General features: G+C 36.8%; 5 protein-coding genes and 2 pseudogenes across 5 annotated transcripts; 1 reads left to right on the forward strand and 6 right to left on the reverse strand.

The window, feature by feature from the left end:
- Window positions 1-11,492: 11,492 nt before the first annotated feature.
- Window positions 11,493-12,457, reverse strand: LOC150018292 (olfactory receptor 52N2-like). The gene is given in 2 exon segments (XM_090267699.1): window positions 11,493-11,530; window positions 11,533-12,457. Coding segments are annotated over 2 exon segments (963 nt in total).
- A 9,633-nt stretch (window positions 12,458-22,090) lies between these two features.
- Window positions 22,091-23,076, reverse strand: LOC150018293 (olfactory receptor 52P1-like). Its single transcript, XM_090267286.1, is given in 2 exon segments — window positions 22,091-22,278; window positions 22,281-23,076. Coding segments are annotated over 2 exon segments (984 nt in total).
- Window positions 23,077-37,811: 14,735 nt separating this feature from the next.
- LOC150018294 (olfactory receptor 52P1-like) lies at window positions 37,812-38,747 on the forward strand. Its single transcript, XM_090267700.1, has one exon. It carries the CDS (start codon window positions 37,812-37,814, stop codon window positions 38,745-38,747), a length of 936 nt encoding a protein of 311 aa, XP_090123826.1.
- A 9,646-nt stretch (window positions 38,748-48,393) lies between these two features.
- On the reverse strand, window positions 48,394-49,362 carry LOC150018295 (olfactory receptor 52P1-like). The gene has a single exon (XM_090267701.1). The coding sequence runs from the start codon at window positions 49,360-49,362 to the stop codon at window positions 48,394-48,396; it is 969 nt and encodes a 322-aa protein (XP_090123827.1).
- A 3,563-nt stretch (window positions 49,363-52,925) lies between these two features.
- LOC150018296 (olfactory receptor 52D1-like) lies at window positions 52,926-54,028 on the reverse strand (annotated as a pseudogene).
- Window positions 54,029-55,978: 1,950 nt separating this feature from the next.
- LOC150018297 (olfactory receptor 52H1-like) lies at window positions 55,979-56,932 on the reverse strand. Its single transcript, XM_090267287.1, has one exon. The coding sequence runs from the start codon at window positions 56,930-56,932 to the stop codon at window positions 55,979-55,981; it is 954 nt and encodes a 317-aa protein (XP_090123413.1).
- A 1,647-nt stretch (window positions 56,933-58,579) lies between these two features.
- Window positions 58,580-59,133, reverse strand: LOC150018298 (glucosamine 6-phosphate N-acetyltransferase pseudogene; annotated as a pseudogene).
- Between the last annotated feature and the right edge of the window lie 2,454 nt (window positions 59,134-61,587).

Here is a 61,587-nt window from a genome sequence, read left to right on the forward strand (position 1 = left end):
TGGGTACTACCAGAGATCTACTGCCTTTGTCTGTCTCCCTTAATTCTTAATCTCTTCAATCTGTGATCATCCATCAGGCTTAAGAATGGAGGGTGTGGCAGATTAATTCCTGCAGGCAGGGCTATTGCTTCTCCTCAGACTCCAGCACTTGGAGGGGAGTGGTCTGCCTGCAGTATGGGGAATGAGTCAGCACTGGAACCAGGTCTGCTGCTCCTGCAGTTCTCTCCTCAAAGCCACCACCTCAAACTCTCCTTAAGCATCTCTAATCCTCTCTGCCCTCCCTCTGCTGGAGCCCACTGTAAGTGGGTGCCCATATATTTTTGAAAATGATCCCTTTAAGAGCTCTTTGTCTCTGGCTGTTTCTTTCAGGCCAGCAAAAAAACTTCTGAAGTTCTTCACTTTTCAAAGCTAGATGCCATTTTACTTTCTGCTCTGTTGCTGTAGGCTGGGAAGCCCAGCTGGGGGTTTAGATCCCACTCTTTTCAGTGGAAACCTCCAGCTGCTGAGCTGTTTCTCAGTTTCTTCAGCTGTCACCTGTGGGAGCCCAGTCAGCCCTTTCCCATCTCTGTGCTTCCTACTAGTCATGTTGTGATGAAGCAGCCTTTTCTGTCTGTCCATGGGCATAAGGCCTCTCTCCAGCTAGTGTTCAGTTGATTGCTCCAGATGATTTCTCCACAATTAAGTTGTAATTCCAGATTGGCCCTGGGAGGAGGTTAGTGTAGTTTCTACCTACTCCTCTGCTACCTTAGATCTCTAATTTTCATTTTTGTAGTGTCTTTGTCCAGTATTGATAACAGGGTAATACTGGATTTATGGAATGAGTTTGGGAGTTTTTTATTCTTTATAATTTTTTGGGGAATTGCTTGAGAAACATAGGTCTTTTTTAAAAAATGCTGTATTGATTATGCTGTTACAGTTGTCCCAATTTTTTTCCCTTTGTTCCCCTCCATCCAGTGACCTCCCCCTCCAGTCATTGCCCCCCCCTTAGTCCATGCCCATTGATTGTGCATATAGTTCTTCTCAACATCTTCCTTTCTACTCCATTCCCTCCTACTATGCTTCTTAATTCCTGTACCATCTCCCTCCTTTCCCCGTCTTCCCCCTCCCAGCTGGACTCCCCCCAATATGTTCCCCATACCTATGATTCTTTCCCCACTCTTGTTGCCTACTTAGTTTGCCTTTGTTTCAATTCCCTAGCTTCTGCTGTTGGTTGTTGTGATACAGTTTTCATTTTAATGTTCATAGTTTTGATCCTCTTTCTCCTAAACAAGTCCCTTTAGCATTTCATATAACAGTGGTTTGGATCTGATGAACTCCTTCAGTTTTACTTTGTCCTGGAAGCACTTTCTCTGCCCTTCTATTCTGAATGACAGCTTCGCTGGGTAAGGTAATTGTGGTTGTAGGTTTTTGCTTTTCATTCCTTTGAATATTTTTGCCAGTCCCTTCTTGCCTGCAGAGTTTCTTTTGAGAAATCAGGTGATAGTCTTATTGGGACCCCTTTAACATAATTTTCTTCTCTCTTGTTGCTTTTAAGGATCTCTCTTTATCTTTAATTTTTGACATTTTGATTATAATGTGTCTTGGTGTGGTTCTCCCTGGGGCCAGTTTATTTGGAACTCTCTGTGCTTCCTGGATCTGTAAGTCTATTTCCTTACCCAACTTGGGGAAGTTCTGCTTCATTATTTTTTCACATAATTTTTCAATTTCTAGTTCTTCCTCTTCACTTTCTGGCAACCCTATGATTTGGATGTTGACCTGTTTATAGCTGTCCCATAGGTTTCTGAGCCTCTCCTCATTTTCCTCACTTTTCATTTCTTCTTTCTGCACTGGTTGACTGTTTGTTTCTTCTTTGTGTTTCAGTTTGTTGATTTGATCCCTGGTTTTCTTTCTCTCACCACTAGTTTTGTATGTGTTTTCATTCATTTCAGCAGGACTAGCCTTCATTTCTTCCCCCTCTTGTTTAAGATCTGCTGTTAGGTCTGTAAGCATTCTTATAACCAAAGTTCTGAACTGAGCTTCAGAAAGATTTCCTATCTGCTGAACCATTAGATCAGATATTTGCTGGCTGGTCAGCTGCCTTACTGGGATCTTTCTCATGATCTGTGCCATCCTGACAGTTTTGTGTTTACCTTTGCTTCCCGGGTGGGGCTGTCACACAACCTATGCTATAAGGGGCAGAGCCCTGTGCACTTGTCACTACCGGGCAACCCTCCTCACCATGCTGTGGCATTTTGTGTTGGGACATGGGTCCAAGGTGGATTCTTGCCATTTATTCTCCACTGAGAGACCAGGAACTTCTTCCTCTGTCCCCATCACCTCTGGCTTTCACAGTCTGAGGCAATGGGGGGTCTGTCTGCCCCAACGTTGGAATCATGAGCTGATGGGTCTGGTCTGCAGCTAGGGGTGCTCCCCAGGTGTTTCTCACCTCTTTTTCAATACAGGTATCTGTGCTTACTGCTGTCCCGCCACCATCGCCATAGCTGCTGCCACCAGCACAGCTTGACCTCTCTGCCCTGGCTTTGCCCCTTCTACCTGTCTGGAGGAGCACCACTTCTTTATAACTTTATGTCTTGGACTTCCATGTAGCTTTATTTTCTGGAACTTCTGGTTATTTCTGGTTTTGTGGTAGATGTATTCCTTCTTAGTTGTGGAGGGAGACAGAGTGTGTCAGTCTAGGCTTCTATGTTGGCCAGAAGTCGAGAAACATAGGTCTTAATTCTTATCTGAATTCTTGGTAGAATTCACTAGTGAAGCTGTCGGGTCCCGAACTATTTTTGTGATGCACAGAATGTCAAAGCCTCCAACCAGGATTGCATCTATCAGACCATAGATGGCATTGACCTTGACATTGCCACAGGACAACTTGGTTATAGACATGTGGTCACAGTTCGTGTAATAAATTATAGTTTTCTTCCAATAAGGCAGGCTTTTGGTGAGTTAAGGGAATGATGAGTATTACACCTCAGAGGGAGGTGAGAAACCCAGCTTTGGCAATGCTAAAATTGGTAAGGATAGTAGCACAGCATAGTGGTAGCAGGTGACCACATAGCTGTTCAGGACTGTGATCGTGAGCACCTCAAACTCTAACCCGGTGAAAGTGTACACAAAGAATATCTGAGCCAGGCAAACATTGAAGCGCTAATTTTGAGTGGGACTCTGTTTTGTTCATTAATTTATCTTGCTGCTCATGACAGTATCTGGTATCTAATACCAGATGAATACATTAATGAATGAGGGGGTGAATAAATTCAAGTTCACAAAATATGTATAGACTTATCAATAGTAAAGTGAGAAGAGCTTGAAAATAATAATAAGGGAAAAAGAGTTAGAATGTATCATTGCATCATTAATAAGGAAGACAAAGCAGCCTATTTAGGAAATCTTAAGAAATATTGAATATATTCATATATTATTTGGGTTTATATTAGGAGAGCTTGGAACTCTTTTATTTATTTATTTATTTATTTATTTATTTATTTATTTATTTATTTATTTAGTTGCTTTGGTTATAGAATTTCAGTATACATTTACCAAGAGTTTGACTTTTTAATCTATCATGCCCTCCATTTTTAGTAGTAAGGCTGTTATGCATTCCTATAAAATTGTCTTTCTTCGTAATCAGAATTCAAACCCCACATCTTTTAAGAAACAGTATCTATGAAGATAAAAATGAGGAAACTTGCAATGAAGAATTGTAGTTCCCTGGCTCAGAAAGGCAATAGTGGTCATAGGGGGTTTGACTGTCTCTGCTTCCAGCATTAAAGACTTTCTAGATTCTAGAGATCCAGAATATGTATTTGATGAAGGTGTTCTAGGGGTCTGGAGACCCAAATATCTGTGACTCACTGTGGTTCTTGGCTTTCTGCAGGAAAGAATTCAAACAGTAGGAAACATAGAGTTTAAAATGAAAGTGAGTTTATTGGTGAAGCAGTGAGACAGAGAGTGGGCTACTCCAGAGACAGAGCAGGCCTCCTTTGTCAGAATTTGCTTCCTTTTCTGAGGTTCATTTAATTGGAGGGCACCATATCAATAAGAGAGAAGAATATTCAGAATCTTCCTGGGAAAAGGGTGGAGATTTCTAGATGAGTTCCTTTGGCCATTTTGCGACCTTATATGGGCTTCCATTTCTGATTGTGGTGGCAAGGTGTGTGTCATTGAACATGCTAATTAATGGGTTACAGTAAACATATAATGAAGCTAGGGGACATCCTTAGGTGAAATTAGTCACCATGATGGAACAAGTTGGTTTCTGCTGGTTTTAAGCCATAAAACTGATGGGGGTGGGAGGTGTAGTCTAACTATCCTCCTGACAGTTCCTGATCACAGCGTTTTTGTTATCATGTTAGAAGGGAATTGGAAGGGAAGTTGAAGCACAGGTATGAACAGTCCTTCGGAGGGATTTCAGTTTTAGAACAAACTCATAAAAAGAAGAAGCTGGTGGCAGTGTGATCACCAGTGAAGTCATGAGTCATGGCTAAGGCAACCATTATTGTTCATGGAATGTTTTGGGAGCAAGACGCTTGGCCTCAGGTAGCCAGAGCTAAACCTCTGACCTTCAAACTCTTGCTGGAATAAGTTGGAACTTTTGAGGCAGGGATAGAAGAATTCAACCTGTGTAGCAAAAAACACACTGATAAGGTGTCATTTGAATCCTTTCCATAGAGTAAGGGACACCTGCTGAAATACATATTTTTCTTTACCTGAAGAGCATACTTTTTAGGGCATACCTTATATATGCAGTTATTTCCCTCCACTTAATAGGAATTAAGCCCATAATGAACTTTCCACTCTGTTAAGTGAGGCAGATACTATTCTGACTTTTACTGCTCCATTTTAAAGCTTTGTCCAATGTTTAAAGCAGAAGCACTGAAAATCATGATAGTCCATAATTCCTTCCCACCACCATTCTAACTATAAGATCTCATTTTATTTGGTATGTCCCAAGGCAACTTCTAAGCACTAGAAATCCAACTCCACTTTATTGCACCATAAACTTAGGAGGGAAGACAGAATTGACAGAACCAGAAAGATATTAAAATGATCTTGCCTTTTATACCTCCCACTAAAAGCTACACCTTTTCCATAAGTTTGATGTCTATATTTCTGGCTTCTATGTTTACTTTTATTTTTATTCACTATGTCTTTCCTAAGGCAGTGGTAGAGAATATGCTTATACTAAACCTAACAAGCAATTAAAACTGAGAAACTATTACTGTAAAAGTGATTATATTCAATAGACTGGAATGACTTACTGTATTCTAAGGAATCCAGAGGAAAGCTTACATAGTTATAATGATGTCTTCCAAGCATTACAGGGAGAGAAATCTCTATTATAATCTTAAACAGTGAGAAAAGTCATGCAAAACGAGTACAGTTCATTTTGTCCTTCAAGGCATAAAAAGCCAGTAAATTCCTTCCATTTGGGTAGTGGCCATTTGAAATGTTGGAGGAGATAATAAAAAATAAAACTTTAACTCATATAACCCAGTTAAAATCCAAGGTCTATGAAGATGAAAGAGTGGAATTTTAATTGAACAAAGAGGAAAGATGGGCTAGATTCTCATTCTGGAAGAAAAAAATTGACAAAATTAAATATTTTTATTCTGAAAATAATAGAACTATTTTCTGAATATGATATCTTACACATTCAAATAAGAAAAGAAACCATATTTATTTTAACTTTTAAAAATGTTTCTTGTGGTCTATCTTTTATTTTATTTTATTTTTCATGTTTTAAGACACCTCAATTTCTTGCCTGGACCATTGAGATATTACTAACTTCAAATTGCTCTCATTTACTGCTTTGGTCCTTAGATTTGCAGATATTCTACAATTATTTGTTAAAATTGAACAAATCCAAACTATTTAACCTGGCATATAATCTTAAATTTTTAGCTGATTTCTAACCCATAATGATTGTTTTGTTTGATTATTAATCTTTGTCATTTTTTCTCCCTAAACCTGATCACAAAAGAGGAAAGCTAAGATGTTTCTTCGATAACAGCCAGATTCATAACTTCTCTGTCTCTTTTTTTCTTGGTAGGAGTTCCAGGGTAGGAAGCAATGTGCATTTGGATTGGCTTTCCTTTTTGTCTTGTATATTGATTATCTTATTGAAGAATATTCTTATCCTATATGTGATCCAGGTTGAGCAAATCTTCCATCACCATGTGTTTTACTTTCTAGTTATTGTGGCCACTATTGACTTTGCCTGTCTACATCTCATATTTCCAGGAGGTTGAAAATATTCCAGTTCAATTTGAGGGTGATTAGTTCTGAGGGTTGCCTCACAAATGACCTTCATTAATACACTCACTGGCATAGAAATTGCTGTATGGGTCACTGTGTCACCATTTGCATGCAGTCTTCTGTAGTAGAAACAGAGCCTCACACACATAATTATAAATTTCATTAGGATGCACTCCTAAAGGTAGAATTACTGTCACAGAATATGTTTATTTTTAAATTTACTTGAAAATTTCAAAATATTTTCCAAAGTGGAAGATACCAATTTATACTCTTGACTTCAGGGTATGGCAGTTTTCATTGTTCTATCTCCTCACTAACTGTCCATATTGAAAGATTTTTATATTAAGCACAATTATAGGTTTGCCATGACATGATAGTGTGATTTTAATTTTAAAGTGTCTATTAACTAGTGGAACCTATTGCAAACTGACTTTGTTGGTCACTTTAAGTGATATGGGTTAAACTCTACTTTCCTTATCATGTCCATGAATCCAGTATCCTCAGAGATAAATATGTGAGTTTTCCAGTCCAGTAATAAATTAACTTCATCTTTCAAAACCATTTATTTTGTGAAAGAAGCACAATTTCCCCTTGAGGAAGAGGGTAATTATCTTAGCTGAGAAAATGGCATGAGGCATTCATAATGTTTTGGGGAAAACCTCAGATTTTAATTAAAGAGAATTCTGGCTGTGTTTTCTAGTAGAAATATATCTCTTTTGGGAACTAAGATCTCCAAACTATCAAATCCAAAGTATGAAGATAGGAAAAAGTATTCTGGAAGTTAGTTATATTGGGAGAAAAAGGTTTTTCTTCCTTTTAGGTTTTTTGACTGGCCTAATAATTAAATTAACACAAAATAGATTAACCGGAGAAAAACAATTTTAATTTTGTATAGATGGGAGCCCCACAAAGACATGAGGGATTCCCCAGAAGTCAGGTAACTGAAGCTTATATATATCATCCTGGGCTAAGGGGAAGCAGAGAGGGAATAAGGTTTTATGGTTTCAAAAAAGCAAAGAAGACAATAAGACAATTCACAGGATGCTGAGAAGAGCAAATGTTAGATAAACAAATGTTTGCCATGCTATGCCATGCAGATAAGTCTTATGTTTAAAAAAAGTTATTTTTGGTGATAACTCTTCTTGGTACAGGACCCCTATCTAAATTCTGTTAGGTAAGGGAGAGGTTAAAAGTTCTACCTGAATCTGCTGGGCCTTAGTCTTCAGCTGTAAATAATCCATATACCAAGGGGCACGTTCTGGAGTGGCCTACTCTGAATCCCCTCAGTTATGGCATGTAATAGTGAAAGGGTTTACTTCTAGTCCCATCCCTGGTAGGACTAAGTAATCTGGCTAGCAAGGAGATGGCACCATAAATTGTCTTATTAAAGTATGCTCCAGATAATGGAGGATAACACCTCCAGTTTGCAAGTATTTTCCCAGCTGGCAGCATTACTTATCTTGCATAATTTTTTTCATTATTCTCCCTGACCATTTGCTTTGGGGTGATGGAGTACATAGCAAACTCCATGAATCTCTGTTATAATATTTAACTTAAAAAATGAGTTATTTGTTCTCAGGACAGTGTTATATGTATGCCACAGGTAGTGATTTTTTGACTACATTGTGGACAAATTTGTTTGATATTCATATCAAGTCACATAAAGAGATGCCACTCTTACTACTACTCCCATCATGAAGGAGTCTACCAGCAATTGGCTGGCCACCTACCCTAAGGAAGTGGTCTCATATCAGAACTTCTAGCACTAATTTTTTCTTTTCAGTTATTAGACATTCAGTAGTAATTGTAGCCATGTCAATATGTGTAAGAACATTATTCATAATGACACAAACCTGGAAAGAACTATATGTCCATTAAAGATAGGATAGATTTAAAAATGTGCAGGATATTTGCATAATAGCTTTCTATGCTGCCATAAATATGGTTGAACCATGGATATATGCAGCAACATTAACTACTCTTAGGCTCAACAACAGAAGCAAGGCACAAAAGAATATATACCATATGATTCCATTTATGTAAGAATAGGTAAAAGAATACATCGAGCTAAGTTATAACATTTAGGGATATATGATAAGTGCACAGAGAAAAGCAAGGATGTATTCACACACACACACACAAAATGAGATAGTGCTTACTATTTGCAGGAGGCATGGCAGAAAGACAATGAGTAGAATAACCATGACAGTGGCTTCTGGGGGCTGGCAATGTTCTACTTCTTGACATGCTGTGGTTACATGAATGTTGACAATTTATTGAGCTTTATGTACTGTTTTGCAAATGTGTTATATTTTACTTATTTTAAAAAGTAAAGATTAAACTGAAAAAAACAATATAGAAGACAATACAGGAGAATATCTTTATTCTAATCATCTCAGATGAGCAAAAACCATTATAAACTTGAGATAAAACTTAGTAGTCATTAAAGGAAAGATTGATACATTTGACTCTTTAAAAAATTTCTTTTGACAAAAAGAAACCATAAACAACACCAAGAGAGATTTGAGGGCATGGAAAGATGTGCCTCATATCAAGACAAAGGAATAAATACCTAAAAAAGTAAACAATGACTAACAAGTCATTGTTAATGCCTAATAAAACATCAGTCAAGGTTATAAATAGGCAGTGCACATAAAACTGAATCAATTATAAGGATATAGAAGCATGGTTAATTTAATTCAAGATCAGATAGCATGTAAATTACAAAGGTATATTGTTTTACCTCTCTAAATGGCAAAATATTTGAAAACTTATTAAAACATTATTTAATGGATGTAAGGAAAAAGTTGATCTACTTTACTTACTGAGTATAAATTAGTAATATCACTTCTCTTAGTACAGGAATAATGCCCCATGACCTAGAAATTCCTCCTACAAATAGTTTTTAAGCTCCAAATGGACAAAATGAGGTTCGGAAAGTTTATGCACACCAACATTGCTTAGACACATTCCAAATGTAAAAGAGAAAAATTATACAAAGATAAAAGAAATTCTATATATAAGTATATAGGATAAAGGAATAATGCAATATATTGTTAAATGAAAAAGAGTTCACTATTATGTTATCATTTAAATTTTAAAAGCCTATTATCATGAAAGAGTCTGAAAGAACATACAAGATGCAATGATGATGCTTGCTTCCAGAGAAGACTATTGGGTTGTGAGAGATTTATTGATTGTACATACATGATCAATGCATATGAAACTGAGGGAAACCAGAATATGTTCCCATGAAATATGCCTCTTTGACTTAAAAATTATTTTATGTTGAAGGCAATTAAGAAGCAGTAAGTGCAGAAAAGGTTTCCCCTCTTTTTGCCTAGAGGCAGGAAATAAATTCTCTTTCTACTGGAGGCAAACCATTATTAACCCAATAATGCCACCAAAGGAATCTGCAAACAAAACCTTGCTAAACAGTTATCTTCCTAATTGCTTCTTCACCATTTACTTCCCCAGTCCAAAGGTTTGTCAGCTTTTTTTACAAATTTATTTTTTCTTTGTCTAACAACTATAAAAGATTTCTGCTCTAGCCACATCTTCATTCTCTCATGAAGGCTCCCATGTACATGTAAAAATTCAATGAAATTTGTATGCTTTTCTCCTGTTAATCTGTTTTTGTCAGTTTAATTTTCAGATCCATCCAGGGACCCTCAAAGTGTTGAAAAAAACTTTTTCTTTCCCTACAAAACAAATATATGATCACTATCTAAAACAAAAATTATAAGTTTGGAGTATACTGATTGGCATAAAAAATATTGATACTGTGGGCTAACCAATAAAGATCTGAGGCTGTAAAACAAATTAAAAGTTTATTTGGGATCTTCAAGGACTTGAATCCAAGAGATGCAGATTCAGGTAGTAACCCAAATTGTGCTCTGGAGAGAACAAGGAAAGGCTGGATTTATAAAAACAAAAACAACAAAATGTAATTTCTTCATACAAACGAAAGGTTGCTGGCTCAGTTACCAAGGATTGGTTAGTCCCAATATGCAAACGAGGGAGGTAAAAACTATCAGGAAAGAAGTGAAGTTCATACATGTCCATGTAGCAATTGTTCCAGAATGTTTATGGCTCCAGGATGTTTATGGTTGGTCCTTGAGCTGAGTTTAGCAACTTAATAGCAGCTCTGAGAATTGAGGCATAAGATGTGCACAGGCTCCACTTCCTTAATAGCCTCCTGACTATTTTAAATGACTCTCTTAGCAGTGCTTATCTATTTTTTCTGCTCCCTTCTTACTTCATACATTTTAAATCATCTTTCCTCTTTCTTTTATGTTTCCTTTTGTGTATTTCTGGCCAAAGTCTAGATTCTGAGCTACCTGAGGCCAGGGATTGTATCACATTCAACACTGCCTCTCTCTCTCATTAAACCCAATAAATGACTAATAATATAACCTAACTAAATATCTCAGAAATAAATAAATGAGTGAATGAGTGATTAAATTATAATATATGAATAATTTAAATCTTTTGCTTGCTTGACTGGTAACATCAGAATTATATTTTTTAGGGGAACAAGGGGGAGAAAATTGGAACTGTTGTAACAATATAATCAATAAAATTTTGGTATTAAAAAAAAATAAAAATAAATTAAAGAAAAAAAAAAAAGAATTATATTTTTTAGGTATGAAATCATGGAGGTCCCAACCTGATAAAGTAGGAAAAATAGAACTCTTAGATGTGTGTTAAATGAAATGTAGAGTATTAAAAAAAATATTTAGCCAATAATTAAAATTGGGAGATTTCATAAAACCTCTAAATCTAGCTTGTCTTAAAAGATACTGAAAAATTTTGCAACATTGGGCCCATGTTATCCCATGGCAATAGTGTGCTTGAATGCTTGAATTGAAGGATTTATCCTTTATGGGGAGGACACACTTGCTCTTCTCCTTATACACAATGCATACACTGACACCAGGCCTATAACCCTCATTTTCTTACCAGTCTGTTTTCAATAAGCATGTGAGTCTGTAAACCCTTATGTAAAACATTAAATCTGTGAGGAACAGATATGTTATTTCTTTCTTCTACGTTCTCTTCTTGGCAGATTTTTACACACGCAAAAAAACATTTCATAATATATATTTGCAAATGCTTCAGAAAATCTCACATTAGAGGACTCATGTTTTTAATACCATTTTCCCATGTCTTTTACAAATTTATTCTCCACTTCTTTTTTTTTTTAAACCACCAACCACCCAGCACCGTATCTATTTTATGATTTATTTGTCTTGGGTAAAGACAACCTTGTCACCAAGAAAAATTTGATCACACCTTCTCGAATCTGTTTGGTTTTGACTCCATAAACAATTGGGTTCATTGTAGGGGGCAGTAGCAGATAAAGGTTAGCCACAATGATGTGTATGTGGTGTGGGATGTTATGTCCTCCAAAACGGTGGGTGAAAAAAGTGAAAAAAGCTGGGATATAGGTGATCACAATGGCACAGATGTGAGATGTACAGGTGCTGAAGGCTTTGTGACGAGCATCTGTGGATGACAGGTTCAGGACAGCTCTCAAGATCATAGTGTAAGACACAGAAATACAACAGATGTCAAACACACCAATAAGGAGAGCAACCATCAGACCATAAATAGCATTGATCTTGAAATTGCCACAGGACACCTTGGCAACAGACATGTGGTCACAGTAGGTATGGGGAATGAAATTACCCTGGCAATAGGGCAGGTGCTTGGTGAGAAATGTGAATGGGATGATGAGCATCACACCCCTTAGAAAAGTGGCAAAACCAGCCTTTGCAATGACAGCATTGGTGAGGATGGTGGAATAACGTAAAGGGTAGCATATGGCCACATAACGGTCCAGGGCCATGAGCATAAGCACCCCAGATTCCATCCCAGTCAACATATGGACGAAAAACATCTGGGCCAAACAGGCATTAAAGTCAATCTTCTTGAGGTTGAACCAGAATAGACACAGCATATTGGGGACAGTAGTGGTGCACAAGGTGACATCTGTGAAGGAGAGCATGGCCAGGAAGTAGTACATGGGCCGGTGCAGGGCCTCCTCATGGCTGATGAGGTAGATGAGCCCACAGTTCCCCAAGACAGCAAGGACATACATGAAGCAGAATGGCAGGGAGATCCAGATGTGTGCATCTTCCAGCCCAGGAACACCATTCAAGATAAAGAATTTAGGGGTCAAGCTGGAGCTGTTGGCTCCACACATAATGGCTGACAGGAGGTGGGCATTTTACTTTCTTTAAAAGTAGTAGTTTTCTGCACAAGGAAATGATTCAAATGTGAGTAAAGGGCTTGGAAACAAAATGTAAAACAAACAAACAAAAATCCCAATAATATTTTGAATGAGAAGTGATTAAATTTCTTTGAAGTCACATTGTCAAGCTGTGTATTCCATACTTAGTATGTGATAGTGACAAGTTATTTAGCCACTTTATGCTTCAGCTTTTTCAATCTAAAATGGGGATAATAACTGTACAAGCTCAGAAAGTTTTATTGACAATTTATGTAATGTATTACAACTGTGTAGTACTCAAATACTAGCAGCAATACTACCATTGTAATTACAATATTATTATTATCACTTCCTACCTCAGCATAAAGCATCCTGTGTGATCAGATTACCCTGATTAGTATATGAAGGAAATTAAAATTAAGTGGCTCAACACTGCTATAAATCAAATGTCATTGTGCACTTTAGGGTGAGAAAGTTAGTATGAGATTTTGATAATTGCATTTATATTGGGTGATTGCTAAGTGAATTTTAGAAAACAAATGCTAGTTACTAGGTTCTCCAATATGAGATAGGGCATGTGGCAAAACAGCTGTAATAGATAAAACCTACAGAAATTGTCAAGAAGAAGAAAGACCAACCCCCACTGGATTTATGGCTTAAAACCAGCAAAGACCAGTTTGATCCAACATGGTGACTAATGTCACCTAACAATAACCCTTACCCTCATGAAACATTCATTGTAACACATCAGCATGGTAAATGATACACTTCCCAAATGCCATGATATGAAATGGAAAGCCCATAAAAGGACACAAAATGGCTCACAGAGCTCTTCTGAGAAATTACTACCTTTTCCTGGGAAGATCCTCAATATATCTCCCTCTTATTTAATACCCTACCCCAAATAAATAAATTTCAATAAAGCAAGCAGATTCTGATAATGGAGCTGGTCTATCTGTGGAATATTTCACTCTCTGCCTCACAACTTCACCAATAAACTCATCTCACTTTAAACTCTATGTTGGCTTTTGTTTGCATTCTTTCCTGTGCAAACCAAGACTCCATAGTGGGTCATGGACTCTTGTATCCCTGGACTGACAGAATGCCTGAATAAAGAGACTAAAATATATTCTCACATTTTAGACAGGAAATATTATAAATGTCTCAACCCTGGGTTGAAATTCAGGTCATCTTCTTCAGTTAGATCTCTGGAAGGCTCCTGTTAGTCTAGATAACTAAGCATGTGGACATTGGAACTTCTGCAGAGAACTGGTGTGTATGAGATGCCACCTCTAATGTCTACCTCTTTTTAAGGTAGCCAGAGGGTGATAGAGCCACTAGACAAAAGAAAAGACCAGACTATTAGGGTATCAGTGGAGGATGAATTTGTGGCTCTGCACATCTGGCTTGTAAATTAAAACTGATCATCCACCATGAAAAACTGTCCAGCTCTTCCATTCATTAACACCATATAACTAAACAATTTGTCCACACTCAAATCATAAGCAAACAGGCAATCAGATAAACTGAGTGCCACTTCTTTTTTTTTCCTCTTCTCAGTAAATAATTTTTCTTTACACTCTTCCTGCCAGTTCTTCCTAGAAAATGCACATTAATTCTTCTAATAGAGTATATTCAAAAGAAGAAAAACAAAGTAGATGAGTGTCTGTTCTCTGAGAATATAAGAGCAGAGCTTCATTACATGCTTACTTTTAGAGACATGGACACTCAGACTTTGAGTTGGATGATACTCAGATGATACTAACTAGCTGGATGGACTTGAACAAGTGTCAAACTTTCTTTCTACAATTTTCATGATTTTTAAAGTGGGTGGGGGAGTGATAATCATATGTATTATAGAAGTATTAGAATTCAGGAAAAACCTCTTTGTTTCCTCTTGAAGCCCACTGTTGCCTAGACTTCTCTAATTAATTAAGTTATGAGGTAGTTTAAAATTTATTTTACATTTTGGGGCATGCTGCTCTTTTTCTTAATCCCAAAGCAAATGGTCATCTATTTCGGTTGGACTTAAAAAGAAATACTGAGTCTCCAATCTACCACATCTCAAACACTTGTTTTTCTTGTACTACAAGCTTTATTTACATGTTAGGAAAATACAAGTTTTTGTTAATCATCAACACTCACCTCAGTGTTGGCAAAGACCAGACTCATGGGCATGGCTGAGACGTCTGAGCATCAAAGAGTTGTACAACAACCAGTTCTACCTCTGCATAGCATTTTTGTACCCTTTAAGGTTTCTCCGGACTTGAGTGTCTACCTCTGATTGGACCTCCACAGTAGATGTCTCAGAAGGCTCTGGTAAGAGTCAAGATCCTTGGGGACTTTTGATATTTCTGTATCAACTTTTTAAATAGTAAGAAAAATACAAAACAATAAGAGTATTAATGTTAAATACCTTCCCCCAGGTGTGTATTCTGATGGAGTTTTAATAGTCATGAAAATCATTTTTCATTAATCTTGATTTATAAAATAATGGTCTAAAATATATTAATAAAATTCCCAAAATGTATTGACACTTGTAATAACAATGTTAACTGTCTCACCTCCATAAATGTATGTGTTCAATGCATATATATGTATATATATCCATAAAATTTCATGGAACTGTATATGTATATATATGTTTATATGTAATACATTTTATGAAACTATATATCTATAACTATCACTATGTATATATTTATCCATATAGAGAGAAAAAGTGAAAGTGAAAGTATAGCGAGAGACAGAAAAAAAAGAGATGATAACATGTATCATATAAAAATAATAGAATGGTTCTGTATCTACTTTATACTATGTCCTGAGTTTTTTGGGTAAATTAATGAGTTCACAGATATACATGTGCACAAGCACTTGTATGTGTATTTGTTTTCTGAAGATTGTAGCAAAAGAGTTTTGTTTATGTTTTACATATATTTTATTACCTGAGTTTTCCCCTTAATATTTTCTTGTGAAGAAGACTGATCCTGAAATGATTAGAAAATAAATTGTAGTAATTATTTTGTCATTCCAGATGGTGACTATATAAAGATTCCTGTTAAACTCAGAGCAACTGTTGAAAGTCTCTTTGAGTCATTGAAAGTGTATCACAAAACTCTTGATACTGTAACGCTAACACATTATTGGGTAAAATGTAAAATTGAATAGCTACTTTGCAGTACAGTTCTGCAGTTTCTTATTAAGTTATGTACATATTAATTCTATGATCCAGCAATTTCATTTTTAGGTTTTTAAAGAAGCTAAATTAAAAAATGTGTCCATAAAAAAGACTTTATGAGTGTTTACGTAACCCAGATATTAATGAAGGGAACAAGGATGTGTGGTGTATTCATATAATGGAATATAACAGAAATAATAAGAAACATTATTTTTTATGCAGCAGTATGAAACATATTGAGCAAATGAACCCCCCCCACACACACATCATGTTATATGATTTCAGCTGTATGCAGTGCAAAATCTGGCAAAACTAATTTTTTAAAAAATTTTTTGGTTTTTCAATTACAATTGTCCCATTTCCCCCCCATTTCTCTCCCCCACGCAAAACTAATTTAAGGTGATAGAAGTGACCTGGGGAGGTTCCCCACCTCTAGGGAGAGGTAATGAATGACTCATGGGGGCAAAAGACAAATTTCTGGGATGATAGACATCTCTTTTGTTTTGTTTGGCACTACTATTAAAGCTTATCCAATTGAAATTTTAAATGAAGTGTACTTTCTTCTATGTGAATTATACCTTAATTGTGTAAAACACCTCCAAACTGGTCTAATGAAAGGGGTATATAACATACAATAAGTACCACACTGAGTAAAATGTTGAAGGCATCCTTCTGAAATCAGAAATAACCTAGGGTTCCAACAATAACAAGTAGTTTGTTGACTTATTTATGACAGCCATCCTGATAGGTATTAGGTGCTATCTCATTGTAGTTTTAATTTGCATTTCTCTGATGATTTGTGACATTGAGCATCTTTTCATATGTCTGTTGGCCATCACTATGTCCTCTTTAGAGAGGTGTCTATTCAGGTCTTTTGCCCATTTTTTAATGGTATTCTTTGTTTTTTGGTGTTGAGTTTTATGTTTTTTATAAATTTTGGATAGTAACCCCTTATCATATATACCATTCACAAATATGTTTTCCTGTTCTGTGAGTTCTCTTTTTATTTTGTTAATGGTTTCCTTTGCTGTGAAAAAAACTTCATAGTTTGATATAGTCCCATTTGTTTATTTATTTTTTGTTTCTCTTGCCTAAGGAGATATATCAGAGAAAATATTGCTATGAGAAATGTCCAAGATATTATTGCCTATGTTTTCTTCTAAGATTTCTATGGTTTTGAATCTGACACTTAAGTCTTTGATCAATTTTGAGTTTATTTTTGTGTATGGTATTAGAAGGTCGTCTAGTTTCATTTTTTTTTTTTTGCATGTTTCTGTCCAATTTCCCAACACTATTTATTGAATAAACTATCTTTACCCCATTGCATAACTTTGCCCCCTTTGCCAAATATTGATTGACCATAAAGGTATGAATTTATTTCTGGGCTCTCTATTCTGTTCCATTGATCTATATGTCTGTTTTTATGCCAGACACTATAAAGAAGAAGATACTACAGAATACAAGTTTCAGGGGCTCAGGATCTCTTGGTCCTTTGCTGATTGTGTCTCATGTAAACAATCACCTCCTATCAGAGAGTTCTCTCTAACCTCTTCAGAAAAGTCACCCCGTGGAAAAACCATCATTTCAAAGTAATGACTAGAAAAAACTTCAAGATTAAACTCTACAATGTCCACAATCTTTGATGGGTACTCCATGATGGAAAGAATGGGATGAGTGGAAAATGAGACTAAGTCTAGGGAAAGCTACTCAGGAAGAAAAAGAGCCAGAACCTCTTTACGAGTGAAGGGAAAAGAGAAATACATTGCCTCCTCTTAATACTGCCTTTTGCTAACTGTGCCTATGTTCCAGACCATTGTATTTTTAGCTAGTAGTAATGTTTTTAGTTTTCTTAAAATAAGTTAATTTTGAAAATTTCCCAAACTTACTTCAGTGTTAGACACAATCATATTCCTGTTCATGGCAGAGAATCCTTCGAGGTTCTTCAAAATCTGTATGGCATCTGCTTGCATAGGATTTTTAGTTTCCCTGGAGAAGCTCCAGCATATGTCCCAGGCTGACTGAGTCCCCAAAAATAGTTATCTCAGAGAGATTCTCACAGAAAGAGAATGAATTTTGAACCTGGTAGTGAGGCAGATGTGCCTCACACACCCTAGGCTCGGTTGGAATCTGCTCTGTCCAGCAGAGTCTTCATGACCACGGTGGGACAAACTTTTACCCAGGACACTTTATTATGTCTGGGGGAAGAAAGGTGGCTGCCTCTCTAGTGGAGAACAGTGACTAGACCTTCTACCCTCATGCCTTTTATTGAGGAGGATACATGCAAGAGATACAAGGGCAAGATTCATGAATCATCAATAGCTTGGAGGCATTAGAATTACAGTTGACAGCAACAGATTACATGTATTAGTACAGAGGGTACAGTGACCAGTCTGTGTCAGGGTCTATCAAACATCTTGATGCCACACTAGCATTAGGTGCCAGGTTTCATACATTCCTTGCTAGACATTGTTTATGTTATATTATAGATAAAGAAAGCAGAGCAAGTTCTAAAGCATAATAAGCATTCTTTAAATCTAATTCCCCTGGCAACCCTCTGAGTGGTCTTCGGTTATGTTTCATACACAGCCTTATGTTGAGACTTGAAGACAAGCACAGCCAGGGTGCCAGCAGCAGTCATGCTCAGGCCGGGGCTGCAATTCCCTAAACCATGAGGAGCGGTTCCCTACATGGTAGTAACAGATCTGTATTCATGAACTCTTGAGTAGAAAAACAACCAAAAAAAAAAAAAAGACCACATTAAAGTTTAATGCCTTTTCCCAATTGAGAAATGTGACCACCAATCCTGGTGGAGATGAGCATCAAAGTTCTTTTTTCTCTAGTTACAAAAGAAATACATCCTTAATGTATAAAATATGAACACTATAGAAGAGTATATAAAAAGTTGGGAAATCACTTGTAACTCCAGCACAGAGAAATAATCACTTTGTAAGTGTTCTGTATTCATTTATTTTATAATTACTATGTATAATATTCTGTTTTGAATTAAATTTTTAGACTGTGATTGTTGTACACTGTTTTATTTCACTGTGCAGTATTATTTTGTGAACATTGTCTCATGTCATCTGTATGCCTTGAAATCAAAATTTTATATTGTTAAAACTTCTTTCCACCCCATAGCTGTAACAAATTCAATTAAACATTACATTACTATTCCATATTTAAATTGTTTCTCATTTTTTTCTATCAAAAATAATTCCTCTATAGATATTCTAATCCACTCTGTTTGCATTACTGATGTTTCCCCTCTTAAGATTATTATAAATAAGATTTAAGTCTGTGGAATCAAAAGGCTTAGGCAATTATCATTATGTTAATAAATGTTGGAAAAATTATGTCCATAGTATTAGTGCTGATTTTCACTTTCATACCTGGTTAGTAAGCTGTCCCTCTATTAAGTACTGATTAGTATATGTGCTCTTTTTCCCCAGCAAGGTACTATCACATTTTTTCCAGTAGCTTTTTATCAATTATTTTTATCATATTTGGATTATTCATTCACATATTTATGTATCTTCAGTGGAGACATTAGTTCATATTTTATTGCTTGCTTGGCATTTTCAATACTAAAATATAAACTCATTTTCTGTCATAGTTTGCAAACATTTTTCCAAGGTAATATTTGTCTTTAATTTTTATTTTATTTTTAATTAATTTATATTTAATATTATTTTGAATTCATTTCAGGTATACAATATAGTAGTTAGACGATCATATGCTTTATAAAGTGTTTCCTTGGATATTTTCAGAACCCACCTGGGACCATATATAATATCTATTTCAATATTATTGACTATATTCCCTGTGCTGTACTTTACATCCCATGACTACTTTATACTTATATTATGGTGGAAAGAGACTGAATTGTTTTACCTTTCTCTTTTTTATGGAAGAAAAATCTTTATATAATTCAACCTTTTGTGGGACATGATATAAAATAGAAAATAAAGTTACACTACCCCCACAAACTTACCTCCCACCTAACCCCTCAAAAATAAATGTTATAAAAGCCTAAATTCTGGTGTATGTGTTTCTTATACAAGCATTTAATTAAATTTTGATGTATTGACTTTGTGGTTGTTTTTGTTTTGTTTATCTCTTTGCATTAGCAATATTACTAAAAAAAGAATACAAAAACTTCCAAGTTGATTACTTGAAAATGCAAGTTTTATTTAAGTAAAAAATATCTGGTTTTGTTAAAAACCGCTACAATACACAAAAAGTATTTTTATAAAATTTAAATTATATATGGGTTTTAATATAAATCCTCTTTTTAAGATTTAAAATTTAGGGAAATAAGAATGAAATTGTTTCCTCTTTCTGCACTGGTTGACTTATTTGTTCCTCCCCTATGTTCTGCTTTGTTGATTTGATCCCTCGTTTTCTTTTCCTCACCACTTGTTTCATATGTGTTTTTGTTCATTTCAGCAGGACTAGCCTTCATTCCTTCCCCATCTTGTTTAAGACCTGATGTTAGGTCTGTAAGCATTTTTATAACCAAAGCTCTGAACTGTAGCTCAGAAAGATGACCTATCTGCTGTTTTGTTAGATTATATATTTGCTGTCTGGTCAGCTGCATTACCGGGATCTCTATCATGATCAGTGTTATCCTGACAGTTTTGTGTTTATTTTTGCTTCCTGGGCGGTACTGTCACACCTCCTATGCTATAAGGGGCTGAGCCCTGTGAACTCATCACTACTGGGCGACACTTCTCACCACGCTGTGGTGTTTTCTGTGGTGGTGGTGGTCCAAGCTAGATTTCTGCCATTCACACTCTGCTGAGAGACTGGGAGCCTCCTCCTCCATTTCCACCCACTCTGGGCCTCACAGTCCAAGGCAATGGGGGTCTGCCTTTCCTGGCATTGAATTGCAAGCTAATGGGTCTGGTCTACAGCCAGGGGTGCTCCCATGTGCTTTTCTTGCCTCCCCTTAAATATGGGTGTCTGTGCTTATTGGGGTCCCACTGTCATCACTGCTGCTGCTGCCGCCAGCACAGCTTGACCTCTCTGCCCTGGCTTCGCCCTTCCTACCCATCCAGAAAAGCACCACTTCTTTATAATTTCATATGTTGGACTTCCATTTATTTTCTGGAACTTTTGGTTATTGCTGTCTTCGTGGTAGTTGTATTCCTTCTTAGTTGTGAAGGGAGATGGAGCGTGTCAGTCTAGGCCTCTATCTTGGCCAGAAGTCTCCCCAAGAGAGCATTTCAAAGCATCAGAGACATGTCAATGGCATTAGACTCAAGCTAACCTTCAGGTTGCTGAACTGTAACTGATAAATATGTAAACATGTACATATATGCATATATGTCTGGATGAATGCATCTGTACTTTTATATTAATTTATGAATGTAGTTTCTATGTAAATAACTTGATATAGGTTATAAATGACTTATTTTAATAGAAACAAATAATTTCACTACTGTAGAGCTTTATTTCCTATGGAGATTTCCTTAGAGCTTGGGGGAACCAAACAGAATACATTTAAATTATGTCAATGATTTATTCACACAATCATTCATTCAATTATACTTTAAAATTACTTTTAAAACATATTTGCTTGTTCTTTCAGAGAAGTAACATTTATTAGTGTATCTTTTAAATATATTAATTTTAGTATGTGTCCAGGTACATGCTTTAATAGAAATGTAATAATATTATCTCATTACCTACACATATTGCTGTTTTTATAATTAAGAGTACACAATTAGCACATTAACTGTTCCTCCAAAGATGGATTTTTAAGACTGTATACTTTTTCATTAAACAGGTGAATAGAATTTATTTAAATGTTTCTCTCTTTTGATATTCTGGGTTTCTTTTATTTAATAAAAATTCTACAAGAAATGTAGTTATTCAGTAATCATCACTCTGATTTTATTATCTAGAACAACTTTCTAGTAGTGTATAAGAGTTTCCATTCTACCCTACCAAGAACAAGTTTATATTTAGAAATTCCATACTGATTTTATTAGCGAAACTAATATTTCAAAGACATTTAACTTTACAGTTGCTTAATAACTACAGATATTGACTTGTAATCCTTTTATTTCTAGTGTTTTTGCACTCAGTTTTGAGATGTTATTATTATTTTTTCTTATGGACCTCACTGAGGTTTTTTTTTAATCCATATGTTTTCTTCTAAAACAAGAGCTGAGGAAAGTTTCTTTGATTATGCAGTGGCTCTTCTAATCTAAGTTGGAAGACTCTCCCAATGTTATACCTCCTTAGATGGGAGATAACAATGCTGAACCAAATTGACCTCTTCTGTGATCTGTTAACCTTAGAAATGATCTAGAAGTTACTGTGGAGAATATCATCACACTATTAAAACCTTTTTCCAATCTCAAATACTGAAAATTATTTAATCTCAAAAGCTTCTTTTGGACTGTTCTTTCTATACTTCTGGATCACCCAGATTCCTTGACCCCAGTTCCCTGCCCCCTTTGAAATATGCTGACAACCCTTTCTCGAATCTCTTTGGTCTTAACTCCATATACCATAGGGTTAAGGGCAGGGGGGAAGAGCAGGTAGACATTGGCCAAAAGAATGTGAATATGAAGTGGAACATGGTGGCCAAAGCGATGGGTAAAAAAAGGAGTGCTGGTGTGTAAGAGATGAGGATGACACAGACATGGGAACCACAGGTCCCTAGAGCCTTGGACCGAGCTTCATGAGATGAAAGACGAAAGGCAGCTCATGCAATGAAGACATAGGAGAGAGCAATGCAGAACAAATCAACCCCAATGACCAACAGTGCTGCTGTCAGTGCATACACACGGTTAGGCCTAGTATCTCCACAGGCTAGCTTCACTACAGCCATGTGCTCACAGTGTGTGTATGGGATCACATGGCTTTGACAGAACCTTAAATGCCCAATGAGGAAGGGACACGGGAGCATGAGCATGGAGCCCCGCACCATAGCAACCACTCCAATGCAGGCAATGATGGTGTCAGTGAGGATAGTGGCATAGTGGAGTGGGTGGCAAATAGCCACATAGCGATCAAAAACCATGGCCAACAACACAGTGGATTCCATCATGCAGAAGGCATGAATGAAAAACATCTGTGTCAGGCAGGCAGAGGCAGAGATGTGTCCAGCTCCACACCAGAGGATGGCCAGTAGCTTGGGAACTGTGGAGAAGGAGGCAGCCAAGTCAATGGTTGAGAGCATACACAGGAACAGGTACATAGGCTTGTGCAGGGCTGGTTCAGTGGCAACAACAACCAGGATGATTATATTTCCCACAATTGTGGCTGTGCCCAGGCAGCACACAGGAAGTGAGAGCCACAGGTGGAACTGTTCCAGACCTGGGATGCCCAGAAGGAAGAAAATAGAAGGGTCCAGGGTAGTGTGATTAGGAGACTCTGTGGTCTGGCCAGGAGTTCTGAGCATCTTCTCAGGTCAGAGACTCTCGCACTCTATCACATTACCTGGAGAAACACAGAACATGGGTATGATGAGACTAGAGTAACACGTATTAGCTACATAATGTTAGGCAGGCTTTATCATTTATAAAATTGGCTTAATAATAGTATCATGCACTAGGGTTGTTAAGAGAATTGTACAGGTATCTGTAAAGAGATTTGAATAGTGCCTGACACACCATACTTGCTAACTAAAATTAATGAATGTGAGAGAGGGCTCAAATAAGCATTTAAATAAATTAGAGTTGTTTTATAGTGAAGGCTTATTGTCATCAGAGAAAGATATTAGACCTTTCTCTCCTTTCTCTCTCTCTCTCTCTCTGTCTCTGTCTCTCTCTCTCTTTCTCTTGCTCTCTGTCTCTCTCTCAGTATGGGAAGAGATTATGTGGGATTATTTGTCCAGAACACAAATTGCTAAAAGAATTCACTGAATAAAGCCGCGCATTTGTTTTTTGTTTTTGAACTTAGAATGGATTCTAGTTTGAGACCTACTGCTTGGTAATTATTTCTGATCTTAATATCACCATAGTTGCTTCTACTGCTTTCACTAAGCAAGATACAATTTCCCATATTCTTGATCAACCTTCATTTGAAATCCCAGAACATGCTTCACATACCCTCACACATCCAGTTTCTATTTTCCAAGATATTGAAGTTAAACCTTTTTGGACTTTGTTCTATTCCTGAAAGAGAAACTTTGAGCCTTTCCCAGTCTACTTCCACATTAATCATTCCTTCACATTCTGTCTGTGGTTTTTGGTGATTAAAAAAAAAAAAAAGATGTATCCAAATCCTTCCCAATCTCATCCTTTCACAATGTGATGAAGTGATTTTATAATGCTATCACAATGATGGCATATCTCTCCTTGTGGAAAAATCTTATACAACTATCTTATTTACCCCACCATTTCAATACTTCCACTCTCCAGGAGGACACAGTTCACAGCAAGGTAAGCTTAATTCAAAAGGAATTATGCAGAACATGTGAAGCCATAACAGTAATGGTCTAGTCATTATGATAAAATCTGAGAACTCACTTTAACTGAAAGTCTTCAAAATGGAAATGAGAATTTTACTGCCCAGAAATTTATATCCATTCATTCAACCACAAATATTTCATGTGAACCTCTGCCTTAATTAGCTCTGTTCTCAAAGATGGATAACCAGTACTGCAAAAATCAATACAAAAAATGACACTAATTCTAGGAAATTTGAGGAGTGAGAAAATAGTTATCAAAGGTGAATCAACTCTGCCGCAACTCTTTCTTCCATCTGATGTGTATATGTCAGAAGAGAAGAGAGGTAAACTCTCCTACGCCTTAATGGTCCAGATACTGTGTGTGTATAGTCCCTGGGAAAAAAGAAATCAGAGGAGAAGCTTCTCTCTTTTTGGACAGCACAGCAGATTCTTCCTTGTTGTGTAGGGGGGTTTAAAAGACACAGCAATACTAGGTAGCCCAAACATGTTGGTAAACAAAATCAACTATTTTGTTTGTCCTCACAAAGGGCTAACAGAGGAGAGGAAATTGGTGACAAGTGCTATTTCATTTGTGCTCAGAGCCAATAAACCATATGACCTCTATAGAAGAAAGATAAATGTGGCCCATACAGGTAGGTGTGTATAAATAGTCTTGTTGGACATACTGCTCTATGAGCTTATGTCTGTGAGGGCAGATGCAGTAAAGATCTAAGGTTCTGATCAATTTGATCTAGGGTCCTATCTTCCCTAAGGAGAAACACATCAAGGGGAAAGTTTGAACTTGTCCAAGACTTTGACCTAATATTCAGGCAAAAGTATACTACAGATTTCATGCTTGTGTTTACATATTCTTTGAAGAGATAGAATATTTTGGAGGCCTAGAATCTTGGAGTTTTTAAAGCAGGAAGGTATGATGGTAAAAAAAAAAAAAAAAAAAAAAAAAGAGAGACTATTGGCATTGGAATCCTTAAAATTGGGAACAAATTTTTGTGTTTACCTCTTACTGGCAGTGATGCCTTAGACAAGTCAATTTCTTGAAAGATCCTACAGTTTTATGATCTATAATATGGTAATAATAATAATACTCTGTAAGTTGTTGAAACGTAAAGAAAATACCTAGTATAGTTTGTGGCCCATAGAAGGTGCTCAACAAATGTCATTGCCTTCATTTTAATAGGAAAGTGACCTCATATGTAGGACAGAATCTTCATGTAGTTTCTTTAAGCAACCTGTGCATAGTCTTAGCTTGGACATTTATAAAACGAGAATTGTTTCATTGTAGGGATAACTTGATGACAAAATCAATGTTTAAAAAAGTTTTTTGATATGCCCTCTGGGTCATCTGACGATCATTGGCTGATTGGAAAATAGCTTCCCTGGCTGCTCTTTATCAAACTAGATGTACTCAGTTATGTTTTTTATGACACAGGTTTACTTGTTGAGCTGATGAAGACCTCCGCTCAACTGGGTAACACAATATAGAGAAAGTAGCTAGAATCGGGAAAGAAGCAGAAAAGCCCTGCTCATTACACCACCCCAACCATTTAGTTTGTGCCAGACATTCTTACAGTTTTCAGTCATCTCATAAATTCACTCCACACAAAGCCTGAAGGCTTAAATTAACTTGATAATTCTCTATTGAGACTTTTTTTCTGCTCTTCAGGTGTCTGACTCTATACTTTTTCTTGTAGAAACGGAACTGAGCATAGATTACCAGAAATCACTGAACTAGATTGGCTCTTAATTTGATTAATGTAAGTGACCTCTACGTGCAGTTCCTGTGCTTTCTAAGAAATTCCAACCTTTACACACACCAACTCCTTTATAAAACTGTGTGTGCTTATCATCTCACTCAGTCTCATGACCACCCCACCCAACTTGCAGGAATGAGTCTGTAATCTCACACCATCTCTTGTATAAAATGGTTTATAATATTAATAAATATTTGCAATTGTTCTTATTCATTTTGAGCCTCTCCCTCTGATTCAATCTTTTATTTAATTCTAATTGTGACATTAAAGCCAATACCCTCAGTAAAATAAAACTTTTGAAACAATTTGAGGGAAAGATTGGGGGTAGAGAAAACTTTCCATGACTGAACCTGCACCAGAAACCTAAGGCTGTCATGTCTTCTGTGCAATAACACAGCTAAATTGGGGCTACTTCCACCTATTCTGAGGACACTGGACCACGACAAAACCAAAGGTAATCAATAGTGTTCTCCTGATTCCCCCTGCTTAATTTATTGCTGTTGGTCTCCATATTGTCATTAGTTAGACACCTTTCTCTCAAGTGCTTAGTAATTATTTCTTGTTAGTAATTTCAAGAATATCATAGTAAATGTTTAAACTTTCTTCCCAATGCCTCCCATTTTCTCGATCCAGCTAACAGATCATTTGCTTCTTTCATTGCTCGCAACCCCCAACTCTGCTCCCTTTTCCAACCACTGAGCCTGATACCAAACTAAAACTCCTATTTTGGAAAGCCTCTTAAATAAAGCTCCAAATTAGACCACACAGAGTTGTTATTCAGCAAAATCCCATTTCCTGGCCTCTAAATCTCCTTCTTCCAGCTTTCAAGTAAGTTTCACATCACCAATTGTACAGATAAGCTTCTCTTAAGGACTAAAAAATGTCTTTTAAGGACTCTTTTCCTGACCCAAACTCACATGTCTCCAAGACAGCAGAAATGAGAAGGCACAGTATTGTGGAAGCATCCTCAGAAGACAGAACAAGCATTACTAGTGTCCCACCCACAACTAGCTGAATGCTGGGCAAAGAGGTTGTTATACTGATGAAACATACCTCACAACCCCACTTGGGAGTTTGGTGGGTGGCAGTGGGCTTATGGCTAAACCCATCTAGGGACCTTTTCTGTTCCCTAGGATATTGAGCCTTCAAGCTTTTCTCTTCTACTTGACCACATCAGAATACAAAGGTGAAAGTAGAGGCTTTTGTTAAAGAGTCAGGGAAAGAGTATTGTATTTTTCTTTTGTTTGTGTTATAATTCTCCACATCTCAAGTACACCATACACACACACACACACACATAAACACACTCACTCATACCTCTTATTGGCTCCTATTGGTTATGTTTTTCTGATGGAACTTTTAATAATACAGAAGCTAATGTTCTTTTAATTACTTTCATTGTATCATTGATGTATATTTACCAGAAATTTGGGGTGTTTGGGAGAAGAAAAGGGATAAGTAAAATAAATATTAAAAATGGAAAAGGACACAAATCAGACATAACAACTATGAAAATATTTGATATTTCATGTTTTAATAGTTTTTTTGAGATATGCTGCATACACCATAAATATCATCCATTTAAAGTATATAATTCAAGATTTTTAATATATACACAGAGTTGTGCAAGCATCACCGCACTCAATTTTAGAACATTTTTATCCCACGTCCGTTAGTTGTTACTCTCCATCTTTCCCTACCACCCTCCCTCCCTGCTCTAGGAAACCCCCACTCAACTCTGTCTCTACTGATTTTCCTATTCCAGACATTTCATAAAAAAAGAATCATACAATATACCAGTTTTCTCTTACTGACTTCTGTGTATGATTTTTAAAGCCCTTTCCATTTTAGAAAGAAAAATGTAATGAAACCATCAACTTATATAGTTTTCCAGTTAAAAATGAACATAAATAAACATTCTATAACTGTTGTATTATTAGTGAAAGCACACAAAAAATGCAAACATATTTAACTAAATCTTTTCCAACTATCTCAATATTCAAGTAAACATCAAGCAATAGAACTCTGATAAGTCTATGGATGTTAATACAAAGATCTAATGCAAATAAGTATAAAAGTTTAGATAAATTATATACTTTTCAAGAAAATATAATGAGAAGCAAGTGGTGTTAGATCTCAAAAAGTCATTAATATTAAATGTGTAATAAGTCATGAAAATTTGGAAGCCTTTTAAAGTGTTTCTAGAGCAAAAATGCAAACAAGTCCACTGTTACACCTACTCCTTCCATACTGACCATTGTGATATAGGTCAGAGCCATGCAATACAAAAAAAAAATTATAATAATAAAAGAAATGTGTGAATGATAATAGTATTTTTGTAGACAATTTACAAAGAATTTGTTAGACTATTTCAAGAGTTCAACAATATTGAAAGATACAAAATCAACATAAATAGATGGGCAAATTTTGTGAAAAAATATGAGCAGTGTAAGAGATTTTATGAGCATAACATATGTGATTAAAGAGAACTTTTTGTGACAGCATGGATGGACCTGGAGTATATTATGCTAAGTGAAATAAGGCAGCCAGAGAAGGACAAATGCCACATGATTTCACTTATATGTGGTATCTAATAAACACAATAATCTAACAAATAAAATATAAACTGAAGCACAGATACAAGAAACAGATTGACTGCTGTTGGAGAGGGGTGGGTACTGGATGAAAAATGGTGAAGAGGTTAACCAAAGAACATTTGTGCATGTCCCATGGACACGAACAATATAGGGATTGACTGGGGGCGGGGTGGGTGGGGACTGGATGGAGGTAGGAAAAAGAAAGAAAGCAAGGACAACTGTAATAGTATAAACAATAAACAAAAAATTAAAAAAAGAGAGACCACCACATCATGATCTTAAATGAAACACCAGATACGTTAATGATATCTCCTTAAATGAATCTGTACATTAGATGTTAAACCCAATTAACTCCTCAGAGGAATTTCATTGAACTTATTAATGACATTCATACATGAAAAATAAAATTCTAAGAATAGTCAAGTTTGTAAGGACAAGGTGGGAAGAATTTCCCTACTAAACTTCAAGAATTATATGAAAATCCAGAAGTTTGTGTCAAAATTGTTATAGAATAATAACTGGAATAAAATGATGAAGAGTCCAGAAATAGATCCACACACTTATTTGACATATGTGCTGTTAATTATCAGAAAGTATAGAATGTACTAATCAGTAGTTGGAGTTATCTATTAATATATTTTAAATAACAATGAATGTAATTTTATGATCAATAGACAATAAATATTTTAAATAAATTAAAGATAAATTATCAAAATATTTCAGGCCTGTATCTTGATGACATTAGGCAAATTAAAAAAATACAAAAATATACAAATCATAAATGAAGCAATTGATACATTTTCCTTTTTCATAATTTATGTTAGTATAACATGGAATAATAGCACTCAAAAGAAACAAGTTAGGAAAAAATTATTGAAACACATATGAATGACAATGTATTTTTAAGAATAAAATAAAAATAACTGTAAATCAAGTTTTTTAAAAAGTAACAACCAGATAAGAAAACTAGGTAAAAATATGTGGAAATAAATTTAGTTAATAAATTTAGCAGAAAAATTCATAATAATAAGATGCCATTTTATATGCACAAGAAGACAGGGAAATGGAAAATCCTCTGTATTGTGTGTGGATGTGTAAAATGAGCGAAATTTAACAATATGTACCAAAGGTGAAAATATGTATAACCTTGAGTAAGCAACTTGGCTTGTTTTTTTTCTTTTCTTTTTTTTCAAAGTATATTTTATTGATTGTTTTTAAAGTAGTCCCAATTTTTTTCCCCTTTGCTCCCCTCTGCCCAGTAACTCCCTTCCCCCTGCAATCCCACCCTTCTTAGTTCATGTCCATGGGTCGTGCATATAAATTCTTTGGCTTCACCCTTTCCTATATTATACTGAACTTCCTCCTGTCTATTTTGTACCAACCAATTATGCTTCTTAATCCCTGCACAATTTCCTCATTCTCCACCTTCCCCCTCCCCACTGATAACCCTCCAAATGATTCCCATACCTATGATTCTGTTTCTATTCTGGTTTGCTTAGTTGGATTTTGTTTTTATTTTTTAGATTCAGTTGTTGATAGTTGTGAGTTTGTTGTCATTTTAGTGTTTATAGTTTTGATCTTCTTTTTCTAAAGTAAGTCCCTTTAAATTTCATATAATAATAGCTTGGTGATAATGAACTCTTTTAGCTTTGCCTTGTCTGAAAAGCACTTTATCTGTCCTCCATTCTAAATGATACCTTTGCTGGATAGAGTAATCTTGGTTGTAGGACCTTGATTTTCATCACATTGAATACTTCTTGCCAGTCCCTTCTTGCCTGCTAAGTTTCTTTTGAGAAATCAGCTGATGGTCATATAGGCACCCCTTTGTAGGTAACTCTCTGCTTTTCTTCTGTTGCTTTTAAGATTCTCTCTTATCTTTCACCTTTGGCATTTTAATTATGATGTGTCTTGGTGTGGTACTTTTTGGGTCTATCTTGTTTGGAACTCACTGTGCGTCCTGCACTTGTATGTCTATTTTCTTCACCAAATTTGGGGAGTTTTCCTTTATTATTTTTTCACATAAGCTTTCAATTTCTTGCTCTCCTCTTCTACTTTGGGTACCCTTAAGATTTGGATGTTGGCACGCTTAAAGTTGTCCAAGAGGTTCCTAAGCCTCTCCTCATTTTTTTTTTTTTTCAATTCTTGTTTCCTCATTCTGTATTGGTTGACTGTTTTTTTTTTTTTTCTTTCTTATATTCCAAATCATTGATTTGAACTATGGTTTTCCTTTGTTTCACTTAGAATAGCATTCACTTCTTCTCTTATGTGTTTGCCATAGTGAAGCATATCTGTCAAGCCTGTGAACATCTTCATCACCAGTGTTTTAACTTCTGCATCTGTTAGGTTGGTTATCTCCTCGTCACTTAGTTCTTCCATTGGAACCTTGATCAGTTCCCCCTTTTGGACCATACTGCTCTGTCTCCTCATCTTGACAGGCTCCTGTGTTTGTTTGCCTCTGTGTCTTAGGTAGAGCTGTTGCTCCTACTATGTTGTAAGGGGCGGAGCCTTAGGTATTCGTCAGTAACAGGCGACCTGTTTCACCACGTTGTGGTGCTGTATGCGGGGGCGGGGTCTGCCTGAATGAGTATTTCTTCTTTATATCTTTGTTTGTTAGACTTCCATGCAGTTTGATTTTCTGGAACTTCTGGTTGTCTCTAGTTTTGAGGTATTTGTATTCCTTCTTAGTTGTGGAGGGAGACCCAGCATGTCTGTATAGGCCTCCATCTTGGCTGGAATTTGACAATCCACAACTTGGCTTCTCTGTGTATATTATATTGTAAGATATTTCCACATTGTAATATCATGAAACCTCAAAGTAAAGAAAAATTTTGACATTTTGTTAAAAGGAGTGAGGATCCTCTTAATTAGAGGCAGCCTGGCCTCCCTAATAGTGCTCCACCTTGACTCTTACCTTCACTTTCACACAACCTCCACTCCTATCACATCCTTACCCCCATTTGCCATGAAGACTGAGGAGAGCAATAGCTTGACACATGTGTTTTATTTATTTATTTTTTATAAATTTATTTATTTATTATCACAAAGGATATATCATGGCCGACCAGTTATGATCTCTAATACAGTAATCCTCTGTTCTTTATATGTGATAGAAAAAAGTTAAAACATTCACCTAATTTTCTTAAATTGCAGTACATTTTAAGGTTAAGTAGTATGTTACAGATAAAGTAAAGAACTAGGTTATGCAAAATGTTGAATCAAAAAGGTTAAACAATAAACGTTCTATATTTAAATACAAGAAGCAAGAGAATACATTTTATTTATTTATTTATTTTTTAAATTTTTAAATCTTTTTTACTTTTGGTTTTTCAATTACAGTTGTCCCATTTTCGCCCCATTTTTTTCCCCCACCCAGCTCACCCCCTCTCCCACAATCATATCCCTCCCCATTGTCTGTATCCATGAGTCATTTGAGAATACATTTTAATAGCTCATTCTATAATTATTAAAGAAACAAAATGTGTAAGAAGAATACATGTTAAATTTGTGTCATTAATTAACTCTCAGCTGAGAAAGCGGATTCTACCCCTCTGGCATTTACTTGGCAGAAGGCAGAGATGATAGAATTCTGCACAGTGAGAAACTGCCTTACATTTATTAAAAGGTATTTATGTATGTGGAAAATTTCTTGATCATTTAGTCCAAACTAAACTAAACACAAAGTACATCAATTTTAGATGCTTTTTTGTCATAATAATACTGCATAACAAAATAGCCCAAAACTCAATGATTTATGAGAATGCCTTCTACTTCTCTCAAAAACACCCAAGTCCTAATCTCTGGGATGTATTAGGTTACATGTCAAAGAGCAATGAAATTTAAGATGGAATTAAGCTTAGTCAGTTGCTGACCTTGAGAGAGGAAGCTCATCTTGGATTATCTATGTGTGTACAATGTAATCAAAAGGGTCTTTACAAGTGAAAAGAAGAAGAGAGGGAGAACTAGAGAGCTGTCAAGGTGAAAAGGACCAAAGCTCTTGGTGGCTTTGGACATGGGGAATTGTCAAGAAATCAGCATGCCCTCTTAATCTAAAAAAAATCAAGGAAACAGATCTTATCCTTGATTCTCCAAAAGAAAAGTCGCTCTGCTGACATCTTGATTTTTCACTCAGTGAGGCCCATTTTGGATTACTGACCTCCAGAATTATAACAAACTTGTGTTGTCTTAAGTCTATAAATTGTGATAATTTATTACAATAATAATAGGAAACTAACCCAGTTTATAATACCACATGTTTGGTTCCAGTTCTACTTTACTTTGGCTAATTCTAGGCTGGGCTTAGGTAGATGGGTAGCTATTACATGAGGCAGGTTGCCTGAGCTTGGTTCCAGAATTCGAATTGAATGCATGTCAGTTCCAAGTGTTCTTACCCTAGAGTCCAGGCTAAGGTGGCAGAGACCACCTGGGGCATGCTCTTCTCAGAATAGATCCCTGGCACACAAGGGGCACAGCCCAATAGCACAAACACATTCCGGGCCTCTGCTTGTGTCATGTATGCGGCCTCCCAATGTTCAAAGCAAGCCATGGTCAAGTACTAGATCAATGGAGTGGAAAAGTACATTCTATCCAGAAGGACAGGGGAATCACATTTGCTAGATAATAACCCACACTTATTATGCGTGTTTTTATATTCACTGAATATCCCTAATAAAAAATTAAAGACTGGTTCCACTTTAATTTATTTAGAACTTTATCAAGAAATCTTAAGTCACTAATGGCAATGTAACCTGTTGTATTTGAGTCCCTATACCACTCTTCTCTAGCCATTGGTATGTGCAGCTGTCCTATTTACTAAGACTAAATTCTAACTTAACTAGGTTTCTGTTTCTCCTCATGTCTGAAGATTGCATATTGAAAGACATATATTATTTGTCTTTATTACATGTATGCACTAAACATACTTGTGTATATTACACATACACTTGTGACATATACATGTATCGTGTGTATTATCAATATAATTATTACATACATTGCAAATTATTTTTATTTCTTCTCTATATAACTAGGGTGTTAGATATATTTTTATGTCTATAGAGTAGATTATGCATGTATTTTCATAATTAAAAATTACTTAGGATACTTTGGGCTTGGGAGGGAAAGACCCACTGCCCTAAAGTACATTAACACAAAAGAGCAAAGTTTTCTCCATACTATACACATTTCCACAAGAAATTACAACCCTGCCCCTACCATCTCAAAATGAATAAGAACAATATTAATTAGTATCTCTGTGAATGAAAAATAGTTTAACACAAAATTTAGAGTTCTCTAGGCAATCTTAGCTTTATAGGGTAAAGGTATCACCAAAAAGCTGTTTGCATTTTGACAGAATTAGAAAGGAAAAAACTACACAAAGGTTAAAAGACTTACATCCTTTATATGTGGAATCTTGAGAGCTTACACGAACATCTCTGATCAGCTGCAGCTAAACATGAACATATTATCAGTTAAAATAGATAAATAGACCCACTTGCAGTGCCCAGAATGCAACCAGCTATTCATTAACCTGTGCTTCTAAAGGTGGGGTTCTCAGAACAGCAGTATCATCACTTGAGGACTTGTCAGACAACAAATTATTGGGTCCCACCCCAGAGCTACTGAATCAGAAATACCAACAAAGGAAATGAGCAATCTATGTTTTAAAAAAAGTTTCCAAAATTTGACAATAACCATTTTAATCTTTCCAGCAGTGATTATATACAGAAATTCATTGTAGAGGCATTTGGTTGCAAAATTGTTGTCTTTGTGACTTCCAAAATTAGTGTGCATTTAGAGAATTTTATTCTCATTTGATAGGAACTTACAATTTGTTGAATCAGTCTTTTATTCTCCTTTGATAATGGCACTGAGGTGCCTAAGTTTCTTTACAAGCAGCATTAATTGTTTTGCACAAAGCCTATAGACGATTACCTATTGAAGGATGACCTTATTCAAGAGTCACTGTGAAAGGATTAAAACTATATCTATACAGGTACTACCAAATAGAGGAAAGTCACATTACACTATTACATGAAAACTGGAAATGATCAAAATTATCCCTTTTCCTCAGAGAACCACTTTTCAGGTCTTGTTGCTCTTTGAATAAAAGGCCCAATGGGATCCCCTAATGAACTATTTCTTTTACCTCCCTCTTTCCTCAACCTCTAGAGAGTCTTGGCTGTACCCAGAGTTCTTGGATGATAACATCATAGTTTAAATTTTTCCTTCTATAGTATGATAGCCTTGTCCCACTGTAACAAGAAACCTTATATATTGTGTCCCAAGATAAAACTAAAGAGTAGAGCCAGGGTGGGAAGGAAGCCCTTTCCCAAAGGCTAATATCAGCTCAACAATGACAATAACAATAAAAAAAATGCTGTTCAATGAAACATGAGATAGGCAGATTCAAATTGTAACTTCCCAAGGAGAAGGTGAAGAAAAAGAAGAAGAAGAAAGAAAAGAAGAAGAAGAAGAAGAAGAAGGAGAAGAAGAAGAAGAAGAAGAAGAAGAAGAAGAAGAAGAAGAAGAAGAAGAAGAAGAAGAAGAAGAAGAAGAAGGAGAAGGAGAAGGAGAAGGAGAAGGAGAAGGAGAAGGAGAAGGAGAAGGAGAAGGAGAAAAAGAAGAAAGAACAAGAAGGAGAAGGTGGTTAGAAGAGGGAAGTCTGGTTGGAAGAATATAGTAGAACATTTTCAGGTAAGTTTTGATATAAATCATTAAAATTACCCATATGTCCCCTTCTTTCAATAAGATGGTTTTTCCTAATTGAACTCTATCTGTAGCTCCCACAAATTCTATTTAACTGGCACTTATTTTCTAGCTACCCAGCAACCTCTACTCCAGATACCTAAAAGTATAACTCACTTCTGAAAGTTAAGCAGAGGATGTAGGGGGTGAGGGAGTAAAAGAGTTCAAGAATCATATATTTTTTAGATAACACAGAAACAATATCAGAGAAAAGTGGAATTGTTTTACAAATCCTGGCTAATAATGAATACTTAATAACCCTAAATGAGAGAAATTGTGTAAAGAAAGGAAACTTAGCTTATGTGCTAAGTAATAGAACACAGATAGATGTGGGTGGAGCCATAATGTGAGCAAAAGCAGAGAAGTGAGGATAAGGTTGAGTTCAATGAAGATAATTCTTGAATTTGTCAAGAAAAAAATGTGAAAATCATTTAGGCAAAAAAGCTATCAGTTATGGGTTCACTTTTGACCTTGTCTCCAGAACTCCAAGCTCTTGACAGCAAGGTCACAGTGAATTTCTCACAATTTCTTAAATACATGTTTTCAAAGTATTAGAATGTTTTAAACTCTTCAGATATCTCTCATATGCAGCCAAGACTCTGAACCACTTTTTGACTCAGTGAGGAATAAATATATGAATATGTGAAAATAACAAATATGGGAAGGAGGACAGACAGTTTCAGAAGAAAGATGACATGTTGTTTACTGTGATAAAAAATAGAAGTTTAAAAAGAAATTGTACTTTCATAGACCCAAATAAAAGTAGGGAGTGAGTCATGTGAAGGTGTATGGGGAGATGGTGTGGCAAGGATAAACAACCTGAGGCAGGAACAGCTTTCCATGCTTAAAGAAGAGCAAAATGGAGAAGTATGTAGTGAGCAAGGAGGGAGAGTAGTAAAGCAGAAGTCAAAGAGGTGAGCTGAAGCCAGATTATACCTTGTATAGCATCAGTATTCATGATCAGAGTACATCAGAGTGTCTTGTGCATCATGGTAGACTGTTGACTTTATTCCTTATGTAATAAGAAATCATAGGGATTGTAACATCATGTTACTTATATCTTTGAAGATAATAAGGCCCTCTGTGAGCAATAAGCCATGTGAAGGCAAACAAGAAGCAGAAAGACCAGTGAGGTCCAAGTGAAAACTAAAGCTGTGTTGGCTTAGAATGGAAGGTGTAAATAGGAAGAGTGGGAAGTCCCACTAGAAGAAGAAAAAGTACTTAGGCAGTCAAGAGTGGTATAATTGCAGAAAAAGTTTTGTGTAAGGAAAAGGAAATGTTATTCGGTTCAGAAGCAGGTAAGTAAACTTTAAATAAAAATGAGGCAGGCTATCCTTTTTAATAGGAAGGCACTGATATGTGGATATCAATGCAGTCAGTGCTATTTTAATGACAGAGAAATTTTAAAGCCTATCTTTTGGTTTCTTCTTGTTTTTAATGAAAAAGAAAGGAATATCACCTTATGATTTTGGGGAGGGAGGTGGGCATGTTAGGAGATGAAAAGAAAGATAAGAGCATGTCTAACAGGATAATGTGTGAATAGAAATGTTATGTTTGGCTGGTTGTGATTAGAACTCATCTAACTGTGGTAAAACTAGAAGCAATGATGATATAGTATGTTTCCTGGAAGTCATGTTTAGCTGCTCCTGTATAGATAAATGTAAAGTAGACAGATTTGTGTTTAACAGGATTGGTTCCTTTACTATATAATTACAAAAGAGAAAGATGATCAAAGATGGAGTATAAACATAAGAAAGTAATTGTAGCTGTGGAACATGCTTTCTGCCCTGGTGAGGAGGTGAGATGGTAACAGACAGGAAAGATGGTATTAGTGAATATATTACTAGAAAGAGAAAAACCTGCTTAATTCATAAGAACTGAAGAATCAATGAGTAGTCTTAGGTAGGTCAGTGGACTAATTTAAGATAAACACATCATGACTAAATGGAATCCAATCTACATATGAGGTCTAGTTGTTGTAGAGAAAGGTGAACATATCATGTGAAAAACCTCAAAATACTGGTGAAACAAATTAATGTTTAACTTGGAAGATAGTGGAAGGCAGACACTTAATGGTGTCATTATTTGGACAATACATCTTTAATACTTTTTCTGAAAAGGAGAGAAACAGGATTATGACTAGAGTGGATCCCTGAAAGAGGGACAACCTATAAAAGCAAAGAAACTCAAAAAAGATTTTTTTTCCAACCGCTCAGCACTCCTGCAACAAGGATGAGGAAGCTTATTTCCTCTTTATCTAGTTTCCCAGTGAGAAGATCCTGGTTCTTCTATCCTTGAATCAGTAATAAAAGTATTTTATCCTAGTCTTACTCAGAACTCTAGGACAAAAATGTAGAATTATTGAACTGGGAGGGGAAAGAGTAAATGTCCCATTTACAGAGAAGAAGACTGAGCATTATTTTTTTAAAAAAAAGATTGTGACAATAATATAGTTGCTTTGAGATAGATCTAAAGCTTGATTGCAAACTCCATGCACCCAAAGGGGTATTCTTTCATCCCTCTCTGAGCCCCATGTTAGCAACTCATTAAAAGTCAAACTGGTAGAAACAATCCACTTTCCATGTTTTATTGGCAGGTGTCTAACCTTTAACAACCACCAACAGTTTCTACTATGCTCATCTTCAACCATTCCAGCATCCTGACCTTTACTTTGATGGGAATCCCTGGCTTAGAGTCACAGCACTTGTGGATATCTCTTCCTTTTTCCTTCATGTTTTTGGCTATCCTCATTAGCAATGGTGCTATCCTTGTCCTGGTGGCCACAGAACCCACACTTTACACACCAATGTACCTGCTCCTGGCCTTGTTGATGGTGGCTGACCTCGTATCTACTCTGGCTTTGTTGCCCAAGCTTCTCTGCCTCATCTGGTTCAATGATCGGGACATAGCTTTCAATGCCTGTTTCACCCAGATGTTTTTCATCCATGGAGCATCCGTAGTACGATCAGCTCTACTTGTTGCAATGGCCTTTGACCGCTTTGTGGCTGTGTGTGAGCCATTACACTACAACACAATTCTGAGCCATTCATTAGTTGGACGCCTGGGACTGGTGGCTCTAGCCAAGGGTGTGATTCTTGTCCTGCCTATGCCTCTTCTACTTCAAAGGTTGACCTTCTGCCACATGGTCATTCCTCACACTTACTGTGACCACATGGCTGTGGTAAAAATGGCCTGTGACCACACCACACCTAATCGTATCTATGGGCTCTTTGTGATTCTGCTTGTGGTGGGACTTGATTTGCTTCTTATTGGCTTCTCTTATGGTCTCATCCTACAGGCTGTGGTACGCCTCAAGTCTCAAAATGCCATCTTCAAAGCTCTCAACACCTGTTCAGCCCACCTCTTTGTCATCATTGTCACTTACGTGCCTGCACTCTTTTCCTCCCTCACCTACCGCATTGGTTTCAATATCCCACCTCAAGCCCACATTCTCCTTGCCAATCTCTACCTTCTTCTACCTTCAATGCTCAACCCCATCATCTATGGTATAAAGATGAAGAAAATACAAGGCAAGGTGGCCAAATGCCTTTGCAGAGAACCTGCATAAGCTGTCAGTCCACACAATAAACTTGAGATTAAATAAACAGTGGGGACAACTGATGATGCCTTTGCCCAACCACTCAGGACCCAGCTGTACCTCCAAATGAACTATAAAAGAACAGACCATGGAGGAGTGTGTGTGTATGTGTGTGTGTGTGTTGGCTTGCATGAAGATCCAGTATTTTTGTGTTTTCATGAGCTATAAACTAAAAAAGGGAGAACCTAATAAAGTTCTTTTATGTCTCTTAACAGTACTCTTATGATATGGGTCACCTGATGACTTTCACATCTGTGTGCATATTCATTAACTACATGCAAAATTTCTCCCTAAATGATCCAAAATCATCTTTTCTTGTCCTGATGGAAAGTTTACATTTGCTTCAGTTCTCTATATTCTATTTATTTAAGTCTGTTTCTAAATAGTCTCTTATTGCTGAAAGGAATCTGACATACTAATTTCTTTGGATATCACCTTAACATGTAATAACTCTAAGAAACTGATCTTTTCATCATCCTTTTTTTAATGTAATGACAATGCAACATGTTCATAATGCCAATCAGATGATTGTGATGATGTGAGTGTTTATGACAAGAATGAAGGGAATTGAGAATGACATATATAGCATATATAGACCCAGGATTCAGGAACTGTTTAGATACATATTGCAGAAAATTTCATTGCAGAGAAAAACACATGTCCAGATGACTAATTTAAGAGACTCTTATGATCAGAAACATCATCTTAAATAAGCATATGTTAGCAGAAAAATATTTTTTCCTGAATTAATCTTCCAGGATGATTCAAATCATGCATAAAGCATTGCCATATTGAAATGTTTTTAAATCACTGTAGTAAATAAAATTGCTATATAATCATTTAAATACATAATTATCAGAGTATCAATTGCACATTGTAATAAGACAAATACAAGGTTGGGTAGTTAGGCAAAAATGACCCCATTTCAAATAAAAGTAAACAAAATAAAACCATGGAGTATAGAACTATTGAAAAATATTATAGTCACAGTTATAGTGCAATTGAAACAATTGTGATATTGACTTTAAAGTCAGGAAAAAGAATCTTAAATTTATAAGTCTTCCTTAAATCTATATCACTGTGTTTGAAAACCTTAAAAGGATAATCACTATGAGGATAAGAGTTGTGTGCGTATTCTATCCCTAGCCAGAATTCTAGCCAATTCTGGCCTCTTTTCTACTCAGGTGAGCTAAACAATCTATAAATTAAGAATATCTTTAATTCATATGATCTAGAGAGAGAAGAGAGCTCCCTGCACTAAATACTTTTTCCTTTGTGCTTCACCTGTTCTGCCTAGCCTTCAGAGTAGGAAGATTCCCACAAAACAGAAAAATAAATCTTATTATCTATATCAGAGAAGGGAGAAATCCCTTTCTTCAGACTTTTCTGCTGTTAATCTCTCTTAGTAAAGAAATGTCCTGCCCTGGTTGGGATGGCTTGGTGGATTGAGCATCAGCCTGTGAACTAAAGAGTCACTTGTTCAATCCCAGTCAGGACACATGCCTGGGTTGCAGGCCAGGTCCCCAGTTGGGGATGCGTGAAAGGCAACCACACATTGATGTTTCTCTCCCTCTTTCTCCCTCCCTTTTCCTCTCTGTAAAAATAAATTAATAAACTCTTTTTTTAAAAAAGAAATGTCCTAATTTGTTCTTAACTATGAAAGTGGTTTTATAAAGGTTGTGTTTGGGAAATGTTGGCCTGAGGGAAGGAAAAGGTGTAGCACCAGATAATTAATCTGTGGTTGCTTCTCTGTGCCTTTTTGTACTTCTAAGCCAAATTCCCCATTTAAGTGAAGAGGATGCATAGAGAATTTATGACTAACACTGACTTCTGACTATCATCATTAAAGATCAGTATGTCAGAGTTTAGAGAGAAAATAATAAAATAAAGTACTGAATATCCTACTCTCATCAAAATATAATCTCCATGACAGAGAACACAGCATCCAAACCTTGTTTAAGCAGGTGATGACACTGGATAATAAAAACCATAAGAAAAGTTCAGGGCAATAACTAAGGTTGGGGTAGCTCTGTCCTAGGAGTGGAGTGAATGGAAGACTCCTATATTATATTCTTCAGATTCTATTAGTTCCAGCAGAAATACCTTCTGTTGAGGTGGATCTGTGCTAGTTATTCTAGGTACTTTTATATATAGTAGCCTATGGAATCATTTCAATTTTAACTCGTTATGTATTAATATTCATTTTGCAGATAAAGTTACAAAACTCAGTTTCTTTGTAACTTTCCCATAGTCACACAAGTAGTAATTGGTTAAACCTGAATTCAAATTATAATATTTCTGATCATAAAATACCATTCCACTCTGTTATACCCATGTTGCTTCTCTAAATACAACCAAGAATGAAGAAGTTTTACAGCAAAACTAAGTAGAACATTTAGCAGAAATGGCTTTAATCATAAAACAATGGCAACTATTGTGTGCCTACATCATTCTTCACACCAATAATGAATTTAAGGTGTCTCTAGGTTGTGATATAAACAGTTACCACTATTTGGAGAACTGACAATGTCTTCCTTTTCTAGTTATTCTGTTTTTAATGCCCCACCTACTCCCATCTAATCGCCACTCTTCTGAGACACTTGTTGTGCCCTTAGGAGTTGGCTTTGGTAGAATACGTTGTCCAGTCTATTGATATATACATTTTTGTTTAGTCCAAGGGAGCTATGTCAGTCAAAGAAGGAGATGCTAAGAAAAGATTAAACATATACAAATTTTATTAGTGGAAGTACTTGTGTGAAAGAAACTAGAGAGACAGTCAGTTGTAGGCTAGGAAAACCATCAGACTATAATCAAATTTTGACACCGAGTGAAGGAAGGAGAGAAGGTTAGGTGGAAATGATCTAGATTTTTTACAGCAAAATCACAGGGAGGCCTTTGAGCTAAAATCAGCAGATTTAAAAAACAAAACAAAACAAAAACAAAAATCCTCAGTTGTGGGTCTGCCCCTAGTGTCTCTATGGTTATTTTCAGTCATTGCCTGCAAGTCAGCCTCTGCTAGGCATGACCTTGGCAAGCAGCTGGAACCCTCAGGCAATTACAATTATGCTCCCTTTAGTACAAAGTCTGTGTGCTACCTTCTGGCTGCCATAATCCAAACTTTGTACAGCACAAATCTCTTCTCTAGTGGGTTTAGGAAACAGCCTCTGTATGATTCTTAAAGGTTTTTTTTTTTTTTTTTCCCCAAGGGAAAATTCAAGAGAAAGAGGTTAGTGGGCTGAACTCTAGCCATTGCCTGTGGAATTGATCTCAGGGTTGCAGAAAATACTCATTTTTTTCCTTCTCCACTCTCCATTGCAAATGTTCCTCCTATTTGCTATCAACAGGGCAGGTTCTATAGCTTACCTGGTTGTATAATCGCATACCTCATTCCCGAAATATCTAAATACTTGATAGTCATATTCTTCTCAGTTTGGAATTACTCTCTATGTTCATTTATAATGGGACAAAAGTGTACTGCTATGTACCTAATTAAACCACCTAGTTTTACATGATTCCTTTCTGCTGACCTTGTGTCAAAGCATCCCTATCTTTTCCTGTTGATTTGGTCAAATGAAAGAAAGTTCACAAACTTCTAAAACTGTACTGGCAAGAAACAGGCTGAGAAACTACTCAACTACAAACACATGCTGTTATTCATGAAATAATGACTAAGAGGGTGTAACCATGAAAGAGCCCACACAGTGGAGCCATGAGCCATGAAGGAAGGTTTCCAGGATGTGAAACCTAATTCATGAAACCCCAGCTACAGTTTAACCACTCAATTTGTGGAAGGTCATTACAGAACAATGGAAAACTAATATGTGTGATCAGTCCAATTCTTCAGAAGTAAATTAATTTTTGCTCATCTAACATTATGTTCTAACACCTTTGATCAATCACACTCAAATTCAGTTCTAGAGATTTTTCCTGTCTCCCACCAATACATGAGAGCTAGGTCTTTTAATTATTTAGAATTATTTTTTTTTATTCTTGCGTGAGTTCTAGAATGTACCTAGCTGTGTTATGCAGTGATTTTGCCTACTGCATCAGTCATACATTCAAAAGAGGAAGAGGAAGAAGAAGAGGAGTTATGCCATGGGATGGGGGCATCTGTTGTCATCTGGAGCAAGGGCTTCTGTAGTGTCCTTTAGCACAGAAGTAGTCCTGCAACTTTGCAGGGATCCATGCCTTTCCAGAAGGTCCAAAGAAAGTAACTGAGTCATTTTCAGTAACATCAATCTAGATGTTAATGTTTCTGTCTTACTCTTTAGGTTTTCATGTTTTTCTACCAAGACCTTGATCTATACATAACAGGTCTTTTAGGACATCCTTGGAGCCCTCAGACTCTCACAATTGGGTCATCACCTGTCATGCAATTATATTTGCACTTCCACTATAAGTGATGAAAGTTTCTTTATATACTACCACACTGAGGCTCTCTGAGTTCTCTCTTTTAGCTATTAAGTGCTTGTTATTGACTCTTTTTGTCATCCTTCTATAGGGCATAAAAACAAGTTCCCAGTAACGAGCAAGTTCCCTTCGTTGTAGTCACTGCTTCCTCCATATTTTTCAAATTTCTGCCTAATTGCACTTGACACAAAATTTCCCACCACTGGTGCAATATTTGGCAATTGAACCACTACCTCTTTCCAGGTACTATCCTGCCCCATCTACCAATCAGAAGAGCATTATCTGCCTATGAGGCAGGAGGTGAGCTTGTCTTAATGTCCTGTCTTGCCACTTACACCACCCTCAGTGTCAACTTGTATTAGTCTGGGTCCTCTGCAAAGCAGATGCTAAGCTGGAGTTTAACATGTAATATCTGTGTGAAAGAAAATAGACAATTCATACAGATAGAGAGAGCAGTAAGACTCACAATACAAGTCTAACCCCAAGTTAAGAAGAAAGAGAGAAAAGGCTGAATGGAAGTATGTCAGATTCTTATGCAAAGACAAAATCAGCTGACCTAGGAGCCTACCAAGATGTCCTATGTTCCCCAGAAAGGGGTCTTTCTTAGCATCCTTGCCACACTCAGTCATTGGTTGGGAGAATTCACTTGGAGACATCACTTTGGTGCAAATGCAATAATGGATTTCAAATTGTAGTAGTTGGGTTCTTCAGTCAGTTGGTCTGTGTGGCACATTCACATGTTCATTATAGGACACTAATAAAATTTGGAGGGCAATGAAAAAGGAAATTTCAAGTAACAATTTTCCAGCTCTTCTATGTTCTCTCTCTCTGACTCTTGGCTTCCTCCGAGACAGGGGTCAGAAAACTCTTTCCGTAAAGTTCCAGATAGTAAGCATTTTTGGCTTTGTGGGTAAAATAGTCTTTCTCACAACTAATCAACACTACCACTGTGGTGAAATGCAGCCATAGGTGTTCACTAAACAAATAGGTGCTTGTGTTCCAATAAAATTGTATTTATCAAAACAAGCATAGGTCAAATTTAGCCTGTGGGCCATTGTTTTCCAGCCTCTGTTCTAAGGCCACAATGTTTTTAAATGAAAACAAATATTGGAGTCAACCCAAATGTCTACCAATACAGGATTGGTTAAAGCATACTGTGAAAGAGTTTTAAAAAGGAAGGGGGGAATGAATCTATACGTAATATCATGGGTTGCAGTCAATACTATTAGGTTAAAGAAGAAATTACAAAACAGTATTATAAACATAATTTTATTGCGGCATACCTCTTCAGGGGAAAGGCTAAGGGAGTAAACCCCGACAGAAAATCCGGAGCCGGAGTCCCTAAGGCGGTTTGACATTGTAGTCAACACCGGCAACTCCTGCGGCGCACCTGAAACCAAGCTGTATTGACTCCATCTTTCCCTTGGACCCTTCAGCTGCGAAGAGAGGGGGGGTCTGTTGCATGGGCAACAGCAGACCCTCCATATCACCCTGCCCAGGCTCTGTAGCTTCAGCTTCACTGGAGAGGACACTCCAGCATCATCGCAAGATGTCGATTCAACACGGGAGGAGACAGATACCGTGTCACTCCCAAGTCGGACTGCACAGCCATTCTTGGCGGTGCAGATAGATTCTTAAGAAGCTACACCATCGTCTCTCGAGACGGACGGCTGCCAACGACGATTGTGTAATCATAATAAAATATAACCATGAGAGGAAAAAAATTGTTGTTTTAAGCTACCTAGATTATAATTTACTACATTAGCCCTAAGAAACCAATACAATGTCAACTATTACCAGTCATTAGCTGAGTAGAATGTTTATATTATCTACTTTATATCTTAATGTTTACATTTTATGTAATTTTGATGATCAGACCAAAAAAACTACAATAAGAAAGTACAAAGAGAATTTATATCCTTCCCTATCATAATTCCATATCTACATATTTATATTCCAATAGTATTTGCTATATACAGAAAAAAGGTCAATATGATAAGATACTTATATGACCTCTTTAAACAAGAAAAGCCTGGATCAACGATCTGTCCATTAATAGATGACAGCTGAAATAAATTTAACAAACATACAGAGAAATGCTAAGGAGTCATAAAAAAGAATAAAATAGGTCTATATATGCTCTTATGGAACAGTTGTTAAGAGATGTTATTAAGTAAATTAACAAAGTAAAAAATTATAATAATATTTTCTTGTTTGTTTAATTAATAAATTATAATTTAATTTTGCCCAGAGAAGTTATTTCTTGTTTAACTTTCACTATATACTTTTTTTTTCTTAGAAGATATGTAAAAACACCCTTTTAATCTTAACGTTGCATTTCTCTTAAGTTCACTTAGTAATTAAAATATTCTACCACAGTATTTATAGTGGTCCCCCAAGCTATAGCCTGTTACATGAGACAATCCTTGCACACCACTTCAAAATCCCTTTGGTCACACCTTATTCAGCCACTGTTACAGTGACTAGTTCCGTGCAGTTGTAATCAGTCAATGTCAGGTCAAGTCTAGTACCTAGAGCTTCTTGCCATGAGGATGCCCTAACTCCATGGCACAAGACACCCCTGGCCCCCACTATGAGCTCTGCTATCATGCATACACAGCCCAGAAGTATGGGGACATTAACACTTGCAGGGCAGTCCATGAACCCCACATAATCCATTGAGTATAATCCTTTTATCCCCGGGAAAGACTATTGTGAAATATTTCACGGCTCCTCCAATGGTCCTGGCAGGGCTAGACACCAGTCTCCACTAGCAGTGTAAAACTGGATTTAAAATCCTTGCACTGGCTTTTCCTTTTTCCCAATTTCAGTTGGCCTGTTTTACACCCCCACTCCCTGTAGTCACATTTCTAAATAAACTGCCAATAAGCCACTTTTTGTCTTAGGCCTTATATTTGGGGGAACCCGGGTTTTGAGTCTTCAGTGCTGAAAAACCTTCTGCCCCAATACCCTAGACTCTACTCAGAGGTGTCATCTCCCTGGTCATTTATTAGAAAAATTTTGTATAATTATTTATACTTTATTTAGGAACTTGGGACCATTCCAAATTTTCCATAGATAATGGAAATAATGAAAGTGACGTGGACCCTATGTTAACCCAACTTTGAAATACTTAATATACAAGCATAAGTGATTAAACTTGACCAAAATAGAAAATATATGAACATTTTTTCTAGCTTTTGCGTGGCTAGAAACAACTCTATAGACATGGACAGGTAAATGGTGAGTTAATATCAATGTCATCGGTCACATTGCCAGAGAGTCCACAGGAAAGGAGTCAAGCTCATCCCACAATAGAAACAAACAACCTTAGATTAATAACACTTTTGACTTTGAAAAAGAAAAAAAGTCCACACCAAAAAGAACAGGCACAGTCAGGCTTTCTTCTTGTGTTATCTCTTATTTTCTTTAGTTCCCTCAGTTTTCCCCAAATCAATTGCTGATTCCAGCTTTCCTGGCACAATTCTCACAATACTTAGTGTTCAGGTGTAAATAAAAATTTTTTGCAAACTATCATATCTCATCAAAGACAAAAGGAAAATGAAATAATTATGAGAGGTTGATAATATTTTATAACATGTGGATTGTGCTTCTGTACCTCAATCCCATTTGAATCATTTAAAAAAAAAAATCACCTTCAGATTTTAGCATAAAGTAAGTTTGTGCAACTAGAGCTGATCACGCTAATGTTGCCTCAGGCTCTTTCACAAGCTGACACTTATTTGTCAATTAAATGATTAATCATAAAGCATTTTGCAGAGTGACTTTTTGTTGTTATATGTTTGTGATGGGCTTTTTACTCTCAGTGTTCATTTCAGATAGGCAGCTCTCTGTTCCTTAACTATTCCTGCTCCTTCAGGTTTTCCTTCCTCTCTGGTCCTCCATATATAGAAATAGTACTTCTTATAAAATCCTGAGTTTTTTCTCTTCCTGAAGGTTGCTCCCATTTTCCCAACCTCTAAAATAATCCAGCTTTCTCAGTCTTGTTATTGAATTGTTCAATGTACTTGAGCCTTTTTTATTACTTATCACATCAGGTACCAAACTCTGGGCCAATTTTGTTTATTTACTGTATTTTAATATTTTAAGTCTCCTTTAAATAGTGGTTTGTGGCCTTAAATGTAGATATTTGTTTCACTAAATTCTACCTTCATATACAAGTTCTACTATATCATGAATAACCCTAGAATCTTTCTGTTTTCAAACTTCATGCATGTTAATATATTGGTCACTATATCTCTAACCAGTGTCAAGAAGTGATTAACAATATCCTCTGAATTTAATAATATCAAGGCACAAGATCTGAGTTTTATAAGCTGTTCCAAGTACTTACTCATGACTTCTTTCTGGACTCCCAGAGAAATTGCCTTACAGAGGTCTGTAGCCAAATATTTCCAGTATAAAGCTGATTTGTATAACTATAACCACTAACAGAACATTCTCAGATTTATCTCTGTAAGCAATTCTTCTCAGACACTGAAATTCATTGAGACAACTAGAAGAATCAACTCTAGGAACTTTTATAAGTGTGCAATTAATTAAAATTCATAGCAGCCTTATAAACTTAGAAGCTTCCATTTTTCTTTTTCTTCTGAAATTCCTTTGGGAATTAGATATTTTTCTTGTCCACATTCTCTAGTTCACAAGGAAGCAACAAGCTATGTTGGCCAAATATAAGTCTCCAGCAGCAGGAATAATAAAAGTTTAGATACAATTTTGTACTTTTCATGTCCCTTCTCACTCACCACAAATAATCTTCATTTCCCACCTCCCCTTAAACACTCAAGTACAAATACACACCCACATTGACACACAACTGGACTTGCCTTTGCAAAGTGGTGGGCAAGTTATTGTTTGTTCTTACGTTCTCTCCGTAAGAAAACATTCCACCCTATTTTACATGTGTTCAATGTGGGTTGCTGTTTAAAGTGCTTTTACATATATTATCATATATAATTTTCCCAACCACCATGTCAGGTATGGAGAGATGTTTTTATTTTTCTTTCATAAGGGATAACTGCCTTGCTTTGGAATTTGTGAGAGCAAGTAGATCTCCTGTGTCCTAGCATCTCATCCAAGGATTCAGGAAGTTAACCTGCCAATATGACAATTTCTACCACTAGCCAGTTCCCCCAGGAACTGCATCTACTTAATCTTTTTTCTTATACTTACCACTGCTGGATGATCAGCCAGGTTTCTGACTGATTATGGGCTCCTTTCTCCAGCACACATATTTAGTCACCTTTTCCCGAAACTCTTTGGTTTTCACTCCATAAATAATAGGATTGAGCATTGGAGGTACAAGGAAGTATAAATTGCCAAGAATGGTATGCACATGGGGTGGAATGCCCTGACCAAAGCGGTGAGTGAGAAAAGAGAAAAGTGAGGGAGTGTAAGAGATAAGCATAACGCTGATGTGTGTGGTGCAGGTGTTGACTGCTTTGTGGTGGGCTTCCTTAGAAGAGAGCCGCATTACAGCCCTGATGATTAGCACATAAGATGAAGCAATAGCTGAGATATCTAGCCCAACAACTAACAAAGCCACCACTAGACCATATATCCTGTTGATAGTAGTGTCTACACATACCATCTTTACTACAGCCATGTGCTCACAGTAGGTGGTAGGGATGACATGATTGGTATGAAAAGGCACCTGCTGGAGGAGGATGGGCATGGGCAGAATGAACAGGATGGCTCTCACTAAACTCACTAAGCCAATGAGACCGATGCGGCTATTAGACAGGATGGTGGCATAGCGCAGGGGCTCACAGATGGCCACATAGCGGTCAAAGGCCATGGTCATTAGGATGGCAGACTGCAAAGCAGAGATGGAGTGGATGAAGAACAGCTGGACCAGGCAGCCCTCATAGCTGATTCTTCTCAGGCCAAACCAGAAGATGCAGAGTACCTTGGGAACGGTGGTGGTGGACATACCCAGGTCTGTGAGGGCCAACATGCAGAGGAGCAGGAACATGGGCTTGTGCAGGGAACGCTCTGTGGAGATGGTGAAGAGGATGGTGCAGTTCCCAAGGATGGTGAAGAAGTACATGGAAGAGAAGGGGATTGATATCCATCTATGTTTGTCCTCCATCCCAGGAATGCCTTGCAGAATAAAGAAAGAAGGATGGCCCTGGGAGGCATTGCAAGTAGTCATGGTGGCACCCTGGCTAAGTACCTAAGAGGATCAACGAAGAAACTGCATAGCATCAGTTTAGATACAAATCAAGATTCTCAAAGCAGAAAGCAAAAGTTGGAATATTAACATACAAAAAAAATGATTCTGAACTTATGACAATATTACAATACAGTATTAGAGTAGTAAAATGTGATATTACAATATTAATATCTGAGAGAATGCATTTTGATAATGTTTTATTAAGGAAAAACTGATTCATCATTTATTAACAAAATAAACATTACATACAGAAGAATATATTAATAAGTGAATGTGTATCCTCTTAAAGAATATAACTTGAAGTATGTAAAACAAAAATGGATAAAAATACAAAGACAAATGGACAAAATATTATGTATGTCCCTTCACAGCCAAAAGAGCTAAAAGGTCAATAGGAGTTTTAACAAAATGAGATAATTTAAAAGTATGGACAACAGGGTGGTGATTGTGGGGGAAAGGGGAGTATTAGGGAGACAAATTGTAATGGAAAAAAATACAATAAATATAATGTTAAAAAGAAAAGAAAAAAAGCTTGTAATAGAATAGTTCACCCACAAATTAAAGAATACACATTCGGAGCAGGTAGGGGACTTGTGAAGACCTTTTTAATGTTAACTGTACAATGATGACTAAAATGAAGCAGATGATGGAGTTTTGAGCACCTGAACCTCAGAGAATAGGCTACCAGAATGTGAATGCAAAGCCCACCCTCACCTAGAACCACTTACCTGAATGTGAAGTAATGTGAGAGAGGAAAGCTGGTCCCACACACCTTTAAACGTGTATGTGCATGTGTGTCCACATGTACGTAAGTATATCTGAGCAAATATTCATGTGGCTCTAGGAGAGCAAACTCATGGCCTTGCATCTCTACTTTCCCCTTTTGGGGGCACCCAGGATTCATGATGTGGCCCTTTAAGTAACCTAAGTAAGGACTGCCAGGGTGCCCAGAATTAGCTCTTGCTACTCCCTCCTTCCCTAGACACACACACACAAAAGTCACCACTACAATTATGTGTAATTTTGACCCTGGAGTCTGCTCTGATCTCCCAGGAGATAAGGCTGGTTGACTTTAGGGATTCCAGGAATGTTCCAGTCTTTGTCAGTCCTGGAGGAACCTGAGGTGAGAGAGGGTGGAGTTCCAACTGGATATAGAACTTGTCTAGGGCCTGGCAGCGTGGGTATTCCAGGGGACCCTGTTCCCAAGCATGTGTAGGAGCGAGAAGCAGAAATGGAGTAACTCCATGGCTGGAGTAATCATGCTCATGAAGGCATCAGAGGCACAACCCCTGCTGTTGTTAGGTCTTCTATCCCTAGCCTCTTCCTGATTTTCAAGCTCTTATCTTTCCCCCAGGCCAATCAATGGCTTTTCCCCTGACATTTCCTAGCCCATTTTCTTCAGTTCACATCCCAGCCCCCTCCCCAGACTTTCATACCCTAGCATCTCCTCAACTTCTGGGACCAGATGTTGCCATATGTTTTTCTGGTTAGTTCAGAGGAACCAAGTTATTAAAGTTTGTCAAAAAGTAGTTCATGAAGTTTATTCAAAATGTATAAGACAGAATAAAACAGTTACAAAATTATACAAACACTAAACAGAAGCAGGACTCAGAGCCAGATTCTAAATCCTGATGTAGTACAAGTTCTGGCGAGACAGACTCTGTAGGGACTTTCTTCAGAATTAGGTGTCAGTAAGGGGGAAGCAGTGACAGAGGAAAGTAAGTGGCAGAATAAATGGCCTGAGACAATCAATATAAAAGGGCCATAAAGAGGCAAGCACAGATACACCTGCTTATGGACACATCCACACAGTTCCCCCCTGCAGAAATGACAACATGCTCTAATAACACACAGAAATCCTGGCCTCAGTCATCTTTTCTCTCTGCCCCAAGGGGGTCCTAAAGAGTGATAATGACAGGTAGTAACCCAAAATATATTTTCAGGTTATGGACAGGTGGCAACTTTTTGCTTCAGCTCGTAGAAAAAGGTCCTGGAATCAAGATGGATCTGATAATATTGATTACTTCACTGTAAGAAAAAAATAAAAGTTTATGTGAACATTTTTTATCTTTGCTCCAGTAATACCTTATACTACTTGCCACTAACAGCAAATACCATATTCTGTTGTAATTACCTTACTTCCTTTCTCCCTGGATTGTGAATTTCCTGATTGAGCACTGTGTCTTATTCACCTATGAAATTCAATTCCTAATATACCTGATATATAGTTGATCTTTAATACATATTTTTGAATGAATAACAACAAGAATAAATAAACAGTTTCTAAAGCTCTTAGGAAAGGCTTATACTCTTTAGACAGTAAATTAGGAATTTCTAAGAGGTAGGAATGGGAAGTTACTACTTAATGGTTACAGAGTTGCTATTTGTGCTGATGAAAGTTTTGTAAATAGATAGTCATGATGATTGCCCAATATAATGAGTTGAAATGACAATTTATGTTATATATATTTTACTACATATATATTTTAAAATTTGGATCTCTGTTAATACAACCCTTATTCTTCAGACATCACATTACAAATTAAGTCAACTCTCTGTAGGCTGAATCTCAGACCTTAGAAAAAGAAAGAAATGTGAATGCTGAAGTTGAAAAGTGAAATGAATTCTTCAGAAGATTGAGAGTTCGTGGTAATAACATACAATGAAGTTTTGACTTTGAGGAAGATTAATGTATTGTGTAGGAAGGTAGACTGGTGATTTGCTTTTATTTCTTTCAAGGTATCCCAAAACAAAAGCAAACATACAGAAATCCAGCTCTTGTAAAAAGTATCCTGTGCTAAAGCATGAAGGTCAGCTGTTTGGAGAAAGATACTTTACAACTCTGACTTTCCTAGGATACCCTAAATAACATTATCAGGAAGGCTGTGTTCAGGAAATTCTTATACACCGAAAGGGCTGTTAATCAAATGAGGTAAACATAAGGTCCAATTGAGTACACAATGGGCCAAAAATAAGTTATATGTAAAGCTCATCACCATTAGAATATCAGGAAAAATGCAAAGATCGCCACCATCTTCTAAGTCATTCTTTAGAAAGTGTGCTATGGTTTCTCCACTGATACCTGTACTTCCAGACACCTCACAATATAACACCCCGCTGTAATCTTCATCTATTTTAAACCTAAACCCAGATCCAGAGGATCGTTGAGTCTCATAGTTATCTCTAGTCTAGGGCTGACAGTCTTACTGTAAATACACTTAATTTAAGAAAGTGCTATCAATCAATCAATAAATAAATGTATGTGCACGTGTGTGTATTCTCAATTTCTGAAACTATAGTTAAATATTTCTATTATGACTATTTTTCCTCTGCTTCTAATACATGTGATTTTTGTACATTGAGATAATAAATACTTTTGGTTCTTACTTTCAAATGTACTGTGTTGCTTCTTGACCTTTTCCTGAGAAGATTCAAGACCCATGGGCCCATTTACAAGGCATATAATAGTTTATAGAAAATATATATTCTGTTGATGAGTCAGATATAAATAAGTTATTCTAAATATTGACCTTCAAAAACTCTCAGATAACACATAATTCTGGCTGGCTTAGATTAGCAGAAATAGTAACCTGTCGTGTAAGGGTAAGAGGTGCTGGAGAAGGTGGGAGATTAATTATAACTTTTGCCCTTGGTCTTTGGGGTATGGGAAGAATATAGTCACCTCCTTTAAAAAAAAAAAAGCTAAATATTCTCAAGTGAGTCTTCTTTGCATTAATGCCATAGACCAGGAGCTGAGAACAGGGAACACAAGGAGACAGATTTGCAAGTGCAATGTGGACATGAATATATATTTGGTGGCCAAAGCAGTGGATGAAACAAGAAAAAAAAGTTCAGGGGTATAAAAGACAAGAATCACACATGATGTGGGCTCCACAAAAGCTAACTGCTCATAATTGGGCATCTTTTGAGGGCAGATGCAGCACAGCCTGCAAGATCAAGCTGTACAAGGTGGTGAGGACCACACACATGCCAGTGACTGAAAGTGCCACAGTGAGACCATAAATGGTGTTGGGCTTGATGCTGGCACAGGACAGCTTAGATATGCACATATGCTCACAGTACGTGTTGAGGATGATGTGAAGTCCACATGAAAGTGAGTATTCAATGAGGATGACAAAGGGGAAAACAAAGAATGGCATTGAGGATGGATGTATAATGAAGTGGACAGCAGATAGCCACATAGCAGTCAAAAGCCATGGATGGCAGAAAAGCTGACTCTGTGGCAAAGACGATGTGAACAGAAAACACCTAGGTGAGGCAGCCATGGTAGGAAATTATGTGGAACCTAAGCCAGGAGATTGCTAGCATTTTGGGCAATGTGGTGAAACAGAGTACCAGATCAGCAATGGAAAACAGACACAGGAAGAGGTACATTGGCTCATGTAGAACTCTGTCTGTCATGATGATATACAGGATGGTATCATATCCTATCAGAGCAAGGATATACATGGAGCAGAAGGTGATGGCAACTCAAACATGCTGCGCTTGCATTCCAGGGATTCCATTAGAATAAATGTGGAAGGGTGGAAAGCACTGTCATTGGGGCAGATGCAGATATCATAATGATGCAAAGAACAGGAGGCTTTCTCTTCCTAAAAGTGGTTAGAAAGTGAAAGAAAGTCATCTTGATGCCACTAGTCTTCCTATGTACTCATTCAATTTCTTGCCTTTCATTCCCACCAATTCTATTACAATTCATGCCTTCCTCATTTCTTGCTTGGGTTACTAAAATAGCTATGTAACTAATACACTCACTTGCAGGACTTCCACCTTCCAGTGATGCCTCTATATTGCTGCCATATATATATAGAATATTAATCCTCACCAGAGGAGGATATGTTTTAGAAAGATGAAGGGAGAGAGAGAAATATCAATGTGGGAGAAACATCAATTGGTTGACTCCATCACATACCCCAACAAGGGATTGAACCTGCAACCTAGGCAAGTTCCCTGATCGGGAATTGGACCTACAAGCTTTTTGGTGTATGGGATGATGCTCCAGCTAACTGAGTAACCCAGGCAGGGATGGAATACTTTTTTGAACTAAGTGTGTAGAATAGACAGTTGAGATTAGGACAGGTTTGGTTAGGACAAATAGCATAATGACAAAAATTCGATGGAATCTAAGCTGGATAGAGAAAGAAGAAAGAAAATGTTAGGGATGGCATGAAGGAAAGAATTTCTGAATAAATTTGAATATACACATGGTGTATCAGGATGTATTTATCTACTTAAATGACTTATATGCACCTCAAAATAAAAGATTTAATTCAAATATTGATTTAATTTTGTCAGAGGGTGATGTAATATAAATTGAGGAAAACCACAAGTTTCTGGCTTTGAAATTCATGTTTGTGGTAGTGCCATTTACTTTTTTAAAAAGGTGCAAAAGCAAGTGCATCTTTATATGGAGAAAGTTAGTGAGTTTCCAGGTCAGTTTTAGAGAAGTTAAGTTTGAAATTTTTATGAGCCATTTAAGTGAGTAGATATCTAAGGAGCAATTGGATGAAGAATTCAGAATTAGATCAAGTTTTAGATGCTGAATCTATAAATTGTCTTTCAGTAATTTTTTTTACCAAATAAATTTTTATTGTATTTTTTCTTTTATTATTTTTAAATATTTTATTTATTTTTAGAGAGAGGGGAAGGGAGAAAGAGAGGGAGAGAGACATCAATATGTGGTTGCCTCTCGTGCACCCTAAACTGGGGACCTGACCTGCAACCTAGGCATGTGCCTTAACTGGGAATCAAACCAGCCAGCGACGCTTTGGTTCACAAGCCAGTGCTCAATCCACTGAGCCACACCAGACAGGGCTTTATTATATTTTTTCCATTAACATTTAGTCCCCTTAAACCAACCCCCCACAATCACCACACTGTTGTCCTTGTCCATGAAGTTTCAGTTTTCTCATCTTTGAACGAAATTAACTAATATTGCCTTTTCATAATTATTTTAATTAAAATATGAATAACTGTAAACTATGAACTAAAGGTACTAAAACTTTCCTTTGGAGCATGAAACTGAAAACAGATACAAAAAAAATCAACTTTCTAAAACCAACTTTATGTAATCAGGGAAGGGTAGGAAAGAAGTAAGGAAGTAAAGGATGCAGGATGAGGACTTAATAATGTATATAATCAGGGTGGAAGTATGAAGGACTCAGTTTGATAGTTGCAGTAGAGAAGATTGATAGCTACTTAAAGATAAAAGACAAGGGGATTTTCCTTTAATTCAAAAACTGAGAAACACGGGGATGAGTTGCATTCTAGAAAACATCTAACGTTCAAATATCTCAAAATCAGCAGTAGGAAAAATGTGAACCTTGGTCTTAGTCCTCTTCTATACTCATCAATCACCTTCATACAAGTGGAAAGGAAACTAAACCAAGGGAACCCTTGATTTTCTAGTAGTCTTGAAGATTTTCTTTCTTTCTTTCTGCCCTCTTACTCTTGCCTATATTTTGCACATGGATAGAACTCTAAAATATCAAATTAACAGGAGTTAAAGCTTTATTTTTATGTATTCCTGTGTTATATAAAATTCCACCTAATTAATTTTACTTAAGTTTCTTCTTCAGTGGCTCTCCCTACACATCTTCTTCAAAGAGAAGAGGAGAATAAATTTCTCCTGAATCTGCTTGGTCTTCACTCCATAAACAACAGGGTTTAGAGCAGGAGGAACAGCCACATAGAGATTGGCAAGTAGGATGAGCATGTTTCGAGGAACACTGTGCCCAAAGCGATGAGCAAGGATAGAGAAGAAGGCAGGTGTATAAAACATGAGGATAACACAAACATGAGAGCCACAGGTGCTGAGGGCCTTTTGGCGGGCACCCTGGGATGAGAGGTGAAAGACAGCACGGAGGATGAAGGTATAGGAAACAGCAATAAAGATCACATCTGAGATGACAGTCATGAGAGGCACAGAAAATCCATACCAGATGTTGATGGAGATGTCAGCAGAGGAAAGCCTAGCAACCCCTATATGCTCACAGTATGTGTGTGGGATGATACGTGTCCTGCAGAAGGGTAAGCGTTTCAGCAGAAAAACATCTGGCAGGATAACAGAGAAGCTCCTCACAACAATGCTCACCAGAAGCTTGATGATCACATGTGGAGTCAGGATGGTGGTATATCTCAATGGGAAGCAGATGGCCACATAGCGATCAAATGCCATGACCAATAAAATGGCTGAATCCACCACAAAGCTGAAGTGGAGAAAGAACATCTGGGTGAGACAACCAGAGAAGGTTATTTCCTGGGAGCCAAGCCAGAAGTTACTGAGTAGTTTGGGCACTGTGGCAGTGGACAAGACAAGGTCTGTGGTAGCCAGCATAGACAGGAAGAAGAACATGGGTTCATGGAGGCTGTGCTCAACTGCAATGAGGTAGAGGAGGATGCAATTGCCCACAAGAGCCACAACATAGATGGCACAAAAGGGAATCCCAATCCATATGTGGAACTTTTCCAGGCCAGGTATTCCAACAAGGATAAAGGAATTGGGGTTGTAACAGCTCAGGTTATACATGGCCTCTTCAGTATGGGATCCGCTGGTTTTTGAGCCCTGAGGACAAATCAGCTGTCAGAATGGGCTATGAAAGACAACAATCCTACTCTGGTACTGCACATGGTTGAGGACTGCAACTGTTACATTCAGGGTACCCTCATGCAAACACCTCCTATCCCCTAAGTGACCTGAAACCTATAGAATTGGCCTTTCATTTCTGTATATATTATGTATTTCTTAACAAACCATACAAAATGGTAATTTTTATAGGTAAGCAAGTTCATGTGATCAAACCTAAGTAACTGTGTCCCTGTCTTAATGCAGATTATGTAGAATAGGCCCCGGATCAAAATTTTAAAATATGTATGAAGAGAAGAAAGGGGTGTGTGTGAGGGAGGGGAGGAGTGAGAGAAAGAGAGATTAAAAATATTAAATGGGAAGTAACTGACTTTTATATAGAAAATACTATAGTTCAAACAATGGATTTGATAAAATAAGCTGAAGATTTCAATAAAGCAGTAGAAAAAATAATAAAAAGGGAAGGAAAATGAAAGGACAGAATCCAGTGCTATGGGTGGTATGGGAGCTTTTCTTTTTTCTTTTTCTTTTTTTCATATGAACAGGTTTAATGTAACATGGAATGTAAAAGATTAGAACTGTTAATAACATATTTCATACCTACTGCAGTTTAAAAGAAATAAATAAAATCAAAACAGGATTGTGATCAGAATAATATTCAATAGTACTCTTATAATTACACTAAATAGAAAAGCTTCCTTCAGCATTTTAAGAATGGAACAAATATAATATACATTTTTAAATATTCCACTCAATTTTGTAATCTATTTTTCATAAAAATGTTCCTCAGAAGAGGCTTCAGACACTCATGAAAAAATGAGAATTCAGGTTAGAATTACATAATATATGCCATGATTTGCTAATTCATTGTTAAAAAGTACCTTATATTTGCTCTTAGGTACTTTGAATAAGTATTATATTTCCCATATTTGATGGGTGGTACTTTACCTACATTAGAATTATACAAACTCACAGATGTACATTTAAACTGTTTTACTTTGAATCTTGTCACATTTCTAAGTTAACTTTCATTTCTGTTTTAAAAGGCTGACCAGGTTATTTGTTGGTATGGTAGTAGGATCAACAAATGTTGAAATGTACTACATTTAGTTATATATCTAATGTACCCAATTTCAAGTAATATGTGGGAAATGATGCAACCTTAATTTGTATTTAGATGTTTCTTTGAGTCAAAAATATTAATTTTATGAATGATAAGAAAGTCTTATTCGTTGTATGCTTTTTTAAAAATGAGCAGTACAGATAACAAATATATAACTCCTATACTGTGACTACCAAGAAATTAAGCCAAACTTTAGAAAATTACAATGCAAGAAAAGATTCAAGTTAAAAATATATTCTTTTGCTTAAAAATCATCCTGTTTTAACTTTCATTTGTAACTTAAATTCACAAATGTCCCACCCATCCACAGTAATCTTCTAAATGTCATTGTATTTCTTGTATTACAATGTTCTCTCAAGCCAGTATTTGTGGAGGTCACTGGGTTGCAGCAAACTACTTCAATTCTAGAGTAGAAGGGTATATAGCACTGTCACATTAGCTCCTTCAACAACTTTCTTAAAAGATTTTTACTTTAGAAACCTCTGACTCATGTAGTTTTCTTCAGATACTGTATATCCAAACTTTTTGTAGAAACCAACATTTTGTTGTAGACATTCAAAGGTAACCTTATAACAGTTCATTTTCTTACTTAGCAAAGTAATGGTGGATAACATCAGTTTGCCAACTGCTTTCCTCTGCATTCATCACTAATAACATCTATCTCCCTCTCTTAGCCCAGGAATGGATGAATTCATGTTCTCTTATCAGAGTTGCTGTAGCAACAATCTGTCCTAAAGTCACATCTTTCACAACTGTAACGTAATATTCCCCGGATTTCTTCATGTGCTCAAAAGATTTCATAAATTGTTCAGGACTGATAACTCCAGTCTCTGTCAGGTGACCTACTTTAAATAAACCTCTATTTACATCAGCAGTACAAAGAGGCCTCAAAACCAAACCTTCTCCAGGATGTGTTGGGGAAATGGCTGGAGAAAATGTAGCTGTATTCTGGCTCCAGTCCACTTCTTGAGGAGTGTTGGGTCAAACATAGGAGTTTCAAGTTCATCTTTGCAGTAAGGTCTGTAGAGGCCTTGCAGTCGGCACTCATCTCCGGGACCCACGGACTCTCACCCGCTCGGGTGCACAATTCTGGATCCAGATCCTGCTTTGGCACCAGACGCCCCTCCTCCACCTTCCGGGCCACAGTCGCTATCGCCTCTGCTGCCGTCCAGTCATGGCAGAGCCAATGCCCCCACCCCGCCCCCGCCCGCTTACGTAGGGCCTCAACAATATGGGAGCTTTTTACACACAATATTAAAATACAGTTCAGGTTAGGATAGATGCTTACTGGGATGTGAATTTAATAAGAGAATGCATCTACCAGAAAATTCACAGGGACAGAGAGCGACATTCCCCTGACTAACGTGGAGAGCAGTGAGCCCAGAGGATGATTTATGGCTTCAGGGGCAATGTTGGAGAAGCTCTGTTTCCTAACAATTTAAAGGGAAGATTGCTCTACCCATTGGTCACACAGACAATGTCTCAATAACAGATATTAGCCAATGTGATTTAGCTTAGGCAAAGTCAAGCAGAGCAGATTCTCACCTCATAGAGATAAAATAAAAAATAATAAAGATGTGCCCAATGTTTTCATTTGTAGTCTGTAATACTTGGAATCCATCTTTAGGAATCTCTAGCTTTGCACAAAATAGACCCTACCTTCGGAGGTGCCCTTTGCATTGAAAATATCCTTTGAGATCTAATTCCATTGTGTAATCTATTTTAGAAGTACTTTTGAGAAGTGAATCAGTAACAATGATACCAGGACAGAAGCAATGAAGAATCCCAGCACAATTTGAGCCATCCTCAGATCGTTTTGGAGGGGGTTAGTTCTTAGCCTCCCCAACGTATTTACAAAGTCATTGAAAAAGCCTTTAGGAAAAGGAAGTAGATTTTGTGGAGAAGTCCTAACAGCTCTGCATTATTGCACTGGCAGGAATCTGCAGTTTTGTGCATAAAAGGGGAACACTGGATCGAGACATAGACTGTGTGGTATCTTTGCCAGAACCCCAAAGGTCAACATAGTGAGTTTCTCTCATTTAGAGAACGCTTTTGTCATTGCCAGAGTGCTTAGTTAGCCAAAGTGAATGAAGCATCTCACTAGGAGGAATGTAACGAGCTCCCACTGTCCAGAGGCAGTCCTCACCCCACCCCGAACCCTTTCCCCATGTCCGTAAGCATGAATAGTTTGATACAGAATAAACTCCTACAGGCACTAAGCTTGTTAGAGTAATGATAAGAGTTAATGAAATCCTCCTTAAAAGAATAGTGATGTCATCACCTATGGCATGAAAAGCAGGTAGACTGAGAAAGCCCCAAAACATCTCTATAATTTAGGCTAGATTGCAACTCTGTCTCTTGGAGCACAGACTCACTGCCTCCTGACAAGAAGCACATTTCCTCAGGATCACTGAGAATAAATATAAAGGGGAGAAGATAAACCCCATATTATTAAAACTACAAAGGGGGTTGTCAAAGGAAAATATCCTGCTACCTCAGTCAAAACCTATTTTGACCTCAGTTCTTCTATCCCCAAACCTCTCCTTTTCTGTTGAATTCTCTGCTATATTGATGGTCACTTTAGTTGGTCTATACTTTAAGTCAATAGTTTTCTGCCAGGATCTGTCAACTTATTATGAAATCATTTCTGTCCAAAGGACTCCTTCCTCCAGAGTCACATTTTCAAGGGCACAGACCCAACTTGGCCATAGTAAATGCAAGGCTACCTTATTTGATGAATTGCAGAGCCAGTGTAGAGTTTTCCTTTTCCCTGATTGACTGTAGTTTTTAACTCACCAAACTTTGTCCTCTCTCTCTTGTTTTACAGGAGTAGTGAGAACTATCTATTTAAAAGGAAACAAGTAACATTTTTGGCTGGGAGAAGTTCTGTAAGAGGTGAAATGAAGGCATTTATGTAGTTTCTTGTATTCCTAGGAGATAGGTCATATGCGGTCCTCCATTTCCCATTCCCTAACAGGAGATGAAATCAACCATATTAACTCCTTTCCCTTGAGATGGAATGGAACATGGTGGTTTCAGTAGGCTGTGGCTATTGGGTCCCAAGGAGATTCAATCTACATGATTCAGATAGTCCATTGAGGCAAATTCTCAGAGGCCTAAGTATGTCCTTGTATTTGAGGTATTCTTTAATTATTAGTCTCTTTGCATAAACTTGCACCAATACTGAAAAGTACAATTAAACATTTCTATAGTCTTGACATTGGAAAGTAAGACCTTTAATTTTACTTCAAAAATTTCTTAGCCATTATTTACACTTCGCCTTGCCACGCAAGTTTTACAAACATTTCTCAATTTACACACACACACACACACACATTTTTTTTGCATTAATCAATATATTACTTGATATGTATATAATACTGTATAGTTATATTATAAATATATGCTTACATTAATGTAACCTTTTAATTTTTTTAATAATTGGTTAAAACACTTAGTTGAAAAAATATATACT

This window comes from Furipterus horrens, unplaced genomic scaffold (genome assembly GCF_987537825.1).
Source record: "Furipterus horrens unplaced genomic scaffold, mFurHor1.1.pri manual_scaffold_2, whole genome shotgun sequence".
Lineage (NCBI taxonomy): Eukaryota > Metazoa > Chordata > Mammalia > Chiroptera > Furipteridae > Furipterus > Furipterus horrens.

What these genes read in the sequence shown, in the direction of transcription:
- LOC150018294 (XM_090267700.1), top strand. Translation starts at nt 37,812, where the DNA reads ATGCTCATCTTCAACCATTCCAGCATCCTGACCTTTACTTTGATGGGA.
- LOC150018295 (XM_090267701.1), bottom strand. Translation starts at nt 49,362, where the DNA reads ATGACTACTTGCAATGCCTCCCAGGGCCATCCTTCTTTCTTTATTCTG.
- LOC150018297 (XM_090267287.1), bottom strand. Translation starts at nt 56,932, where the DNA reads ATGTATAACCTGAGCTGTTACAACCCCAATTCCTTTATCCTTGTTGGA.